This window comes from Schistocerca gregaria, chromosome X, assembly GCF_023897955.1.
Source record: "Schistocerca gregaria isolate iqSchGreg1 chromosome X, iqSchGreg1.2, whole genome shotgun sequence".
Taxonomy (NCBI): domain Eukaryota; kingdom Metazoa; phylum Arthropoda; class Insecta; order Orthoptera; family Acrididae; genus Schistocerca; species Schistocerca gregaria.
The window spans coordinates 82664551-82736639 of record NC_064931.1 but is presented as its reverse complement, the minus strand read 5'-3'; positions in this window follow the sequence as shown (position 1 = coordinate 82736639).

The window sequence follows — 72089 nt, the reverse complement described above, 5'->3', positions numbered from 1 at the left end:
ACAAAAGGGCATTCCATCAGGAAACGTCAAATGATCAATGGTTGAGTGCAATGAGCACAAAGTGGTGGGGGATCAGCATTTAACAAATAGCGGTGGCTAAAAAGACATTGACCATTACGCAATGTAGCTAAAATGATCTCCTCATGGTGAGAGGGCCAAAAGAAGATTGTCCAAGCCACTGGGAGAGGTTTATTTCCTGGAGCTTATTCCCATGAAGGAAGGACAAGTGGTGGTGATAAAGTGACACCATCTGCTGACAGATGGTAACACAGATATCTTCAGAGGGAATGGAGGAAGTAACAGGCCAAGGTATGAGGACTGCAGCCTTGGCAGCAATGTCAGCAGCCTCATTTGCCATCAGACCAATGTGAAAAGGAACTCACAAACTTCACAAAGGTTCAGTCAACAGTGAGCAAATGACAGCTTTCCTGGACCTGTTGCACTAAGGGATGATCGGTGTACAGCACACAAAGGATCTGGAGGGCACAGAGAGTTGGAGCAGATGGCGCAATTGAAAAACCTGCGTCTCTGGATGTACTGTGTGGCCTGCTCAGGCTCTACAGCTCTGATGTATATACTGAGCAGGGTTCTGGAAGCCAATAATGAAAATCGTCAGTGCCAGTGACAAAGACACACCCAACACCAGGTTCAGTTCAAGAGCCAACACTGTACACACAGACACTATCGCAAAGTTCCATGCAAAGGTCATTAAACTTATGGCAATAGAGCGAGGCTGGAGTCATGTCCTTAGTAAGCAAATGAAGGCCGAGGTGAACACGGACCACCACATGAAATCAAGGTGGTGAAGGGTTCACACAATAGGGAAAGTGGCAGCTAGTGTGAAATTAAGCTACCAGAGCAAGAGACGGAAGCGAACTCCAGGAGGTAACAGTGAAGAGGGACACATCCAATACTGGCGATCAAAGGAGTCATTGAAGAAAAACACACAGGATGGGTGGCCAGGCATGGCAGACAAACAGAATGCATATCTGCTGAGGAGGATGTCACGGTGGTATGACAGCAGTTGTTTGGCAGCTTCTGCATACAGAGACTCAATCGGGCTTGTGTAAAAGGTGCCAGTAGCCAAACAGGTGCCATGATGATGGGTAGTATTGAGATGGCATAAGAGAGACGGATGTGCAGATGCATAAACAAAACACCCACAGTCTAATTTCGAACGGGCAAGGGACTGGTACAAATGGACGATTGTGGTCCAATGTGTTCCCCAGGAAGTAGCACTGAGGACATGTAGAATATTGAGAGACTGCATACAGCGAGCTGCCAGGTAAAAGACATGGGAGGACCAAGAAAGTTTCATATCGAGCATGAGCCCCAAGAATTTTGGTAGTTTCAATGAAATAAAGAGCAACAGGCTGAAGTTGTACAGACTGTGGGAAAAATACATTGTACTGCAAGAAATTCATACAAAGGGTTTTGTCAGCAGGAAAGAGAAAGCCACTGATGATGCTCCATGAGTAAAGATGACTAAGACATCACTGAAGATGCTGCTCAATGAGACGAGCCCGTGGAGTACTGCAACAGATTGCAAAATCTGTCAATGAAATGGGAGCTGGAGATGCCCGGCCGGGCGGGCGGGCAGCCAGGGAGCGGTGGGGGGGGGGGGGGGGGGGGGGCATAATGAACATGGGTGCTCCCATGTAAAGGCATATGAGGTTAAGTTGATTGAGGTCAGACAAGAGGGAACCTCTCTGACAGGTTCTGAGAGACTGAGAGAACCCCAAGGGGGATGGTGCGCATTACAGTAACCAAGGAGCAGAGAGAGGTGAGGGAGTTGCTCAGTAAGGCGGAGGAAGTCTGCTCTAGTGAAACCAAATGACAGAAGGATGTAAATGATACAAAGGGAAAAGGTCAAGTAAGGAAGAAAAATGTAGAATGCAACAGCTTTAAGCTGGGTAGTCAGGGAGACTGGTTGATTATGAACATTATCCTGGATGAGCAGCATCACTCCTGATGTGGAATACCAACCTCTGGGGTAGGGAGGGAGGTCAAAGCAGACTGGGAAGAAATGTGTGAGCTCAAAGAAGTCATGAGAAAGCAATTTTGTTTCCTGGAGGCAGAGAACAAGTGGATGCTGAGATTCCAAGAGCAGCCAGAAGTCCTCTTTGTTGAATCGAAGGCTGCGAATGTTCCATTGAAGTCACTGTTACAGGGTACAGAGGCTTGGAGGACCTGCTCCACAAGATCAACAGAGGAGTTGGCATTCTCCTTCTGTCTGTCTACTGAGTCCAGGGCAGAAAAACTGTTGGCGGTGTGCACCAGCTACATAGAGGTCAGCCAGCAGATGGTATCACACCATTGAAGAGGAGCTCAGAGTCAGCGAAGGTGAAGACCGTTTGCCCTTGTTTGATTTCTTGGAGCCTTTCTGTCTGGCAGAGAAAGACTCAGATGTCTGTTGACTGGAGCGACATAGGAAGTCTTTTCAGGAGTATTCCATTCCTTCTATCCTTTCCACCCACGAGGCAAAAGTTTGGTGGTTTGTTGCACAGCTGGAGGAGGAGATATGGATGATACCATGATACTGAGCGATTTTACAACTGCATTGCTGAATCTGAGATTGCATGTCTGCATGGCCATGTCCCTTGTAGAGCAAGATGTAGCAAGAACAGTACTGTAAGTGACGGATGGTAGAATGCAGGGTTTTCGACTGGCTAACGACTTGCGTGCAAACAGCTCAGGCACTTTTTCCTTCACCTGGATCTCCTGGATCACTGCTCACTGAAATACATGGGACAAACTTGGGAGGAGGCGGCATGGTCGCCACTGCAATAGGTACAGTGGGGAGGGGGTGGACAATCACCCTGATGAGCAGCCCTACTCTATGTTACAAATTTGGACAGGTATAAACAGGAAATTCGAGTGTGGTTGTAACATTGACACTGACAGAAGCGTATCAGGTTCAGAATGTACAGTCTGACTGTGATTACTTCTTGGTCTGCTTTGATCTTTGATGGAAGAATCACTCAATCCAAAGGGAGAAAAAGAGTGTGCGTGGGCACTAAGATTGTATCTACATATTTCATCACCCTATGAGCTGCAATGACACCCTGATCAGAGAGATATGTTTGGATTTCTGCCTCAGTCAGACCATCGAGCAGCCTAGTGTAAATAACTTCTGATTCTCAGGTAAAACAACTGATTGAAGGTTCACTCCTCCATGGGTATCGTGTTCATGTCAAGGCCCATCGAATGCTGAATTCTTCATGTGGTGTTGTCTCCAAAAGCAAAGTACCATTGTGTAAATGAGAGCAGGACTTCACAGGGCCATGGTGCAGTGGGGAGGGTCTTTGAATCATTAGCCTCATTCTGTTTATGTTTACTAGATGTTGACTGTGAACATGATTGGCTCATTGCAAGAAAATCCCCCATCATTGCCAGTGTCTCGGATGGCTCGCTCCTTCCAACTGGTGGCCCCTATCGGAGGGAGGTGCACCCATGTTATGTGATAGTTCACATTTCAGGTCACACCTCCCAAACACCTGACAGAGGGACCAATCAGCAATCTGGGAAGGCAGCTCACGGCAATCACCCCTCCCTGGGTCTGGCCCGTACCAAGTGGTACATGAAAACTCTACCAGTCGACTCAGGGCTGGAAATTACACGTTACCCAGTCACTTGTTCATGTGTCAGACGCATGGGCTGGCCTTCAGGAGCGCACAGGGAGGAAGAAGAGAAAGAGGAACCTCAAACACCAAAGTAGAGGAAGAATAGGAGGAGGAGAACAAAGAAAGAAAAAAGGAATGATAAACAGTGGAGAGACTGTTCTGATACTTGTTATTGAAAATGCAGAACTCATTTCCAAGAACATCACAGACACATTCCCAAAGGAGGTAAAAAGAATGGCAAGAGGATAGACATGCAGTGCGGAAGAAATAAGATGCTGCGCAGGCTGGATCCCCGTGGTAGCCAAGCATGAACCCACAAAAGAAAGGCAAGCCCCCCGGGGCATTCCTTGTTTGGTTGGATTTGTTGCTCCACTTCATTGCTTGATCTCCCACGTTTCGGTGCAGTGGTGCCAGTTGGCACATGCATTCAGCAACCTCTGCACAAAATTTGCTTCGCTTTATCTCCTCACGATTCCCTTTATGCTCTGCTACTCTTCTGTACAAAATCCACACCTTTACTATGCCCACGTCTAGGAGATTGTAGACTATTCTAAGATACCATTTCTGAGATATATGAAGTTCATTCAAATGAAACCTGGTCAGTGCATCTACCTTTGCCTTACACGTAAGGTGGCAACACGTAACTGCGGGTATGGTGAGGCCATCTATTGGAAAAGAGACTGATGTGTGCACATCGTTTGATGTTGCATAGTGCTAATGTGGTTTCACACTGAAGAGGAAGTGGTCACACAAGTTATCCTCCACTACTGGACACACAGGTCAGTAAGTAAAAACAACGAGGAATGATTCAATTTTTGGCAGTGGAGGGAGTTGGAGGCTGTGAAACGTATTGATGGATGAAGGCTGTGTACAGTGAGTACAGTTTGAGTCATTCAAGTGTTGTGGAATGGCGCAAACAGTTCCTTGAAGGCATGAGTCACTAGAGGATGATGCTCATCGTGTCACCACACCTGAGCTAATTGCGGAAGGGAATGCTTTAGTCTTGGACAACCGCACAATCACTGTGAACAAGATACAACGGTTACTGGGTATTAACACTGACCACACCATAATCCATTGACACTTGAACTTTCGAAAAATCTGTGCACGGCGGGTTCACCCACCAATTGACTGTTAAACTGCGCAATACTCGAATGGTATTGTCTTTGAGTCACCTGCTACGTTATCACGATGAAGAATATGGCATTCTGTCGTGTACTGTCACAGGTGACGAAACGTGGTGTCACTGTTTTGAATTGAAAAGCAAACATCAGAGCAAGCAGTGGGAACTTGCAACTTTACCACCTTCAAAGAAATCAAAGGCCGTGCACAACAGTTCTGGTAAGGTAATGAAATCCTTGTTTGACCACACAGGCCCACTGCTTGTTGAGTTCCTGGAACTGGGAATCACCATCAATGGCCAGCGTTATCAAGCCACTTTGTAGAACCTTAGACGAGCCATAAAGTCGAAATGTCATGGCATGTTGTCCAATGGCATTACCCACCTGCATGTTAATGCCCGCCCACCCACTGCCAACACCGTGAAGATGACTTTGCAGCAGCTTTGGTGGGAAATGCTGGAACATCCACCATACAGACCTGACCTTTCACCATGTGACTCATGTGCTTGGACCTCTAAAACAAGCTATTCACAGACTGATTCGCAGCGGACTTCAAAGTGTGTGACTGGGCCCAGGCATGGATCTGACTTCAAAGATGGAATCGACCGGCTAGTGTTGCAATGGGATAAATGTGCTAACAGTTTTGGTGACTATTTTTGAGTATGTGTACTGTGTATAGCTACATTTTTGAGTTAATAAAATTGTTACCATTACTTTACACTAGTGACTGGGTTTCATTTAATGCAGCTTATAACTATTTTCTGTCTGGCCTTACACTGACTAATAAAGCTACACCTCTCATATGTTTATTATACAACTTTATCAACTGTGGACTTGACACTGTTACTCCTGTTTTCTTTTCGTGTTACATCTGCTAAACTTTCATACAAGTTGCTTTCCAGAAAGAGTAGAAAGAAGCATAACATTGTACACTTCAACTCCTCCCACTGTTGCCACATATTTAGTACATGTACATTCTTTCCAGTTTCTTCAATTCTTCTCCTTTTGGAAGCTTGAAATCTGTCACTCTGTTTAATATCACATCGGCAACTAAAACTGAAATGGGCATGTGATCATTGGCACTGCACTTTGGCACAGTGGCAGAGCATTGCATGGTCTCATGAATCCCAATACCTTCCTCTTCAAGCCAATGGGAGGCACAAATCCATCGTCTTCCAGGGGACAGCTCCTTGATCCCTGTACTGTAGGACGGAGGCAAGATGTTGGAATCTCTACTATGGTTTGGGAGACATTCACGTGGGCATTCATGGGTCCAGTGGTGCGCTAGCAAGGCACCATGATGGCTAGGGAATATATGGTACATCGGTTGCAGACCACATACACCCCCTTCATGACGATCATGTTGAAAAATGCCCCTACCAACCAAAAACAAGATAATGTGCCCCATCACAAGGGAAGGAGCATGATGGAGCGGTTTGAGCAACACAGTGGGGAGTTCCAATTGATGTGTGGCTGCAGCTGCTGCTTCGTTTTGTTCTAGGGCGCAAAAACAACTAAGGTCACACACACCCATGTCAGAACACTGAGATGAAGAAGGAGTTTAAAGTGACTAAACGTTAAGCACAATTGATGAAAGGGAAGAGAGCTAAGAACAAGGGCTTCCTCTAGGAGAAAGGTCCATCCATATTGCTATGACTGAGCGCTATGTGGCATGGACTGGGTGGTTTTGTACGTTAGACAGTCTTCGGAAAGATCAAAAAGGGCTCCAGTCTCAAAGGGTACAGGGCAAAGAAACAATGAGAATCAACCAAGCAACAGGCGGTATTGTAGTTGTAAATCATCATAGCTGTGTTTTATTGGAAAAGTACCAGAGCTTCAAGCGCTGATAGAAAGCACCAACACTGAAATCGTTATAGGAATAGAAAGCTGGCTATAGCTGGAGATAAATTGTGCTGAAACTTTTATAGAGGCGCAAACCATGTTCAGAAAAGATGAATTAAATAAAGTAGGTGGTAGTGCGTTTGTGTCTGTTGGTAGTAGTTTATCTTGTAGTGAAGTTGAAATAGATAGTTCCTATGAATTACTATTGGTAGAGGTTATACTCAACAGCCATACCAAAATAATAATTGGCTCCTTCTACCGACCAGCCGACATAAGTACCCCACTCACACAGTTATAATTGGTGGACACTTCAATCTACCCTCGATTTGAAACTTCCTGGCATATTAAAACTGTGTGCCCGACCGAGACTCGAACTCGAGACCTTTGCCTTTCGCGGACAAGTGCTCTACCATCTGAGCTACCAAAGCACGACTCACGCCCGGTACTCACAGCTTTACTTCTGCCAGTGTCTCCTCTCCTACCTTCCAAACTTTACAGAAGCTCTCGTGCGAACCTTGCAGAACTAGCACTCCTGAAAGAAAGGATAATACGGAGACATGGCTTAGCCACAGCCTGGGGGACATTTCCAGAATGAGAATTTCCACTCTGCATTGGAGTGTGCACTAATATGAAACTTCCTGGCAGATTAAAACTGTGTGCCCGACCAAGACTCGAACTCAGGACCTTTGCCTTTCGCAGGCAAGTGCTCTACCATCTGAGCTACCGAAGCACGACTCACGCCCGGGTGTCAGTCGTGCTTCGGTAGCTCAGATGGTAGAGCACTTGCCCGCGAAAGGCAAAGGTCCTGAGTTCGAGTCTTGGTCGGGCACACAGTTTTAATCTGCCAGGAAGTTTCATATCAGTGCGCACTCCGCTGCAGAGTGGAAATTCTCATTCTACCCTCGATTTGTTGGCGATAATACATGTTCAAAGCCGATGGTAGACAGAAAACATCTTCCAAAATTGTACTAAATGCTGTCTCTGAGAATTACTTTGAACAATTAGTTCATGAGCCCACATGAATTGTAAATGGTTGCAAAAACACAACTTGACCTCAAGTAATGCTGATCTAATAGAGAGCGTCATGATGGATACAGGGATTAGTGAACACAATGTCTTTGCAGAGAGCCTCAAAACCCTATTAACCAAATCCACTAAAAATAAATGCAAAATATATCTATTTAAAACAGCAAATAAAAGTTCGCTTGATGCCTTCCTAAGAGAGAGTCTCCATTCCTTCCAAGCTAATTATGTAAGTGTAGACCAGATATGGTTCAAATTCAAAGTTACAGTATTGACAGCAATAGATAGATTCATACCGCACAAGTTAATGAGAGACAGGATTGATCCACCATGGTACACAAAACACATCAGAACACTTTTGCAGAAACAACAAACAAAGCATGCTAAATTCAGAAGAACGCAAAACCCCTAGACCGGCTAAGTTTCACAGAAGCTCGAAATTTAGTGCGGCTCTCAATGCGAGATGCTTTTAATAGTTACCACAATGAAATATTATCTCAAAATATGGTACAAAACCCAAAGAGATTCTGGTCATATGTAAAGTGCACCAGTGGCAAAAAACAGTCAATACCGTCACTGCGTGATAGTGATGGAAATATTACCGATGATGGTGCCACTACAGCAGAGTTACTAAATACAGTTTTCCGTAATTCCTTCATGACAGAAGATGAAGTAAATATTCCAGAATTCGAAACCAAAACAGCTGTTAGCATGAGTGACATAAAAGTAAATATCTTAGGTGTTGCGAAACAAATCACTTAAGAAAGGCAAGTCTTTCAGTCCAGAGGGTGTACCAATCAGGTTCCTCTCAGAGTATGCAGACACAATAGCATCTTTCTTAGCAATTATATACAACCACTCACTTGACAAGAGGTCTGTTCCTGAAGACAAGAAAGTAGCACAGGTCACACCAATATTCAAGAAAGGAAATAGGAGTAACCCATTGAATTACAGACCCATATCACTGACCTCAATTTGCAATAGGATTTTGGAGTATATACTATACTCTAACATTATGAATCACCTTGAAGAAAATAACTTATTGATACATAACCAACACGGATTCAGAAAATATCGTTCTTATGCAACACAGCTAGCTCTTTATTCCCATGAAGTAATGAATGCTGTCGACAGGGGATCTCAGATCAATTACATATTCCTAGACTTCCAAAAGGCTTTTGATACCGTTCCTCACAAGTGACTATTAATCAAATTACATGCATATGGAGTATCGTCTCAGTTGTATGACTGGATTCGTGATTTCCTCTCAGAGAGGTCACAGTTCGTAGTGATAGATGGTAAATCATCGAATAGAACAAAAGTGATATCTGGTGTTCTGCAACACAGTGTCATAGGCCCTCTGCTGTTCCTGATTTATACAAATGGTCTACGTGTTTGCAGATGACACTGTAATTTACCATCTAGTAAAATCATCAGATGATGAATTCCAATTACAAAATGATCTAGAGAGAATTTCTGTATGGTGTGAAAAGTGGCAATCAGCACTAAACAAAGAGAAGTGGTAGGTCATCCAGATGGGTACTAAAAGAAATCTAATAAATTTTGGGTATACGATAAATCACACAAATCTAAGGGCTGTCAATTCGACTAAATACCTAGGAATTAAAATTACGAGCAACTTAAATTGGAAAGACCACATAGATAATATTGCGGGGAAGGTGAAACAAAGACTGCGCTTTGTTGGCAGAACACTTAGAAGATGCGACAAACCCATTAAAGAGACAGCCTACATTACACTTGCCCTTCATCTGCTGGAATATTGCTGCACAATATGGGATCCTTGCAGGTGAGATTGACGGAAGACATCGAAAAAGTGCAAAGAAAGGCAGCTCATTTCGTGTTATCTCGCCATCGGGGTGAGAGTGTCACTGATACGATATGCGGCAAGATCTATTTACGAAATTTCAATTACCAACTTTCTCTTCCGAATGTGTAAATATTTTGTTGACACCCACTTACATAGGGAGAAATTATCATCATAATAAAATAAGAGAAATCAGAGCTCAAATGGAAAGATTTAGGTGTTCCTTTTACCCACGCGCCATTCGAGAGTGGAATGGTAGAGAAGTTGTATGAAAATGGTTCAATGAACCCTCTGCCAGGCACTTAAGTGTGAATTACAGAGTACCATGCAGATGTAGATGTAGATCAGGTAAAAACTTACCTATCTATTGTATTGAATGAACCAGCATCTGAATGGGGGCCAAGCTATTTCAGTACAATAGTCCTCTCGAAAGACAAACTGCGATTGTATCCTATTATGAGTGCAGGAAGAAACTTTCTTGGCCTGGCACAGAACTGACAATGAATGATGTAAATGAAAGTGGTTGTGCTACGCAGCACAATAAAGTAAGTTTCAGTAGTTCCATATATCAGGCCTGATCACTTTTTCTAGTCAGCATGCCGTATGTGTTTCATTTGAAACAATAGCCCAGAGTACCTCACCAGAAAAAACGTTTCAAAGAAATGTAATACACACGAAAAATTCGTCCGAAACTAGTACAAGATTATGAGATGTCCACTACCGCATTAATGACAGTTCAGAAATGGTCTACTGAAGGGTATTCTGAAGTTGAAATCACATATAAAAATATTGACAAATTGCAGAGTAATCTACTACACAATTAACAATTAATTTTTTTAAAAAAAATAGAAGATGCCATAGGAATTCCAGAAAAAATACGCTGAACATGAAGAATACATCTTACTCAAGGCGAGTATCATGTTTGCAGAATGTGAATGTGATGTGCAAGAAATTATTCAGTAGTATTTGGACCATATTAAAAAAATTCAGCTGAGTATTATTTTTACAATTTGCTACAATGATGAGGCACATCGCTTCATGTGAGAAAAGAAGTAGAGTGGTAGTGTTTTTATATAATTTGCTACAATGACGAGGCACATCACTTCGTGTAAGAAAAGAAGTAGAATGGTAGTAGGTGGCACCAATGTGCCATGTACCAGAAATTTAAGACTATGTGTTGAAAGCATTGTGCGTACTGTTTTCTAGAACACAAAATTGATGCTTCTTTTTTCAGTATATCTTGAAACGGGAAAAACAATAACTCACTACTATTACACAAATTTCACCCACCAACTAGATGGAGACAGGAACATGCAGAAAGACTGGGTGACAAACAGCTTTGTGTTCAGGTACACTTTACTTATAAAAGGATTTCTTTCTGTTTCAGCAATTGGAGATTAGAGATTTGGCACATACTGACTACCACCTTTTACAATATCTAAGGAACCCAGTAATAATCAGACAAGCACAAAACAACTGAATCCCCTGGTTGTAGTCTTCTAGACCAACAACGTGGTTATTCCTGCCAAGGACATATCTTCCAGTCACACTTTGGTAACGGAATTTCTGCACTGCAAAAATGCTGTACAAAACGTGCAGACCTACAAGGGGTGGCAACACAAAATTTGTGCATTTTTATCAAAAATACAACTTGTTATTGTCAGGGCAAGAAACTTTCTCCTTACTGGCAGATAGAGTGAGGGGAAAACGAGTGAATTTGCCTGCATATAAACTCTAATTTCTTGTATCTTAACTACATGGTCCTTATGCTAAATGTATGCTGGCAGGAGTAGATTAGTTCTGCAATCAACGTCAAATTATTCATCTCTAAAAGTGTTCCTTGAAAAGAACGTCACCATCCCTCCAGTGATTTAGTGCTCCCGAAGCATATCTAAAGCCCCTATTATACGATGCACCTACACTGTACATCTACGCACCAGCGCCCCAAGCATACCTATCTGTAAGTACAGGCTGGTCCACATAGACCTATTACACCACCACGCAGGATATACCTGGCGTGCATGCACAATAGACTGTAATAATGTGCGAAATGCAAACAGAACTGTCTTCTCTCTTGTAAAGTCGTTCATTCTACTGCGCACAACAAGGGTGACCATGTGACATACTGGAACGTCATTTGTTCAAATTATTTATGTGATCTCAAGGTTCCTATTTAATTAGAAATTGTTTTTTATGATTATTTATTATGTAATTGTTATTCTGTTATGTAGGTTAGCACAGTCCTGAATTACAGACTCAACAGTTTTATATTACTACACCTGGTTGCACAGGTACATGTATATCTAAATTTACATTTTGCGCATGGTGGACCCACTGTTTTGGGAGCTGGCAGTGGCAGTAAATCTTCGGATTAGGGCAGAACGACGACAAAAACAGATGTTGAGTTCGATCCAGGCTGAAAGAAAGGAACAAAGGCAGAGGATTACATTGCTTATGAAAGAACTGAGGCCCGAAGATCCACAAGAATTTCGGAACTTAGTGAGGACGGACAAGGCCTGTATCAAGCAGCTGCTGTCTGTGGTGGAAGATGGAATTAGCAAGTGTGACACAGTAAGAATTAATTCATATGTTTACATGTATTGTGATCATACCAGTCTAGATCATTGATAAAATACCAGTACACGCCCTGTCATGTTGCAAGCTGGTTGTAACATCTTGTTTCCTGGCAAATGGGGAATCTTAAGTGTGTCTTTTAGCCACAGAATAGCACAGTCCACCATTTCAGAAGTAGTTGTGGGTGTATACACTGCAATCTGCAACACTTTAAAGGACCAATACTTAAAGGTGCACTTGTATTATTTTTCCAAGTTTGGAAAATGGAATGCAATGTGCTACTCAGAGTTTTGCAGTCCTCGTCTGTTGCACTGGGACAAACTGCATGGATTTTCTTGTCATCACTGCCAGTTTTTCTTTTCTGGCATGCTGAAGTAAAGCAAGATATACAATCAAATCGAACATGAACTTTTGTAAGCCAAGGCATTACGATACAACTCGAAATTCACCGTGTAACGTTCAATGCTTATTACTCAGAATGAAACAATTGCCAATGTACCATATTATGATACAGAGGATCATACATGCACCTTTCCTTGCTGTATGCCTGAATTAAGATGCTTAATGCCTGTGTTCCATTTCATTTCTATAATACGAAGAAATTAAAAGAAAGAATGTTTTCACAATCAGCTAGGATAAAAGAAAGTCTACTGGCAAAAAATGTTTTTTCTGCATTTATGAAAACCTATTTACTGAAAAGAATGCAGAAAATCCCCAACACAAAAATATGAAATTAGCTACTAGCCACTGAAAGATATGTAAATAACAAGCAGAAAGCACTGTGGAACCCCCTTCTGTGCATATGCGAATTACTGCTACCAAGTGTGCATGCACGGATTGATGGTAGTTTAGAACTGCTGTTTATTCTGGCGTGCAGAGAATGTGTCAGCTAATTTTCGTAGTTTCACCCGTTCTACTGCTAGATGGCTGTCACAGTAGACCAGTATCGTTCACGGCGGATTGTCATGTAATACCCGCTTAATACTCATGTGTTGTTCAAATCCACAGGTATTAAACTGGTAACCCACCTCTGAACTGCTTCGATGTCTTCTTTTAATTTGACCTGGTGCAGGTCACAAACACTAACAGCATTCAAGAACAGGTCGCATCACTGCCCTATATGCGGTCTCCTATACAGATCAACCACATTTTTCAAAAATTTTCCCACTAAATTGAAGCCTACCATTCACGTTCCTTTTCACAATCCTCCCATGCTCAATCATTTCATGTCTCTTGCAACGTTATGCCCACATATTTAACACCTTTGAGACCAAGCCAGAACATAGCTCGAGCTGCAACTATATTACAAAATTACGTCAGTGGCTCACACATTCACATTCACATATACTCGGGCATGGTCTTTCTGTGTGCGTTCGTTAGATTTTGGTTTGCTGTAATTATGATACAAATGTATCACTTTTGTTGAGTAAGTCATTTTGGAAGCTCAAGAGGAAAAAATGTGCTAAGTAACTAACCACACAATTTTTTTCTTGAGAGGCTAATTACACATTCTGTCATTATTTTAAAATTTGGGATCTGTCAAAGAACTGTACGTAAATATGAAAAATAAACCTTCAAGATTAGCCATTTCAGTACGTATTACTCATGAAGATACATCAAAAATGTTCAAATGTGTGTGAAATCTTCTGGGACTTCACTGCTAAGGTCATCAGTCCCTAAGCTTACACACTACTTAACCTAAATTAACCTAAGGACAAACACACACACCCATGCCCGAGGGAGGACTCTGACCTCTGCCGGGACGAAGATACATCAGTTACATATAATGATCAGCCAGAACACTATGACTGCCTACCTAATAGCTGGTATGTGCACCTTTGTCATGGGTACCAGTGGTGACGCATCACAGCATGAAAGTAGTAAGGCCTCAGTAGGTCATGGAGGGAGTTGGTACCACACCTGCACACACACACACACACACACACACACACACACACACACACACACACACACACCCGACAAGTTGGGACACCAGCACATCAATTGCAACTCGCCACTGTGTCCCTTGAACCACTCCATCACACACTTGGCCTTCTGACATGGCGCATTATCTTGTTGAAAAATGCCACTGCTGTTGGGAAACATGATCGACATGAAGGAGTGTAAGTTTACGATACTCCTTGGCCTCGTGGTGCCTTGCACATGCTCTACTGAACCCATGGATGCCCACAAGACTTACCCAAGGGCATAATAGAACTGCTGCCATGCTACGCTCTGCCACTGCGTCAATGTACAATGCCTACAGTCATATGCAGCCTACAAGGTCTGACATCTGTAATGAGGAATGTGCATCCCACGCTACAACAGCTGGACACGGTTTCTCCTTCATTTCACCATGTGTTGAAGACACTCATCACAGCATTCTTCGAACACCCGACAAGTCGTGCACTTTCCGAAATGCTCATGCCAAGGCTCCAGGCCATCACAATCTGCCCTCTGTCAAACTGAAATAGATCGCCTGCCTTCCACATTCTACACAAAGGACAGCGCGCTCACTGATACTAAATGTATGTCTCACTAGCAGTCATGAACCAGTCCAGGCAATAGCAGCGTCACCTGGCAAAGAACATCTGTAGTAGGTTGGTGGTCTCAGTGTTCTGGTTCATCAGTGTATGAGCTAGTAACATTTTAAATAATGGCATACATGGCCAGTTTCATAGGCCTATGTGCCCAGCCTCCAAAGTATTAAATGACATGATCCTGTGAAGCAGGACACTACTAATGCTGTACCTGAATATTGCAGGTTTGTTCTTCCTGCTCATCCACATTAACTTACATTTTTGTTCATTTCGAAGCTGCTACCATTCATTGCATCAACCAGAAAATTTGTCTGTCATCTTGCATCATCCTACAGCCACTCATCTTTGACACCTTCCAATACTCCACAGCACCATCAGCAATAACAGCAGACTGTTGTGCCCCCTCGACCACCAGATCATTGATGTATACAGAGAACAAATCGGTCTTGTCATACCTTTTCTGAGGCACACCTGGGAATACCCTTGCCTCCGACATACATTTGCCGTCATTCTTATGAAAAAATTACAAACTGGTTCTCCCTTTAGGATGACATTTCTCATAGGCAACTGATGAAAAATTGAAGTATTTCGCTTGAGGAGTGTGCAGAATGTGTCTGTTTAGACTGACTCTCAAAGTATCCCCAGCAAAAATCTATTGACTGTCAGGGACATCAAACAAGCAACTGTCAGTGGTAAGCGTACTTAGGGGTTCTCAACGGAGATGTTACACATATTAGAAGAAACGAATATTAATAAAATGTCAAATTTGTGTCACACAGTGAGGAGGAAACCTATAAAATGACACTCATTCGCTCACCCCCACCTCACTCACGTTGAGACACACAGTCACTCTATGTCACAGGGCTAAATGCACCGAAGAGGGTGAAATGTGCTGTACCTGAGATTCAAACAGAAGTGAAACCACAGAAGAGCTAAAAGAAAGGCCCAAGGAAATGTGACTGGCTAACCACCTACAGGAAACGTGAGATAAATGAATCATCACCCAGTTAACACATTAAAAACATCTCTCTAAGATTTTTGGAAACACAAGACGAACCACAGAACCTTAAAACTCACCACATTCATTTGAATGTTACTTAAAATAGAGGACAGATCTGTTGGCACATCCGCCACTGCCCTCTGTACACCACATTTTATTAGACTCAGTTTTATTTTCAGAGCAGTGATCTGTATGCCACAAGCACCACACACTGGAGCGTCCTCTTGTGGGAGCAAGGAGCTTTGTGTCATCGGACTCTGGCATATGTGAAGACAAGTACAGAGAACCTCGTCTGGTCTGCATAGTTAGAAGGAGGTACATTACAGCCACATTGTGGGCTTCACTAGAAGGAGATTGTTGGCTGCCACTTCCTGTCACTTATCATCCCATCGATGCATTGCTCTGCGCCTAAACAGTGAGATGATAGCATGCAGTGAGATGGCACACAAAACTGAGAAACGAGACACCACCTCCTTGGCTGCTACATCCGCTCTTTCGTTCACCACAATATACATGTGCTGTAACACCCAGCAAAATAACACTTCCTTTCACAGCCTTTGTAGCCAGATGTGGACATCCTAGCAACCCTGGATTACTTTATCAACTGGATACATGCATTGCAGAGACTGGAGGGCACTCAGGGAGTTGCAACAGATGAGGAATTTAGTAGGCATGGCACATTTGATCTGCTCCAGCACCCTCAGGATCACTGATATTTTGACATTGAATACAGTGAACCCTGGAAGGAACAGAATTTTGAGGACACGGTTCAGGACAGCAACAGAGAAAGCAATGGAGTTCCCCTGTTTAGACCCATCAGTGATTACAGCTACATAATGGGAACATTTCACATGGATCCCAAATGTCCTCACTGCCCACAAACAATTGGTAATAAGGTTTTCCATAGCTAGATTAGCAATGGTATAATATGCTGGGGAAGTAGGAGTAATGAGGAACTCTCATGCCTATTGTTCCACGAGAAGCTGCCACCGGATGGTAAGTGGCAGTTCCCCAACTTCAGCACAGACTGGGTATGGCACTGGTCCTGTAAGAAACTGGTAGCCAAGCACTAGTCACCAGCCTGATTCCCTAATGGTGGACAATGTCAATGTGGTGGACATCATCAATGATGTTCAGGTAGAAATGCCTCATTGACCCATACACTCGACTAATCCCGACTGGACTATTGGTGCACAAAACCCTGTAAAACTGGAGCGCGCCCACACACACACACACACACACACAATCACACACACACACACACACACACACACACACACACCTTGTCTGCTGCCCAAGGCGTGTGGATAAGACACTTTACAATGTTTGTCTTATGGCACCATGCCTTCAAGTCTTTCAGGTGTGGTAACCATGACAGTTTGGGATCAGAAATGAGATCCAGCAACTACACCATCTTTAAAAGCAGTTCATGTAAATCAAAAATACAACTAGAAAGATGCGAACACACATACACTTCTCTAAAGAAAATGTGAAACCAGTCTTTGCAGCCCACTCCTCCAGCCTTTATCAATATGCAACTGATGTCTTTAGCAGGGTCAGATTGTCAACAGTGGATAGAAACCTCCTGAATCCACACAGAGAGTGAGTTTAGCATATGCCTGGTCTCTAACATCCATAACAGACAACGGTTAACAGTGTTACGCCAACACTCCAGTAACCACTGAGATATATTTGATTCTTTATTGGTTTGGAAAGAGGTACAAAAATTGACTCCTTCCACCTGTTGGGAAAGTCGCCTGTCTACCACACTGAATTAAAACATTGTAAGAGGACCTCCTTTGACACTGGTTGCAAATTGCAGCACACTGTATCAGATTTGGTCACAACTGGGCACAGTACAACGAGCTGCACATGGAGAATGGGCAATTGTATGACTCCAATTTTTTACACTATGTTCAATTCACCCTTCCCATGGTGGCATGGGAGCAACGGAACACTGTATCCAGACTGGCGGTGGCAGTAGTCAGTGAAAATTGCTCTGCCATTATCTGTGATATGTCTCCAGATGTTTGGAGACACCCCTCATTCTACAATGCTGCTATAGATAACCAACTGTCTTTACTGGAAATCCTCCTGATTCTTGCTATACTGCATCAGAACAAGTGGAACAGTTGATAGTCCCAGAACACTTGCCCTAAGTTTTTCTTGTTCTCCTAGATGATGCATCGAGCCTTTGCCCTTGCTTGAACAGCATCCAGTTGCTATGCTGATCATCCATCCTGACTGTGTCCTTCCAGGGAGAAATCCATCCAGTACATGAATGCGGTGGGAAGTGGTGACTGGAATGAAGGTTGACAATCACTTACCACTGAACAGAATCCGAAAGGTCTAGAGAGCAGAAAGAGGTCAACAGCTGAAATGACTCAGTACTACCACATATATGAGTGGGAGTGCCTGTGCTAAGAATACACACCACCTCAGTCAAACCCTTCAATATATGATGGGCACTGAAGTCTCCCAGTAGGATAAATGGTAATGGTATTTACTCCATAAGGTCTGTGAGAGCCCCAGAGTCAACCGCATCATGCAGAAGTAAATATAGTGAGCAAATAGAAATCCTCTGACACATGAACTTCAACTGCAACCACTTGCAGGACAGTAACTATGGGGAGAGCAGAAGAGTGGTGTGCATATCCAACAAACAAGGCAAACTGTCCTTTGGCCCTTTCCCTAGTCAGATCAACCTTGAAAGAGTGTATGGCCCCATAGTACAGGGACATCGCACACTTTAAAATGAGTGTACTGCATACACCATGCTAGTCGTTTCTGTTCCTTTACATGCGTCCTGAGCCCATTAATTTTCTACTGCAATAAGGAAGCCATCTATCATAGTGGTTGAACTATCTATCTGTCTTCCCACTGTGGAGAGGAGCCCGTAGTGGGTGGAGGCTCAGTGTTGGGGATGCGATGTCTCAACATTGTCTAGCTGCTTGCTTCTCATCTACACTGACAGTTGATCCTTTGACCTAGACTTTGATTTTTATTTTGTCTGGGGAGGTTCTAGAGCCACAACAATGGAGGTGCTAATGGCAGTGCTGGATGATGGACCAATCTGAACCCTTCAAGGAGCAGGGAGCTCCGCAACATTGACAACCATTGCCCTGTCTGATATTCTGGGAGGTGGTAGGGGCTACAAAGTAAGTGCAGCAGCTCAAGTGAATTGATAAATGCAGGTACTAGTGTTAACACTAGCAACCTGGGTAGCAGCATCAATTTTCTGTACTGGCTGTTTTAAAACTGAAGCAAAGGAGGCAGCAAATGTAGGTGGCTGCCTAGCCTTACAGATATCTTTGGTTTCACCATATGGAATGCACTTTGTTGTTTTTATCTCCTGTATCATTCTTTCTTAAAGGGAGACACTGCAGTCCCTACTCCGGACAGATGATCACCAGAGTGAATTACACACTTTGGCAGACATAAGCAACTGACTTGTTCATGGGTAGCCTTACCGCATTTGCTGCAAGTGGCTTCTCCCTTTCAATTGACAGTAGTGTGCCCAAAGTGTTGCCATTTAAAGCTACACATTGGGTTGGGGAAATAAGGCCACACACCTAGACTAAGGAATCCTTCCTTGACGTGTTCTGGAAGTTTTGTGCTGTTGAAAGTCAGTAAAAACGAATCTAATTTCACTAGAGCACCACTACCCTTGGCTGGTCATCCTCAACATTACATAATGTTATTGTCTCAGGTGGATAGCAATACACTCTCAGGCTTCCAAGCCCAAATGCTATGCAGTAACAAGTCAGCTATGATGCAGACCTGTGACATGCTGCCCATCATTCATCAGACAACTTCTACCTTCAAGATTGATGACTATCTGGCCTACAAAAACCCAGTCATTTTGAGCCGCCAACAACTTATCAACTGATGTGCACACTTAGGGACTTCTACCTCCAGCTTCCAGACACAGAACTGATAGTTTTTGGTGCAAAGGCAACATTCTGGCATATCCAGGAGGAACGCTAAGGTTGCTGCCTCTGATTTGCACCTCTGAGCACGCGCCAGCATCAGTGGCCTACCTCTATTGGAGATGCCATGCTGTAGCTCTGCACTACCATCTGCACCCTGTGCAGGCCTGCTTGAATTCGCTCGGGCACACCCCTTCGATATCCAACACCCCTTCGATGTCCACAAGAGTTCCCTAGTAAAAATCAGTTGGCAATCTTGTGGTCAACACCACTTTATGAGCTACACCTTCCACCCATATCCCTGCCCAGTGCCATGGTGTAATGTAAACAGCTCCAACGGAGACAATGGCCTCGAGCATCTGCTGATGGGGACTAGTTAGTGCATTCTTGGGCTCATGCTGCACCTGGTGCCCTCACCACTGCTGCAGGTGAGATGATTCAATTGTAATTTTAAAATAGCATAGATCTGTCTCTTGATAATGCTATCTGATTAGTACACAGATGGCCAACTAGTCCTGACCACTGTACTCCATATTTTGCACTCTCCTAGCCACAAGCGTCTCAGCCCAGGCCCTTATAATATTGTGTTAGCACACACTACATACTTTTATGTGAACTGTTAATTTGCTAGCAAGCCCTATGTGCCCTGAATGTAACAATTAACTGGAATTTCTGGATTTCACAGTTTTTCATAATGAAACATTAATTTGAATTGTGTTCAGTATCACTTTACATATGTGGGGAAACTGTATTCAGTACCCAACAAATGTTGTAACGTACAGTGGGATGTAATGATAGTTAGCTGCCAACAGCTGAAGTGGAAAAGCTTTCCTTGAACGATTAAATATATGGAAAAGTGGCAGCGAGAATAACTATTTTGTGGTACATAACACACCAGTAGAACTATCTACACAGAACTATTACAGCAGTGACCCATGTTAAACTGAGCAAATTCAGTCTTGCTACTGTGTAAATGTTTGTTTATAACAAAGTCATTATAATATTAAGACAGTGAAGTCAGATTCAAAATTAAATGGACAGAGTAACTTCTTTTACAATATTATTATGTGAAGACTTCAAAGAAAGGAACTTAATGATAAGTGGTATCGGATTGCATAAAAAGGAGTTTGAAAGACAGGGTTTGTCAGTATGAAACTATAGCCTACATATTTTTCATGTCTTACATTCACAGACTTAAGAACAGAGTATTTACTAAATAAGCTGAAGCTATGCGATAAAAATCAATAAGAAAAAGAAAAGGAAATTCTGATGTTTTGTCTACGAACAGTATTGGATAACACTTACGTGCAAAGTCAGGGAAACTGGTATTGGTTCAGTACTGTTGAAGCAATATTAACAACTAACTGAAGTCCATTGAAGGGGATACTTAGCATGGGTGTCTATGCATTGTTAAGAACTGTACTCAACAGACTAGATTGTCTAGACTGGCTCAGTGCCTACTGAGCCAGTGCAGAATTATAATTACCCATGTAGTACAGAATGTACTATATTTATGCAGCACATAGGTTTTCTGCCTCCTTACATATTCTTTAACTGTTAGTTAGTTTATATAATGGAGTTAACATACTGTCAGTCTCTTACGTAACCTGGAATATGCATGTGCACACACCCGGATGCATGCGCACCTGTGCGTGGGCACCCCCGCACGTGGGCACATGCACACAATAAACAGATCAAAACTAGTCTATCATACAGATTCACTGAATTTCTCAATTTTAAAGAAGAAATATCTGAAATTATTTGGTCAAAGAATAGCCAAAAGTAGACATCAAGGGTGTGTGAAGGGTAGACCAAGAACTTTGGTTGATTGATTGATTTGGTTGGTTGGGGTGGGGGGACACCAAACAGAGAGGTCCTTGGTCCCATGCGCTAAGGTTCAGAAAGCATGGGAGGAACAACACAAACAGCACTGCCCCGTTGAGCCAACTAAGAGGTAAAAGGAATGACAGGGCAGCACTGAAAGGGAAGAACACAAGGTGGTGGTGTGTGGGGGGAAGGGGGGGGGGGGGGACTGGTTGGTTGGTTGGTTTGTGGGATTGAAGGGACCAGACTACTGGGGCCATCAGTCCCCTTTTCCATGTACTTTTAATACCCACAAAGAATAAGAACAAACAATGGAGATGACACAGGACAGGAAAGATACAGACAGAGACCAGAAAAAAGGAATTAATATCACACTGAGTGTGACAGTGGTTGGCCAACCATAGAAACAAAAAAGGAAAGCCAACCACCAAGAAATGCACTGAAAACCCCAGTCTAAAATCATACACCAAAGGCCAAACTCAACACAAAAAAAGGCAAACACTTAGATCAAGCAATAAAACCCCCTTGCAATGAATAAAACTCAAAACTAAATCTGCCATCACAACGTCATCTGATAAAATTGCAGGAAGCGTATCAAGCAGTGAAAACGTCTACCTGAGCGGAGTTAAAAGCGGGCAGTCCAACAAGATGTGGACCACCGTCAAAGCTGACCCACAGCAACAAAGGTGGGTCCTTGCAGTGCAATAAATAGCTGTGTGTTATCCAGGTGTGGCCAATGTGCAGCCGGCAAAGGACAACAGAGTCCTTGCGAGAGACTCTCAAGGAGGTGCGCCACGCACCGGTATCCTCCTTGATGGCCTGAAGTTTGTTGGGTGAAGGAAGGGTGTGCCATTCTTCACTCCAGGTGCGAAGTACCTTCTGCTGCAAAACTGACCTGAGGTCACTCTCCGAAAGGCCAATCTCCAAGGCTGGTGCACCAGCAGCTTGTTTGGCCAGCATGTCAACATGTTCATTTCCTAGGATGCCGACATGACGTGGGGTCCACACAAAGACCACAGAGCAGCCGCAATGGACAAGAGTATGGAGGGACTCCTGGATAGTCATCACCAGAAGAGAGTGAGGGAAACACTGATCGATAGCTCGTAAACCAGTCAGAGAGTCACTACAGATAACAAAGGACTCACCTGAGCAGGAACGGATATACTCTAGGGCACGAGAGATGGCGACCAATTCGGCAGCGAAAACACTGCAGCCAGCCAACAATGAGTGTTGTTCATAATGATCCCCTAGAGTAAGACCATAACTGACACAACCAGCAACCATCGAGATGTCAGTATAGACAACGTCAGAGCCTTGAAATGTGGCCAGGATTGAAAGAAAGTGGTGGCAGAGGGCCTCAGGAGGGACTGAATCCTTCGCGCCCTGTGCCAAATCAAGCCGAAGGCATGGGCGAGGCACACACCACGGGGGTATACGCAGAGGGGCCCGTAAAGGAGGTGGAAGAACTCTGATGCAAACTGCGATCATACACCATGACCGGGGCCGGTGGAGATCTAGGTCCTCAGCAGACGCCAGAATCTCCACTGCATCCTTAGATGCAGAGTTTGTAGGTAGTGGTGGAGTGGGTGTAACCACAATTTCCTTGGTCTTAGGGGTCTTCGATTTTGATTTCTCACACTGTTCCTTTGGTGGCTCTTGCTGGGAGGGCTTCTTTGTTTCAGGCTCTGAGACTGAAGAGGACCGCAAAGCCCTACGACCAGCAACCTGGGGCTTCTTCAGCCTCTGGCGGGTGTCTGGTTTGCCACTGGTTGAAACCTTGGAAGGGAGTGACCCAAGGGATCCCTTCCTAGCAAGAGAAGCCAAAGAAGACTTACACTTCTCCGGCTTATAAGTGGGGACTGGTGACCCCGATGGTTTGAGAGGGGGAGAGGGATGATGCTGCTGAGGTAGGTGGTGCGGGAGTAACAGGGGGGGAAGTGCCCCCCCCTCCCCCCACCACCATCAATGTGGTATGTGTGGTCCTTCGGTTCTGAGAGCTGACTGTATGTCGTGCAACGGATGGAGCTGTAACAGGAGTGACAGTGGCGGCATAAGGTGATCTCATGCACACGGAATGAAGCCATTCAAATTTCCGTTTAGCCTCAGTGTAGGTCAGTTGGTCCAGGGTCTTGTATTCTTGTGTTCCTTCTGTAGAATCTTACAATCAGGGGAGGAACAGGGATGGTGCTCTCCACAGTTGACACAGATGGGAGGCAGGGAACAGGGAGTATCGGGATGGGATGGATAACCACAATCACAACATATGAGGCTGGAAGCACAGGAGGAAGACATATGGCCGAACTTAGAACACTTGAAGCACCGGATCAGGGGAGGGATATATGGCTTGACATCACAGCGTTAGACCATCACCTTCACCTTCTGGGGTAATGTGTCACCCTCGAAGACCAAGATGAAGGCACAGGTGGCAACCTGATTATCCCTTGGACCCCAGTGGACGTGCCGGACATAATGGATACCTTGTCACTCTAAGTTGGCGCACAGCACTAGCCTCCCAAGAGTTGGCCCACAACTGGGCAAAAAGATATCTGATGTGAAGCCACAAATCAGCCCCTAGGGATATCGTGGTGAATGGGGAGGACATTTAATTTAGAAGAACAGCCAACCTTCAGTTGACAGTTATAGGGCAATCAACTAAGCTTGTCAAAAAGAAGACTCAAGGAGCAGAACTAAGGAACTACAATCAGGGTTGGGTGCTGATGTAGAGCACCAGATCAAGATGGACAGTAGCACAGCAACAGAAATGCACCACCCTCAACTCCCTATGTGAATTGAAAACCATGCTAGAGCATCCACATGCAAGTGCGCCAGATGACACCCTGGAGGTGTTGTTACACAGAGGCAACGAAGTTGGAGGTAGCCCAAATGCAGAAAGCATCCACATACAGAGTGGAAGTGACCAACAGTATGGCAGAGGACACAAGTCTGTTAATAGCAAAGGGAAAAATCAGGACACTTAACAAGGAGCCCTTTGGACACACTTTTCTCCCAGGTCTGAGGAGAGCTGAGAACAGTGCCAATCTAAACTCTGAATGACTGCTGGGAAAGGAACTGGAGAATAGAAATTAGGAGGGCCGCCAAAAACCATAGTCATGGAGTACAAGAAGGATGAGATGGCACCAAGCTGTGTCGTAGGCCTTACGAAGATCGAAGAAAACTTCAAGAAGATGGCAGTGCTGAAAAAATTCCTGCCAAACTGTGGTTCCCAATTGAAGCAGACAATTGATCAGAGACCATACCTTCTGAAAGCTGCACTGGTAAGGAGAGAAAGGGTCCCAAGTTTCGAGGACTGAACGGAGCCTATGAGCCACCATCTATTCAAGTAATTTGCTAGGGACATTAGTCGGGCTGATTGGCTAGTAAGTATCATGGAACGAGAGCTTGTTGCTGGGCTTAAGGACAGAAACCACAATACTGTCTCTCCATTAAAAGGGGAAAGTCACTCTTAGCCAAATATGGATAAACACTTGGGAAAGTGTCATAGAGGATTGAGGTGTTGAAGCAACTGGTTATGGATGGAGTAAGGGCCAGAGGCTGAATCGCAAGAAGAAGCGAGGACCAGAAGAAGTCCCCATTCATTAAAAAAATTCGTTGGAGGATTCCACTGGACAAGGGGGTAAAACAATGTGGGAAGCTTCAGTACATTGTTTCCACAGATGGAAGGCAGTGGATACGAGGCTGACACTGATGCCATCACAAAATGAGTCATGTGACGTTTTGTGAGACCTGATGAATCTGTACAAAGGGCACCAGCTGTAAGAGCAAGGCCTGGAATGGAGGATGCTTTGACAACCTCGGAGAGTTTGGTGTGTAACCCACACCTGTGACAAAGGGACAGAAGAACCAAAGGAGCAGAGAAAGCATTCCCAAACACCCAATTGCTGTGTCTGATTAAGTAACAGGCTTTGGCACAAAGGTGTTTAAAGGTAGTGGCACTTAATATGTTGCAAGGCCTAACATCAATCATGCAAGGCAAGGCTGGGCTCCACCATGGAACTGGGCCCATCGAACAGCGAGTGGCAATGCTGGCAGTGCGAATTATCTTATTGAACAGATCACATACGACTTCATCAATAAAATATGACAAAGAAGGTGTAAACATGACCTGGGAGATATATTGAGGCCAATCAGCACACAAAAAGCCCAGTGAGGTAATCTGGCCATCAGGAGGTGGGAAGGGAATAAGAAAATCAACAGGAGGTTGTCACTATCACAGAATCCATCGTGTGGCAACCAGTGCAAGGAAGAAAGTAGGGGAAAGAAAGTGAGTGAAACATCAACAGCAGAGGAAGAGCCATATGCAGCACTAAAATGAGTAGGGGAACCATCATTAAGACAACACAGGTTGTGGTCCACAAGAAATTGGTCACTGAGGTGCCCCAACTAGCCGAGAAAGCACTACCCCCACAAAGGGCTATGGGCCTTCAAAATTCCAAGGAGGAAGGAAAGATGGAGCTGCTGAATGAGGGTGTTATGTCAGGAGGGAGATAGAGATTGCAAGTCATGATCGCAGAGTCCAAGTGGACATGGATGGCAACTGCTTACAATGTGGTCTAAAGAGGGATCCATGTACTAACAGCATCCATACAGATCAACATGTAAATGACACCAGAAACCCTCAAAGGACTGACCCAGTTCCAACAAAGCACAGAACCCACAAAGGGTCGGTGAGCGAGCATCATTGAAATGATATTCTTGGAGAATGACACATCAAGTAAAAGGCAAAAAGTGATTGCAACTTTGGGAGGTTTCGTTGGTATCCATTACAGTTCCACTGAATAAACATGGAGCTGGTATCCAAATGGGAGGCACACAGGCTGAAGCCAATCACACTGCTGGGTCACCATCAGTCACCAATTAGGAAAGGGTGACATCCACAAATATTAGGTCAGACTCTGGTTGCGAGGGGGAAGGTGGCACCTCTGGGAACAGCTGAGGGGGGGGGGGGGGTCTCATCCTGGCACTGGCACTCCTCCTCCTCCTCATAACTCGAGAGTGGGTGACCTTGGAGCACACAGACTGTGCATCCCATGGATGAGTTGTGATAGCAGTCTAGTGGTCTGGGAGACGCTGGTGGGAGGAGCCTCAGGAGGGAGCCCCATCACTGGTGGGCACTGAGTAAGAGGGACAGTTCTCTGGTCTGGTAGGGGGAGCAGTATGTGGAGGGGGGCATGTAAACTACAGAGGAAGGGGAGTGGAGAAATGGATGGGGACTAGGGTAACAAAGAGGGAGGAGGGGAAAAAGATGTGTAAAAAATTGTAGTAAGGTCTTATGGGACCAAACTTCTTAGGTCATCAGTTCCTATGCTTACACACTACTTAATCTTACTTGAACTAACTTACACTATAGACAGCACAGACACTCATGCCAGAGGGAGGAGTCGTTCCTCCGATGGGGTAAAAGACGTAGCAAAGGCAAAGATAGGTGTCATCAACACAGGGTGAAGCCTGTCAATTTCTGACAATCCTCAGTTTAAGATATCAAGGAACTTATATTCTTGTATCTTCTTTTACTTTTTATAAACCACCCAATCTGGTGAACATGGAGAGCCCAGATTTCCTCGTCAGTTTGAAGGATGATGTTCCTATGAAAAATCTCTCCCTGAACCCTGTTCAAAGACTGGTGAGGAGTAGTAGACAGGATGGTCACAAGCATAAAGGCCTTCAGATTGGGCAGCAGAAGTAGATTTGATAAACAGTGAAGCCAACTGCAGCTTTCTGAGAGACTTCACTTAGACTAACTTGTCTTCGAAATTTTCCACAAAAAATAACAGCTTGGTGATGGTGAATGTGTACCCATCCATCCTTGTGCAGACCAGGTAGCAGGGAAACTGTTTCATCCCAAACCAGGGAGCCTGACCATCCCCCCAGAGTGTAGCCACAGAAGGGAAGGCTGCAGGATCATAAGCAGCAGCATGAAATGACCCATTACTAACTGAAGAGATGGTCGTGAAAGAACGGCCTATTTTTTCGAGCTTGATATGTTTCATATGCAAAGCATCTGCCCTGATGCCACCCACGCTGATCAGAGGTTCACCCCCATGGGTGCCACCCAGCCACCGCAGGGTTTGTCTGGCACACCGGCTGTTGTCGGGAGTTCTGATTCTCCAGAATGACAAGCAGCCACTCCTAGGCATACATGAGGAGGCAACGGCACAGGTATCAGATGTGATCTGTGTTGTCGGGGGCTCAGGCAGATGGGTGCATAACAGCCCCACCACACAGACTGGCTACATGTGCATGGTGACCTAGTGGGTTGAGGGGGGGGGGGGGCTACTGCAGGAAAGGGAGAGGGACACAGAAGGGGGCAGAGGTATCAATGCTGTAGATGATTGGGAGGGAGTTCTTTCCCAAAGGTCCACCTCACACTATAGAGAAAATTTATAAGTAGGGGTCAAACCCCAAAGGAAGACAAAAAATGCCAAAAAGGAAGGATAAAAGAGAAAAGTCAAGGAGAATAAAAATGGAAGGAATGTAGGAAACCAGATCAATAGCCAAGTCAACGTAAGTATGAAGGAGAGGGGAGGAAGAGGGCAGAGGGGAAGGAGGGAGTGAGTGAGTGAGGTGCATGGGTAAGGAAGTGCAGACCAGGAAGGAAGAAAGGGCTGCAATAACTCGGGGCCCCAAATGTGCCACACACGAACTCATGATAGAACTCTCAGCCTCCTGGGGGTGACCAAGAAAGTGAAACAGTTTTCATAAATGGGAACTAAATACACAGACAATGAGATAAAATGTTTGCAACTTTAAAGTATTTTAAGTATGTTTGGTGTTATAAGTAATGACTATATGTTGTAGATAATAGACCATACACACGAGAAACTGAAAATACCTTGGACATCTGTGTGTCCTAGCAATATTTGTTCATTGCTCAGCAATGAAGGTGAAGTGACAAAATATGTGAGAACTTACACTTTTGAGCAATATGCTACGATTTTTTGACAATTATGAAGAAAATGCACAGGTACATTTTCCAACAAATTAAAGATGTATAAAAAGCATACTTACTGAAAACTTACATACAAACTAATGATGTTCCGCAAGTGCAAGAGAAGATGTCATGCACTATTTTGAAGATTGTGATGTAAGGCTTTGTTTTCTAATGTCCTTAGAAATTCTTCACACTGAGGTAAATTTAACTAATTTTCTATGAGAAATTACATTTTCAAATCGTTTTACTGTGCACAACATCAACACTGCATATTAAAGTTTTTAATAGGTCTACGTTTCTCCAGTAGGTACTGACTAAATATTTCTTAAAAATACTTACATCATATGATGATGATGATGATGATGATGATGCGAGAAAATAAAGTGCCAGTCCTTCTTTTCCCTTTCTTTCCATTTCAAGGGACGGAACTGTAACAAGCATAAACTGTATAATGTAATAATGAAATTTACTACTACTGTCAGAAATATAATTAACCATAAAGCTAAGGGAATATCCCTGGTACTAATGGGAGGTAGGATTTCATTACAAAAATCATTGAAATTTTTTCATACTGAAGCAAATGTAACAAATTCTAATGAAAATCCAAATTTTCAAATAGTTTTATTTTTAGTACCAGTAATTTCTGATTATATCACTATACAGTATATGAAGGCGGAAAAAAAATTGTGGAAACGACATAGTGTCCTTATGATATAAAAAATGGTCTCTGATCTAAGTCTCTTTCTTTGCAGGATTCCACAGGTAAGGTGTCCTCATACAAAGTCAATAAACTGATGATGTTGTGTACAGATAGTTGATAAATAGTCCAGTATCCACCATATGAACTAAACCCCAACTGACTAGTCCTCAAAATGTTAATATGCATTTCATTTCAGTACACGTCTCAATACCAGAGGAAAATTCATTAAAAAAAAGTGATAATCTCAGGGGCAAAATTAGGTGGAACATCTGTTACAATTAATGAACTAATTTCACTGTGATCATTCAACTTTACACCTTATGGTTGTCCATATTCACAACTGCAAATACATTTCACGTAAGAACTTGTTTGGCGAGACTTGAGCCACTTGAAACTTTACATACAGTGACCAGCTTGGCTAACTTCAATTCTGAATAACTCAGAAACTACACAATGTATTGAATTTTTAACAATTACTTCACCACCCATCGTGCTACTATTCCACACACTCATGCACTATATGCAATTAAATTAAAGAGTCACACAATCACTCCAATGAATATTGTGAGTACAGTAGCGTGCTGATGCCATCCATGCAGATAAACTGTATGTTTAATGGTGACAGCCCTCCTTTCAAATGCAGTGCAGTACGCATCTCACCATCTCTTGGTAGACTACCTGACACACCATATGTGGAGCTGTGCCAACACCACCGAGCAGGCACCTCTTGAATTCTCTATTGATCCCACATTTGAGGCCACACTATGCACACATCCTTAGCACGCCATTGGGTAGCACCTGCATCTACACAGTACTCATACACCTGCTCTGAGCACCAATAAAGTCCACATTCTGTGAACCATTTGCTGCTTCTATCGTTAGGCCAATAAGCTTCTTGTTTTCTGGTATTATTCCCAAAGGATTATCAGCTGCATATCCAGACATGATAAATTATTCATGATTATATCTAATTATTTCACATGGATTTTCATCTAGTAGATTAAACTGACTGTACCCATATAAAGTAACTTGGAATCAGTGAAGTTTGGCTTTGCAGGCTCATACTGAAAACAGGGCTTGTGGAGTTTGGAGAGGTCCAACACACATACCAATCTAGACAGGCTTTGTAAACTGCACTGAAACCTGGGACATCCACAGCAACTTGCCTTTTATTGAAGATTGTGGCCCATGGCAATGCTGCTCGAAGAATTTTTGCAGGTAATACTTGAATTTTCTGTAACACAAACTTGGTATGAAACTTGTTTGTAATGTCTCATAATATAATGCTGTTTGTCCACAGCACTGTCTGGAGGTCCTCATCCCACAAAATGGAACCATCCTAAAGCTGTTGACATAGTGACATGTCACTGTCACACAAATGGGTGGGTTGCGTCAGTTCTAAGGCCAGGATGTATCCTTCACCAGCTTCATGAATCTTTTCCTTCAGTCTGATTTTTCTCCTTTGGACATCAATCAGAACCTTGGAAATGATATGCTTTTGTTGCACGGTGTACCTATAGATGTGGTTTAAATCAAGGTTAATGATTTTAAGTTAAATTGTCAGATGGTCTGTACTACTCTTCACAAATTCACAGGTTATTAATCTCATCATCCCTGTCACTCACTGGGAAAGTCCCCCGTGAATTCTGCATTCAAAGAAGAGCAGCATCCCAACATCAGTCAACAGTTCAATGCTGACACATGTTGTTCTGGACATTGAGTCCCACAAAAGCCCTGACATTGGAATAGTATGCAGGATCCAGAGACTATGTTCTCTGGCACAACTTCTCTAGCATGTATACCAGAAAGTGTACATCGGTGTTCATGTATGGTCTAGCACATTGTCCTACATCACAGGAGCCAAACTTTCACACCTTGCTGATACTCAGTTTTGATTATGGCAGTGACTGTTGGTTTACTGGAGAATGGGGTTATATCATGCAGTATGGTTTTGTGGAGTGTCTCCAAAAAAACCATTAATTCATATAGAGATACCTCATTCTTTGCCACAAGCTGAAACTTTGCATCATTGGGATATGTGGTTCTGGTGATATGTGTATCTTCGTGAGGCATCATGTCAGAAATTTTCTGAAGAGATAAGTTCATGAAGCAAAGTGAATCCAGGAATCAGAGCAATCTACTTGGAAGATGAAATGTTGCTTTCAACAGTACCAGGAATGACACTAACATCACACTTCAACTCAGAATCACCCATGTTTTGAACAAGAAAGAGGGCATCATACCTGCTCAAAAGATATGCGAATGCTAGTTGTTTCTTCAAGTTACATTCATTGCTAGATGCACCAAAGAACCTCCCTGTTTGACGACCATGCTCTCTGTCTCCACATTGATTTTCTGCTTCTCTACCAATGGGAGCCCACCAATACAATAATCACCTGTTTACTCAAACAAGACATTCTTCTAAAAGTTGGTCATGGGAATGTTGTTGCAATAAATCCCATAAACTTCCCTAGCAAGTTTCTCGAGTTAAGTGAACGACCATCTAGTAGGATTATTCCTGATGGGTGATTCAAGTTAGTTGCATAGAAGTAGATACACCGCCACAGTGGGCAATTCCACAAATATTGGTTTCTGGCTTGGGCAGACGATGAGGTGTCCTCTTAGATACTCTCTCTTGGTGAAAGATTTGAGACATCTACAGCATAAATATCATGTACCACAATGTTTTGATAAAGTAGGCAGAACACACTTTTGACGCATGTGTAGTTTTGCTCCTCACCTTTTGAGAATTGCAAGAAATCTGTACTTAAAATGCATCTAATGTCCGCAGGAATTATAATTTCTATGCAATTTCATACACTGTAGAATTCAATAGACATTACAAAATTCGAGAGGGAGACCATGATATTCGATTCACGTGTACACCCTGGGAGTTGATAGGAAGCCAGAGAATGACCATGAACTCACTGTGTTAGAAGCTGCCTTCACTGCAATCAGTTTTGATTCCGGAGAAGTAGGAACATGCAAGGCAATACCGATCCTATAACTCAACTTACAAACTGCGTTAAGTAAAGGCAAACTTACGTTTATGGCATTTGTAGACTTACAAAATGCTTTCGACAAGAATACACTCTTCGAGATTCTGGAGATAGAAGTGGTAAAACATGGGAAGCGAAAAGTTATTTACAACATTTACAGAAACCAGACAGGAGTTTGGGAATAGGCGAGAAACCTGGCTCACACCATTCTCAAATACAGCTTCCCTTTCATGCCCCTCGACTCTTCAATGTTATTCGACCAGTACACTGACCAAGTAGTAAAGGAAACCGAAGAAAATTTTTTGGAAAAGGATTAAACATTCAGGGAGAAGAAATGACGTTTTTTATGTCTGCCATTGACACTGTAATTCTGTCGGAGACAGCAAAGGACTTAAAGAACAGTTGAACGGAATGGATAGTGTTTTGACAGGGGGATGTATAACGAACATCTACAAAAGCAAAACAAGGGTAATGGAATACAACAGAGTTAAATCAGGCATTGCTGAGGGACTTAATTAGTAAATGAGACGCTTGAAGTAGTACACAAGTTTTGTTATTTTGGCAGCAAAATAACTGATGAGGGCCAAAATAGAGAGGGTGCAAAATATAGACTGGCAATGGCAAGAAATGCGTTTCTGAAGAAGAGAAATTTCTTGACATTGAATGTAGATTTAAGTGTTAAGAAGTCTTTTGTTAATATATTTGCGTGGAGTGTAGCCATGTATGGAAGTTAAACATGGACAATAAACAGTTTAGACAAAATGAGAATAGATTTTTTTTGAAAAGTGATACTACAGAAGAATGCTGAGGATTAGTTGGGTGGAACACATAACTAATGAGAAGATATGGAACAGAATTGGCGATAAAAGGAATTTTTGGCACAATATTAGTAGAAGAAGGTATCGGTTGATTATGAAACATCAAGGGATGGGAGTATTGGACAGAAGTGTGGAGGTAAAAATCGTTGAGGAACACCACAGGACGAATACAGAAATCAGATCCAGAAAGATATAGGGTACAGTAGTTATTCTGTGATGGAGAGGCTAACACAGAACAGAGTGACATCAAACCAGTCATCAGACTGAAGACCACAACAACAACAACAACAACAACACGTGAACACTTGCACGACCCCAGGGGTCTAACAGGGGGCGCAGTTGGAATCAACCTTACCGTCCCCTACAAATAATAAGCAATGGCTAAGAGAGTACATGTACCTTTGTAGAACTACTAGTAGATCTTCTAACAAAGAGTGGAGCGAATAAAAACAGGCGATTGCACTGACCCAATAAACATTCGGAAGTTACTTGCGGATGATGATGATGATGATGATGATGATGATGATGATAACGACGACGGTTTGGTTTGTGGGGCGCTAAACTGCGAGGTCATCGCCGCCCGTACCAAGTCCCACCTTTAACACAGTTCAGTTTTTTTTTTTTACCCAGTCCAATCTAGCCACAGTCACGAATGATGATGATGAAACGATGAGGACAACACAAACACCCAGTCCCTACGCACAGAAAATCCCCAACCCGGCCGCGAATCGAACCCGGGACCCCGTGATCCAGAGGCAACAACGCTATCCACTGCTTGAGGAAGAGAAAATCCTATAACTGTAATTATTTTCAGCTGTTCCAGTATAAAAACACAATGGACGGGCGCGGCTCGTAATTAAAGGCCGTCAGGAGGAGCTATCCCCAAAATATATGTTAAAATAGATTTCTGAACAACGCGTTACAGATTTACATCACCAGGACGGATTTTGCATACTTACATGGATTTAAATAATGCTGGTCAACGTTTTTGGAACCGTTGATAGGTATACTACGCGACGTTTTTCGAACAGGTGGTAGCTTCCCTTGAGACTCCGCCTTCACATGCCTCTAAGCTCTATGGAACTGAGGTCTGGGGAGTATAGCTCTTACGTCTGAGGCTCGAAGCGTGTCCTACCAACCTCCACACAGTTTTCACGATCCGCTGGTTATACCAAAAGTCAATGAACTGAAACTTCGCTATTGGTTTCCCGTCTCTGTATGTCTCTGTTATGCTTTGAAGCGTCTTTAATCGACGTTTACTGTTATTGATGTGTGAGTCACGGGGATCTCCGTCGTATATAGGGAGAAAAAAAACCTTTCCTGCAGACAAAGGGGAGAGGGCTATACGATCTGAGCCGAATAAACCCGAACGGTGAATGCCAATTGCTGTTTGTGTGGTTGATTGGGTGTGCGTATGATCAGCGTTGTTATAATTATTAGCGAAATCAAAGGATTCAGACTACCAAGAGTGGAATAATTATAACGACTAACCGGTGAATAAACTCTGGATAACTGAACCAGTGATTCTGGCAGGGTTAGTGAGGTTAACTGGAGAATAAGTTTTGACAATGGCAGGAATATGAAAACATGGTCTCTTAGTACGAGGAAGGAGACGAAACGAGGATTATCACACAAATTTTATGGAACAATGTGACGTTTCCAAAGTTACATAAAAATTTCGTACTACTACTTCTCGATCTCATGCTTTAGAAACTGGAGTGTATGAATGAAATGTGGAACTATTTCGCAACATGAACATTGGTGTAATAGGCATTTCATATTGGTACTTTGTGAATTATATTCTGTCCTGTTATTTATGTAAATGAGGTACATAACAATGACCATTTGTGCCAAAACAGTCTTGCTCATCCGGTGTGTTTTACAAATGCTGCAATATTAAAAAGACTTATTTCATTTTATCTGGTAGTCGGTCACAAAATAGACGTAATCAAATCGAGAAACCACACCAGTCTTGGTTAGTATTCGTATAAACACCTTTTTCAGTATCAGACAACGACATTCAGATTGTTCATGTAGCAGATCGTTCGACGAACTTTGATGAGGTAATGGATTCCTTCGCAGAAAGGAAAGCATATCGTGTAAACCTGTGGCAAGATAGACAGAGATTAAAAAATCATGCAAGGACCTACGTAATGAATAAATGTGTACTGTCTTGCTTGTATCTTGTCTTTACTGGTTTTATGTTTCCTGTATTTAATTTTGATGTCACAAAACGAGGAAGTTATTAGCTAACAGATAATAAAGCCTGTGATCAAAAATGGTTCAAATGGCTCTGAGAACTATGGGACTTCTGAGGTCATCAGTCCCCTAGTACTTAGAACTACTTGGACCTACGTAACCTAGGGACATCACACACATCCATGCCCGAGGCAGGATTCGAACCTGCGACCGCAGCGGTCGCGCGGTTCCCGACTGTAGCGCCTAGAACCCCTCGGCCACTCCGGCCGGCAACTGTGATCAGGAGAATAATAATTCTTTAGAAATTTGCAAATAATCCCACCCATTAATAAATGTGAGTTTTTTTGTCATAACGGCTGACTCAGAGCAGGAAACCATCACAGGACGTTTTGATCTCCACTGTCCCGGATATAGGTTTGATGGCTTCCACTACAAAATATACACGTTTGAATTCCGCGGAGCGAAATACAGTGACGTGCGACAGAAGAATACTGTGTGAAGGGGAGTGGCACTGCACTGTGGCACACCTAACACCAAATAAGGTGTCTTACATTTCCTCGTACATATAGTGTTTCGTTTATCAAACTCTTCAGAGAAAGACGTGCGCTACAAAATTATATTTTTGAAAAACCTATTTTTTAAAATGTTGACGTCCTATTTCAAATGCTCGTGGGGGGTGGGGGGAGGCACCATCCAGTTTTCGCCCCCGTTCGGAAATACAGTAGACTCAGGACGTGCGTTACTTTTTGTGATTGTGTTTCTTTTTGTGAGAGTATTGTGGCTGAGTGAAATGAGCTATACTACCTTCCGAATAACTGCAGAATATCATGAATTCAACGCCAGCTCAGTATGAATTCAGTGTGCAATTTAGCAGCTAAGAATATGGAACATGCCGATAGGATAAAAGTGAAGGATCTTGGGACGGTCAGTTCCGACCAGAAAATCAATCAAGAACAAAAACAGTATAAATTTGGGCAAGGGTATACAAGAAATTTTAATAGAAATTTGTGGTAAGGTCTTATGGGACCAAACTGATGAGGTCATCGGTCCCTAAACTAACACACTACTTAATCTAACTGAAACTAGCTTACTCCAAGGACGACACAAACACACACACACACACACACACACACACACACACACACACACACACACACACGCCCGAGGGAGGATTCGAACCTCCGACGGGGAAAGCCGTGCGGACCGTGACAAGACGCCTCAGATCGCTCGGCTACCCCTCGCGGCAAATTTTAACAGAACAAGGTGCAACACAGCTGAGTGCTTGTGTGGTCGTTGAGTGTAAAACGCGTTTTTCTGTTTCACCTATCTTGTGGCAAACAGTAATTATAGTGCTTAGACTAGTTTGAAGTGGGACACACTTGCAGATAGACGACGCGCTAAACGGAAGAAGCTGCTCACTAAATTCCAAAATCCGATCTTCGCCGAGGATGTAGAGCATATATTATTACCAGCAACTCTGATATCGCGGAATGATCACCATTCAAATATAAGGGAAATTAGAGCTCCTACTGAGGTGTTCAGACAGTCGTCTTTCTCTCGCGCGATCCGTGAGTGGAACGGGGGGGGTGGGGGGGGGGGGGGGGAACATGACTTCGGCGCGAATAGTGCCCTCAGCCACACACCGCTTGGTGGCTAGTATAGTATATATGTAGATGTAGGATGATATCACAGACTTAAATTTCACGCAAAGGTAAAAAAAGACTATTTCAGTGAAAATGATTGAAATAGTTTTAATGCATTTGCAATGCTAGGGAAAGTCGACATTATGTTACTGTGGTCAGCACTGTCTAGTTGACACAAAGACATGCCACGAAAATGCCTAAAAAAAAGTATATCTTGAGTAACCACATACACTGCATTAAATTTTGTGGCAAATTCGAACTGGCCTTAAGGGGCCATGACGAAACATAAAATTATAAGAACCCAGGATTTTTTCGAGGAGTAGTTTATCTGATGACAGAACTTTATGCCTTGAAGCACCACATCGAAAAATCAGAAAAACGGGTTTTCTTAGGCCTTTGCAAAACAATTCAAAATGGGCTGTTGGAATGAATTTGCGAGGTATGCCTAAATCTGATCAGGAATGAACTGTTGTAGATAAATTTCCTTGCTATCGATCCTTTGTACGACCGAAAAGTCACACTGTACAAGATGCAACTATAGCTGTCCTCAGCGAGCTAGAGAAAATTACTAAAATGAAACATCTGAGAAACTAATTGCTCAGTGTTACAACGGTGTTCGTGTTATGAATGGCCACAAAAGTGGAGTTCAGATGAGACCTAAAGAGGTGTATAAAAATGCTCACTTCATTCACTGTTATGCACATCATTTAAATTTAATTGTCAAAAGCTGTGTGGCAGGCAGTAAGCAAGTGCGAATCTTCTTCACCAACTTGGAAGGAATTTGTACCTTTTTTCCCAATTAACTAAACGCACAGCCATTCTTGACGACATAGTAAAGAAACGTGGTCCTACTTCTCCTCAGGTCGCCAGATGGAATTTCAAATCACGGAGCTTCATTGTGACGTTCTGTTCAACCAGATCCAGCTAAGGAATATTGATGCAGTGAAAACTGTTTGCTATGTACTTCAGTTTGCAGCTTCAGTCCAGCAAGTTTGGGCCTCGCTAGACACTGACGAATGACGATCACTGCGAACAGGAAGAGTCAACTGCAAATTGTGGACGTTTCATTCACTGAATCAAGAATGGTGTGTGTACGTGACGTTTGTGAGCGCATGGCAACTCAAATCCGTTATCTATTCAATTTTAATGATCACTTGTCAGTTGCACAGTTCTTTGAACCGCCACTGTTTCCAAACATAAAATTGTTTTCCCAGAAGAACTGAATGTAGCTATAAATTTGTTGAAACTAGTGTTAAGACCTACATCATGAACTAAATGTGCATAACCGACATATATCGCATTAAAGATCTCTCCACAGGGTGTCTTAATATAATTTGTTGTGGCAAACTGTCGGGAAATACGGCGTCAAATGATAAATAAGCTAGCGATTTATTTTGTCATAGAGCTTTTAATGTTAGTCGGCCGTGCTGAATGTCCTACACAACCGCAATGATTTTATGAAAGTTTCAGGTACTCTGTTGAACTTACTTTATGAAAACAACTTGGCAAAAACTGTGAAAACTTCTGCAGATAGTAGTAACCTTTGCTGCTGCTTATCTGTATTGAAGCTAGTGGTAACATTTACGCGTAGTACCATGAATGAGGAAAGACTGTACACTTATGACGTGTTCTCTCGAAAAAGAACTCCGATTCAGCCAAATTTCAATGAAATGGTCACAGACCATTTTACGGCGCGGAAGGGGGACGAGTTGATTTCATCTACAAACAAATGATTTAAGGTAAGCGAAAGTGCATTAACAGATACTAAGAAACTATTCCTTCGTTGTGCCAATCAGTTTAGCTTACGAAATTAAGTGCATAACAGGGGTAACGACACGTTTAGCCACTGACATTACATTTTCCAAAACGCATCCTCATTCATAGCATTGCCTGTTATGCTACATGTCAAATTTGCTGACACTTTAGCACAATAAACTGTAACAAAAACTACACGTTGGGGAGAGAGCTTCAATGCGCTAAATCACTTAAAATGCACTAAATTCGTAAAAGTACGACAAGTACGGTATGTAAATTAGCATGGTGGTTGCTCATGTCACAGCACAAGAGCCGTGACGTCACGGAAACATCACTGCTTCCTCACGTGAGCTCAAACGCCGCCGTCTGTGCACACAAACATTAACGCGGTATATGTTAGCTTCGCTGCACCCTTAATGTTTTTGGTGCTTTCATCTGAAAACTTCGTACGTTTACAGATGTCTCCAAAACGTGTCTTAATACGATTTGTTGTGCTAAATTGTCGGGAAATACGGCGTCAAGAGATAAATAAACTACCGAAATTTTATCATGGAGCTAGCTTTTGATGTTATTTAGTATTTGATTACGAAACGGAAAGAAGACACAGTATGTAAACGTTTGGCTAGAGTGTGATATTGTCCCCCCGTCTCTGAAGTTTTGATTGGGGTATGCAGATCTCTAGCGTTGCGCCACGACTAGGTTGGTTATGATCGATTAATGTCGAAAGCCTCCTCAGTATGGAAACCATTAGCCGCGCCTGACAGTGGATATATGGCAGTGGAATGCTATACTACGTGATCAAAAGTATCCGGATATTCCCAAAACAAACGTTTCTCATATTAGGTGCATTGTGCTGCCAGGTACTTCATATCAGCGACCTCAGTAGTCATTAGACACCGTTAGAGAGTAGAATGGCGCTCCGCGGAACTCACGGACTTCCAACGTGGTCACGTGATTGGGTGTCACTTGTGTCACACGTCTGTACGTGAGATTTCCTCACTCCTAAAAATCCCTAGGTCCACTGTTTCCGATGTGATAGTGAAATGGAAACGTGAAGGGACACGTACAGCACAAAAGCATACAGGCCGACCTCGTCTGTTGACTGACAGAGACCGCCGACAGTTGAATGTAATGTGCAATGTGCAATAGGCAGACATCTATCCAGACCATCACACAGGAATTCCAAACTGCATCAGGATCCACTACAAGTACTATGACAGTTACGCGGGAGGTGAGAAAACTTGGATTTCGTGGTCGAGCGGCTGCTCATAAGCCGGACATCACTCCGGTAAATACCAAACGACGCCTCGCCTGATGTGAGGAGCGTAAACGTTGGACGATTGAACAGTGAAAAAACGTTGTGTGGAGTGACGAATCATGGTGCACAATGTTGCGATCGGATTGAATGGTGTGAGTATGGCGAAAGCCCGGTGAACGTTATCTGCCAGCATGTGTAGTGCCAACAATAAAATTCGAAGGCGGTGGTGTTATGGTGTGGTCGTGTTTTTCATGGAGGGGGGCTTGCACTCCTTGTTGTTTTGCGTGGCACTATCACAGCACAGGCCTACACTGATGTTTTAAGCACCTTCTTGCTTCCCACTGTTGAAGAGCAATTCGAGGATGGCGACTGCATCTTTCAACACGATCGAGCAGCTGTTCATAATGCACGGCCTGTGGCGGAGAGGTTACACGACAATAACATCCCTGATATGGACTGGCCTGCACAGAGCCCTTACCTGGATCTTATACCACACCTTTGGAATGTTTTGGAACGCCGACTTCGTGCTAGGCCTCGCAGACCGACATCGATACCTCTCTGCAGTGCAGCACTCCGTGAAGAATGGGCTGCCACTGCCCAAGAAACCTTCCAGCACTTGATTGAACGTACGCCTGCGAGAGCGGAAGCTGTCAACACTACATTGAATTCCAGCATTACCGATGGAGGGCGCCACGAACTTTTAAGTCATTTTCAGGCAGGTGTACGGATGCTTTTGATCACATAGTGTATGTCAATAAGAAGCAATGAAACGATTCTGCTAAACCTGGCGCAAAGTAATCACATTAAATTTTGTACTAGTAGTGAAACATGGCTAGCCCCAAATGAAAATTTCACCGTAACATGCTTTCAAGTTGTATGAGCCGATAGACATGACGATTACGGTGGCACAGCTATCTTGATCCGTGGTGATGTAAATTACAAACGGGTCGTAATCAACAATAGAATCAGAGGAATATAAGCATGTGCTATTGAAGCAAACATTGCGAATAACACTACGTCAGTTCGCTCGGTACACAGGGCTCCCAATGTATGGGTAAGGAGATGACACTCAGCATATTACAGCAAATGAACGGACCTACGATAATCGTTCATACCTTGTTTAATATACTGTAACAGTTACAGTAAGACATGTTCGAATGGCTATGAAAATTGGTGCTGGTCTGCGCTAAGCCAAGGAACTGTTAGCCCTCAAATAGGAACTATTTTTTCATCCACATTTGTTACAGCGCTTCCGAGCTGTAACGATATCGTGCGCATAAATGAATTGCATTTACGCACGACACACTCATCCTGAGAGATTGCTATGTTATATGTTAATAACAGCGAATATTGTAGAATGTGGTTGTATTAGGTTTATAAGAACGTCCCAGAACGTGTCAAAAACTCTGAAATATGTATTAGCTCATGGTAGTCTCCTTCTACTCTCCGACTTACGTATTATACCAGTACGCTATAGTGAAGGCATGATACATGTCACTTTCATATGGTCCTCCTATTTGTATGTGTGTGTAAGGCTTTTATCGCCGATGCTAAACTGAGTGATGGTCGTACCAATGGTGACGTGTTTGTGACAAATATTCAGTGCACCACTCCCTTGAAGCGGCATACTGTAAGTTATAACAACAGCGAAACGTGACGAAACCAATCTGGTGTCTGTGCTTAAAAGGCCAGTGGATATCGCAATAATATTTGTTTAGTATTACCGGTTGCGGCTAATGCTAAAGCCATCCTCAGATTTTTTAAGTGTACGATCGTGGTATCACGCGAAAAACCGAGGAAAAGCCAGCACCAGCCATAGGGGGTCCAAAACACCTGAGGACCACTTTAACATAAGCCAACGCCGGTAAAAAAAAAAAAAAAACACACACACATTGCGATCTCGACTGTTGTTTTAATCAAAGTGAAGCATCAGATCGCTGCGCTCCACGGACAATACTGTCAAAATTTATGAATTGGTGTCTGTTGTATCACGTGACAAGTGACTTCCTACAGCGGCTCGCAGCAGGGAAAAGTGGGGGTACTTGGGTAGGGAGCCGCGCAGGCGTCAACGCCGTCACAGTAAAAATTAATGATAGTGCAGCAGTAAAATGCACACGTAATTTCATGTGTGGTGCAAAAAAGTGTATTCTTACACTGTACACAAAATCGGTACGGTACTTTCAATCTGTTTAATCATGCGCGTGGGGCTGGACAAATTAGTATAATTACTTTTTAAATACTAAGGGGGACGTAAATAAGATCCTGAAGTCTCGCCGAATTTAAGGACAACTGCGACAGTAAAAAGATGAATTATGTCAGCAAAGACTTTTCACCTTAGGAAGCTGCGTGTGAAAATGGTTTTTTTTTTGAGGGCGCAGTTCCTCACTGATATGTGGGCCAAGTACGGTCACAGGTGTTGCTATCCAGTCCAAGCATTTCGAGAAATTTCAAGGAAACCACCGACCTCCTCAAGCTGTTTCTGAACACGCGAGGAATGTTTTCAGATGAAGGAGAGGCACTAATAGTCAATCTATGGCGAGTTTTGTATCGTAAAGTAAACTACTAGGGAGTGACTGCACATTATAACAACGGTGAAGAAGAACATTGGGATCGAGTGTTCTGCATCGTAGATTTGGAGACAGATTGTAAAGAACTAGAGAAAATATTAAACGTAAGTTGCTAAAGACATTAAGGAGTATCTATTCAAGCACTGTGAAAATCGTGCTTGTTGCTGGCAGAGATCCGACTACAAATAGCACTTCTCGTGCAAGGCGCACTTCGTCAAAACCGTGCCGGAGCACACGACTCGCGGAGATATTAATGATAAGAAGAATAATGTACAACGATTAATAAACTTTTGTCGAGCTGCCACGAAGATGTGGTCTGCAGGACTGCCTGTACAAAACGATGAATGGAAATGTGGGCACAAGATGGGACAGCAAACGAGACATGTTTGGGCCAATTAACTGCCAGTGGTTCGAAGTTCTAGCTAGCTATTTCGTTCGATATTAATCGAGACAATTTAATTGACTGTTAAAAAAAAAGTTGTAAGAAAATCTTTCTGACACCATTTAAAACTTCAAGATTTTTTAGTATTTTCCTGTTCCCAACAAGAACATTTAAATGACTTCAAAGTCAGATTTGTGAAATACTATGAAACTAAATGCTGAAGATCTTAAGTGCCTACGTTTTAACACACAGTAATATAAAGCACGCGATTCCAGCTCATGGAGCACTGTCGCTTGCTGTGAACAATGAAATGGGGCGGTAGAGTGGAGCCTTTTGAAACGTCGGGCGCGCCTTAAAGGCCGGTTCCCACTAAAGCTAGGCGTGCGGCAACGACAGCGGCAAAGCGTTTTCCGCTTCGACGCGGCGGTTCGCGGAATTGGCGTTCCCTATCTGTAAGCGGCAGACGCTTGCGGTAGCCAATGACGGGCAGCCACTGAGGTACGGAGCGGCGGGACCCAATGAAACGACCGAAATGGCTCTGAGCACTATGGGACTTAACATCTATGGTCATGTACCCTAGGACTTACAACTACTTAAACCTTACTAACCTAAGGACATCAAACAACACCCAGTTACCACGAGGCAGAGAAAATCCCTGACCCCGCCGGGAAGCTAACCCGGGAACCACTGAAACGACCAGGGCGTTTGATTAACTACAGGGTGTTACAAAAAGGTACGGCCAAACTTTCAGGAAACATTCCTCACACACAAATAAAGAAAAGATGTTATGTGGAGATGTGTCCGGAAACGCTTAATTTCCATGTTATAGCTCATTTTAGTTTCTTCCACCTACGCTCAATGGAGCACGTTATCATGATTTCATACGGGATACTCTACCTGTGCTGCTAGAACATGGGCCTTTACAAGTACGACACAACATGTGGTTCGTGCTCGATGGAGCTCCTGCACATTTCAAAGTGTTCGTACGCTTCTCAACAACAGATTCGGTGACCGATGGATTGGTAGAGGCGGACCAATTCCATGGCCTCCACGCTCTCCTGACTTCAACCCTCTTGACTTTCATTTATGGGGGCATTTGAAAGCTCTTGTCTACGCAACCCCAGTACCAAATGTAGACTCTTCGTGCTCGCATTGTGGACGGCTGTGATACAATACGCCATTCTCCAGGGCTGCATCAGCGCATCGGGGACTCCATGCGACGGAGGGTGGGTGCATGTATCCTCGTTAACGGAGGACATTTTGAACATTTCCTGTAACAAAGTGTTTGAAGTCACGCTGGTACGTTCTGTATCTGGGTGTTTCCATTCCATGATTAATGTGATTTGAAGAGAATTAATAAAATGAGCTCTAACATGGAAAGTAAGCGTTTCTGGACAGATGTCCACATGACATATTTTCTTTCTTTGTGTGTGAGGAATGTTTCCTGAAAGTTTGGCCGTACCTTTTTGTAACACCCTGTATATCTTGCACCTACATGAAGGAAAGACGAAGTTGAGTGAAGACATACCAATTTTTCATTTTCTGTACAACGTACTCTTTCAGATATTTCATTATCCGTGTTTTCTCATTTCACCATAAACAGTTTTCATGACTACCGTTCATGATTGTTCACTATCTCCTAACACACTGAAAAAATGTACGATAAAAGAGATAATTCATATAGTTAAGCGAGACAAAAATTTAAAATACGATACGGTAGCAGGTACAGGAAAAAAAAATAACACAAATGCTTGAGAAGGAGGCGGGGGGAAGGGATGAAAATGGAAGCCACCTGATACAATTTCGTACAGAGCACCATGTAATCATCTCCAAAACCTTGCTTAAGAATCATGAAAGAGTAATACATATTTGGAACAGAATTTTCGAAAGCAGTTTTTAAGTTGCAAGACATTTCCCGGTGCAGACGCAAACCGACAATAATTTATTGGTTACGAGCTGCAGTTTACAACTGAAGAGACAGTAGACGGTAGCAAATTAAAGAGATGGAACTTGAATAAGACAAGACCCACAGTTTTTCGATAATCTTAAAGTTACCGTAATGCAACGACTGCCTGAAACAGAGGAAGGAATCCACTACAATACGAATGGATATCTTTGAGAGAAAAAGTAGTGAATGCAATAGAGTATGTGAACGTGAAAAAGGTAAAGAAGAAATCGTGGGGTAAAACGTTGAATAAAACGTGATATATCGAATTTAATTGACAAGAGGAAAAAATATAAAAATACAGCAAATAAAGTAGGCCATGGGAAACAAATGTCTAAACATGACGGTGACAGAGTGTCCAAAATCGCAACGCAATTTTACACTTGGAAAACATAGGAGAATGAAAATGAGAAAGAAGAAAGAAAAGTTTGCTCGAAGGAGAAGCAACTGTCACGATCTCATTTGGTAAGCCAGAACTAAGCAAATACGAGAAGGCTAGAAAATGGAAGGAATATGTAGAAAGGAGAGAGGAAGGGGTTATGCAAACTAACATAAGCACAATGTTAGATTCCAATGAAATGTCTGAACACGCAAGGAAAGTGATCCTACCACTTAGCTGAGTAGGCAGACTGAAGAACTGCAAAACTGTGTTTATAGCATTTGCATGTTTAGAGAAAGATTTTGACAATCTTAATTGAAAAACATTCTTTGAAGCTCTGGAGATGTCATGGATAAAACACAGGGACACAACATTATCTACAACTTGTACAGAAACCAAACTGCATTTTTAAGACTTCAATCACTTGAAAGGCAAGCAGCAATTGAGAAGGCAGAAGTAGAGACAATATAAAATGAAGACTATCAATAGCATAATAAGCGTTCTGAAAAAGAAATTTTTCACATCGAATATAAATTTTAATGGTTGGGTACTATTTACAAAGGTCTTTGTGTGGAGTGTAGCCTTGCATGTAAGTGAAACGTAGACTATGAACAGTTCTGTCAAGAAGACAGTGGACGCTTTCAAAACGTGGTGATAAGTAAGAATGCTGAAGATTGGATACGAGAATCGCGTAACTAAAGAAGAGGCACTGAATTAAATAGAGGAGGAAGAGGAAATTATGGCATAACTTGACTACAAGAGGAGTTAGTGGACAGGACATATGAGGCACCAAAGAATCGTCAGTTTGGTAAGGGAGGCTAAATGGTAGAGTGAGATCAAGGCTAAAAAACGATAAGCAGATTAGAATGGATGTAGTATGCAGTAGTTATGTAGAGATGAAGAAGCCACCAAGGACAGACTACTGTTGAACACTGTATCAACACACAGACAAATTTTATTTCTTGTTAATGCAGCCTAACAGCAAATAACATAACTTTTCATTAGGTAGGTCAGTTGCGTATTTATTGTCAGAATATTTGTTTAATGTAGCCTCTAGCACATATGTTTCTGATGTACTTGTGTATACATCTCTATTAGTCTCTGCAAACAGCCTTATGTTAGGGAAAAGCTACAACTTGAATGCAGTTTTTCTTATGGCGACTGTCAGCAAATGATGAAGTTTAATTACTGTTATGACCACTCATGAAACAACAACCAATGACTGGTTACGTATTATCCATGGCTTTCGAATGCACTGATAGTTCTCAAACTGGGTAAAGTCATCAGTGGCAAATGTATCGTATTGCACTTTTACATATGCTTCCATACGTTTCTTGTGTAGTGGAAGCTGTTCCGCTGACTTCACATTTAATGTGACTATTCTCAGGCATGTTAAAGGATGCACAAACGTCGTATTTCTAATTAACTTTTGTGTCGGGGAAAGCAGGTTAATCAAAAAATTAATAAGGTATTTTGGCGACCGAATATGGAATCGGCAATTGGATTATAACGCCTAAAGTGGTAACTCTGAAAGCAATTATTATGGCTGGTCCATCATAACTACTTGCAAGACTGATCAGTGAGACTTTATGGATACTGAAAACGAATAACATAATATTATATTTGGTGCTTTATGCTAATGTGTTTGAGACAAAGATTCTATCAGGGATGTAAAATCTTTCGGTAAAAGAAATCGACTTATCAAAGACTATACATCTGACTGCCAATTACTCTTTCCAGCGTTTCTAAAACAGTCTTTATAACCAGGTGTTTTTTACATGAAATTATAAGAATTCTAAACGTTGGAAATAAAATATCTTAAGACAAAACGAAATAATAAATAAGAAATTAGTTTACGTGGCCATCACCTGCAGCAAGTACAGAAATATTCGTTTCGTGAATAACAAACGGCATTTTCTTCCTGTGACATTTTATTTGTTCTATACGCCTTTCACCTTTTACTTTAAGACACTTCCAGTGGAACTTTTGTGTTGTTTGTAGATTATGAAACAGTTCAGGTCTTATTTTTTTACGTGAATAAGTGATTACTGACAGTTAATCGAATTTCTGGCTGGCGTCTGCGTTTTCTCTTATTTGTTCGCAGGCCGTAGGATTGCACTATAAAATCACTTACGAGACGTAAGCACATTAATTTCACGTTACAAACTTTTTTCCTTCATAATTTTGATGTTCTTTGCGCTAATTGATGTGGAGCACAATTATTCTTCTGTCACTAGCTCCGAATATTTTACCAAAAACTGATTTAGAGTCGAAACTACTGGGTGTTCAATTTATGTCTCTTCTTATTTGGTTTGTTTATGTACACGTTGCCAACCTAACGAAGCATACGCTGAAAAATAAAGTCTGTTCATTCTGTTTTCTTTATATCTGTTAGTGTGTGCGTGTAGTCAGTCAGACTGAGCTGAAGAAATTGCATGCGAATGTAATATATGCCAGAGCGTAGTTGAAAGTTTTCGTGTTCAGCTGATTCGAGCTGTCTGACAACTACACCCACTTTCAACTTTCTATAACTATCACTGGCTAGCCACACACGCATACAGATGTAAGGAGAACAGAAATAAACAAACGTTAGTTTTCAGCATATAATTCTTTAGGTTGGCAACCTGTACATAAACCAAATAGGAAGGGACATGAGGTGAATACCCTGTAGTTACGACTTTAAATCAGAGCTTTTTGTAAAATGTTTACAGCTAGTGACAGAAGAAAAAAAGAGCGAACATGAAAATGTGCTTATCTTCTAAAAGCTAAGTTTTAGTTCAACCTCCAGCATTTGACCATGTGAGGGGAGACGCAGATGCCCGCCAAAACTAGATTAACTGTAAGTAATCAGTTATGCATGTAAGAAAAATATGTGAACTGTTTTACAGTCTTAAAGTATCACGAATCAATACAAAGCAATCATTCTAGATTCCACCGAAGATGCCTTAAAGTAAAAGGCGAAACGCGTCTTGAACAAATAAAGTACACTGGAGCATGAGAAAGAAACGTTTGTGACTTATCAAAGGAAATAAGCAAGATACTTAGCAAATTACCAGAAAATTAGTTTCAATTTAACTTCTGTACGTCTATATAGAATATTGCAAATATTAACGTGTTCCATGTCACTTTAATTCTCATTCCAAATGCTATTAAATGTCGTTAAAAAAATTCATCGATCCATTCTGAAAAACTATAGTTACTTTCATATCTCGGTAGATAAATCGATTTTAGATATTTATCATGCGACGAAATACATGACTTTTTCGCGTTATCATCTGAAAAAAAAGTTTCGATTTCTTTAACCGTTTACGAAATTTGCGGTTGATACAACCACACGATTTACGACGAGCGGTCGAAGGATCTGTTGCATCGTGAGCTACCCGCTCGCGGCCCATCCGCTGACATACCATTCAATATCTCGAGAACGGTGATAGCTATCGTTCTGCTCTCAACTTTAAAAACAATTTCGATATGTTGATTAAATTTCATACACAATAATGTATTACCTAAAATGAAATACACGCAAAGTCCACGCAATGCGTTTTTACCTCTGCACACTCAAAATTTCGGGTAGTGGTTTACATAAAAGCGATACAGCAAGTAATCACGACGAATAACGAAAAGAAATTCAGTCCTTTATTGAGCGAAGGTATCAGTCTGTAAGACACAGAACAATGAATTTTTTTCACCAAATAGTTTCCTTGGAATCGGATGATAAGTATTTTATAGCTGCCGCCGCGTCCGCACCAGCGCTTCGGCGAAAGTTCGCGTAGCCTGGTTTCTGTGTCTGACGTCACGCTCAGCGCGTTCTGTGATTGGCGGCGCGTACCTGGAGCGCGACACGCGGCAGCGGTTCGACATGAGCAAACCGTGACACAGAGGCCACTATGCCGCGCTACTGACGGCGGCGTTTCTATGGCAACCACGCCTCGGTTTTGACGCGCGGCAGCCCTAGTGGGAACTGGCCTTTTCGGGGTCCAGCGGAGCCAAAGCGTTCGCCCCACGCACTCCATCGTCGCTGCAGCCTAGGGCAACAAGTTGAAACCTGTCGATCGCGGCCAACACGGCTTCCAACTGATTCCGGACAGTGGCCAATTCTCCCTGCATCCGTTTACGCTATCACAACATTTGCACAAGGAGGTGTAATTTTATTTTGAATTATTTAGCAGTTCGTATTGAAGGAAGGAAGGTTGGGTTTAACGTCCTGTCGACATCGAGATCATTAGAGAAGGCGCACAAGCTCGTATTGTGTCAAGGATGGGGGGAAGGGAATCTGTAGTGCTCTTTCATAGGAACCATCCCGGCATTTTCCTGGAGCGATTTAGGGAAATCACGGAGAACCTAAATCCGGATGGCCGGACGCGGGTTTGAACGGTCGTTCTCCCGAATGAGTGCCCGATGTGCTAACCACTGCGGCACCTCGATCGGTAGTGTTTACGAAATATGTACAGTTAAAAGACTGCTTAGTATGGATTATGCACTACTCTCGCTGTTGCACTTCTCAGCAGCTGGTTTTCCCTATTTCCACAACACCTGCCCACTGGCACGTTACAAAACTGTAATAATTACCATTAAGAGTAAATTAGTATTGGGCACAGTTTGCTGTTAGCATGCGTTAAAGAAGTGGCTTGAAAAGGCTTTTTGTAACTTGAGTCGCTCCACATCATGGAATGCTTACCATATTGGTAATTATGGACCATGTGTCAAAGTCAGTTACACAGAGAGAATGTGGAAGTTGACTGCGACTGGGCGCTGAATCCTATGTTACGTTTCATATTTTCCTCTAGAGCGACAACATCTATGCGATTTGTTAACTTGTGACAATTCCCTCCACCTTTCTGCTTTCCCATCTTGGCTTAGAACTGGATTTCCATCTGAGCTCTTTATATTCATACAAGTGGTTCTCTTTTCTCCAAACGTCCCTTTAATTTTACTGTAGGCAGTATTTATCTTACCCCTAGTGAGAAAAGCCTCTGCATTCCTACATTTGTCCTCTAACCATCCATGCTTAGCCATTTTGCACTTCTTGTCGATCTCATTTTTGAGACGTTTGTATTCCTTTTTGGTTGCTTCACTTGCTGCATTTTTATATTTTCTCCTTTCATCAATTAAATTCAATATTTCTTCTGTTACCCAAGGATTTCTACTAGCCCTTGTCTTTTTAGCTTTTGATCCTCTGCTGACTTCACTATTTCATTCCTCAATGCTATCCATACTTCTTCTACTGTATTTCTTTCCCCCATTCCTGTCAATTGTTCCCTCATGCTCTCCCTGAAACTATGTACAACCTCTGGTTTAGTCAGTTTATCCAGGTCCCATCTCCTTAAATTCCCACCTTTTTGCAGTTTCTTCAGTTTTAATTTACAGTTCATAACCAATAGATTGTGGTCAGAGTCCACATCTGCCCCTAGAAATGTCTTACAATTTCAAACCTGGTTCCTAAATCCCTGTCTTCCCATTATATAATCTGAAACCTATCAGTATCTCCAGGCTTCTTCCATGTATACAATCTTCTTTCATGATTCTTGAACCAAGTATTAGCTATGATTAAGTTATGCTCTGTGCAAAATTCTACCAGGCGGCTTCCTCTTTCATTTCTTAACACAAATTCATATTCACCAACTATGTTTCCTTCTCTTCCTTTTCCTACTACCGAATTCCAGTCATCCATGACTTTAATTTTCGTCTCCCTTCACTATCTAAATAATTTCTTTTATCTCATCATACATTATATCAATTTCTTTACCATCTGCACATCTAGTTAGCATATGAAGTTGTACTACTGTAGTAGGGGTGGGCTTCGTGTCTATCTTGGCCACAGTAATGCGTTCACTATGCTGTTTGTAGTAGCCTACCCGCACTCCTATTTTTTAAATTCATTATTAAACCTACTTCTGCATTACCCCTATTTGATTTTGTATTTATAATCCTGTATTCACCTGACCAAAAGTCTTGTTCCTCCTGCCACCGAACTTCACTAATTCCCACTATACCTAACTTTAACCTATCCATTTTCCTTTTTAAATTTTCTAACCTACCTGCCCGATTAAGGGAACTGACATTCCATGCCCCGATCCGTAGAACGCCAGTTTTCTTTCTTCCGATAACAACGTCCTCTTGAGTAGTCCCCGCCCGGAGATCCGAATGGGGGACTATTTTGCCTCCGGAATATTTTACCCAAGAGGACGCCATCATTAAACCATACAGTAAAGCTTCTGTCCGGTCGCAGAAATTCGATTACGTGTTGGCAGCAAATAGTTGCTCCGCTTCTGTACTGCTGTCATGCGTCAGTGTGCTATGAAAGTGAAAGACAGTGGATGGCGACAGCTGGATCAGGAAAACAATGTATTAATCACTTGAATGTAATTTCCTCTTCGCAACTTGCTTTTTCCCCACTTAAAATAATAAAAACGAGACAACTCGGGGTTTAAGGTTACGGGGTTAGTCGATAAATTTGACAGAAACAAACATCTGCGTACATTCGGGCAACTTAAGAAGGAACCTTCGAAAAAATAAAACCCTGCTTACATACGTTTCAGCGCTGATGGTTAAATACAGGGTGTCCAGAAAAGGGCTCCCTGATTTCAAAATTAAATATCTCGAAAACAAAGTACGATAGAGGAATGCAGTAAATGGTGTGTTTATTGTGAAAGCTGTAAGAAGTTCATACAGCAGTTTGAAATAATAGTTACAAAAGCTGCTAACAGATGGCGCTGTACTCTGTACAGCTCATATCAGCATACATAAGTGAAATAATCGTATGAAAACAATCTTTTCAAACAATCACATCACAATGTTTTCAAAATGGTCACCATTGGCACTACAGAGGTGGCGCAAACGAAGAATGAAATTCGCCACCACATTTCGTACTGTCTCAACCGAAATGAATTCACATGCCACATAGATCGCCGATTCGAGCTCGTCTAGCGTGGTGGGATGCTTCGGGTAGACCATGTCTTTCACTGTGCCCCACAAAAAAAAGTAACAGGGAGTCAAATCCGGCGAATATGAAGGCCAATCCATGCCTGCACCAGTAAATTTAGGATATTTCAAAGCAATGACTCGATTCCCGAAGTATTCCTCAAGAAAGCGAAACACTTGTTCGGTCCAATGTGGTCGGGCGTCATCTTGCATAAACCATTCAGTGCCTGGTCGATACTCTAACGCTTGCTGTGTGGCGACAAATTGTTCCAAAATTGCAACGTACCGTGCACCAGTGACCGTTTCTCGAATGAAAAAAGGGCCAGTAATGCCTCTGCTGCATACTGCAGCCCACACAGTAACTTTAGGAGAATACAGGGGTTTCGCTTCACACCAACATGGCTTTTAGGAACCCCAAAATCGCCAGTTCTGCTTATTCACGTATCCATTCAGGTGGAAGGGTGCTTCATCTGTAAAAAAGATTCAACCCAAATCAAATCCTTCACTATCAATCATTGTGAGCATCTGATTAGCAAAGGCAACCCTTTGTTGCACAGCTCGTACGGGTATGGCCTGGTGCGTTTGAATTTTGAATGGAAACATGTGTAGGCTCTTTCTCAGTATTTCCTGCCCGCTGGAACGCTTCAAACCAGTCTCAGATGCAATTCTACGGACGGATGACATTGGATGTCGCTGAATAATTCCAGAAACTGTGGCGATATTGTCAGGCGTAACTGCGGTTTGCTTGCGGCCAATATGCCCCACTAGATCATCAGTTATGCTGCCTGTTCGTTGAAATTTTGCGAAGAGCGTACGAATGATTTTCGCATCTGGTCCTTTTGAACATTAAATCGTGCTTGAAAACTTCGTCTTGTTGCAGTAGGACTCTCTTCTAACCTGTGATACTCTAGCACCAGAAAAACGCGTTGTTCAATGGAGTAGATGGTTTTAATATCTTCCCTCGGTACGTTAACCTCCTTTCACATTTCAATAGTGGAACTGATCGCTCTGGGCTTCGGATCACTATTTATAATAGGCATTACATATGGCGATTACAGCGCCATCTGTTAGCAGCTTTTGTAACTATTATTTCAAACTGTACCACAGTAATTAGAGGATGATTGACAAGATGTTTTTATGTATTGTACAGATTGATACAGAAAAAGAAACCAGATATCTTTCATTCAAACAAAAATATTCAAGTTAAATTGCACACGGAACGTAGTTTTGTATATCTAATTGTAACCGTGTGCTCCACAACAGCATCATTGTAAATATGTTTTGGACAACTTCCAGCATCGGTCATAAATATTGAAATTGTTTGTTTTACAGATCGATTTCGGTCACTCTGTGACGATCTTCACTGCTAAAAATACATAAAAACCAACAGACATGAGGACTCAACACAAATGTGGCCCTATTTATAATCACCATAAAAAAGATTCTCGTACATACCAAATTATCCTAAGCTTGTAGGCCCATGTCTTAATAGCTCATCACTTTCTATGAGGCGTAACATGTACTATGATGATTACTTCCAACAGATATCTTCACTTTTACTGCATACAATAATTATTAAATTCACAAAAGAGCCTATCTTATAACCTAAGCAGTTGCCGATTAAACATACAGTCAGCTTATAGCTTCCACAGTCAACTAGCTAAGCTCAGCATTGCAAAAACAATCATTATAGTGCCCTCCATATTCCAAAGTGTACAACATGCACTAACAAATACCATAAAAACCAAACCTTACATAAAATTAACCTTTAAAATCACAAGATGATTTTTTACCATCAAAAGTCATAGCAAAAGTTAAAAAATGCAGTCCAGGGATAATAAAAGAGACAAAGTTCTGCCCTCTGGTATAAAATACAAGATAGAATTTTATAGGAATATACCTAACGTAGAAGCAGATAGCAATTTCTTAAAAACCAAATACAGAAAAGTTATCAGAACAGCCTTTATACATTTCGGAAAACATCGCTTAAGTGTAAAAACATTAACCCTTTACAATGGAATATTATGCCCTCTCTTATCATACTCTTAAGACTTGACCAACCTAATGATTGACATTATCAGGATAACACTTAACTGGCATTTACAAAAAGCAATAAAAATGCAATAACAAAAATATGATGTACCACACCTGTAATAATGACTTTTTTCATGTGAGCAACTGACGTTAAATTTCGATGAAACACAATCAAATTAAAATAAAAAAAACTGAGGAAAGTAAGACATGTGACGAACCGGGACCACGTATGCAAGGTAGCGTTACCTTCGAAACTGATGTGCCCCAGCCGGCCGTAGTGGCCGTGCGGTTCTAGGCGCTACAGTCTGGAGCCGAGCGACCGCTACGGTCGCAGGTTCGAATCCTGCCTCGGGCATGGATGTGTGTGATGTCCTTAGGTTAGTTAGGTTTAATTAGTTCTAAGTTCTGGGCGACTGATGACCTCAGAAGTTAAGTCGCATAGTGCTCCGAGCCATTTGAACCATTTTGATGTGTGCCAGTCGACTACGCCAATCGAAAATACAGCAGACAAACCGCTCTGGTAAGTGAAAACGGGCAGTCAAAAACCCCGTGGCGTCTGAAGTTAAAGATAATACCCCTGAACAGCCTGTTACAAAATTATGTCAGATTAAAGATGTCACCCACGAATACCCTGATGCACAATCATGTCAAATTCAACCATGCAAACGAAAGAACCAAAACCCACCCCAGGCAACAGGGAAAACGAAATCTGAAGGCCGGTATGCTAACAAGGAAACCTCCCCATCGCACCCCCCTCAGATTTAGTTATAAGTTGGCACAGTGAATAGGCCTTGAAAACTGAACACAGATCAATCGAGAAAACAGGAAGAAGTTGTGTGGAACTATGAAAAAAAACAAGCAAAATATACAAACTGAGTAGTCCCGTGGTTAGCGTGAGCAGCTGCGGAACGAGAGGTCCTTGGTTCAAGTCTACCCTCGAGTGAAAAGTTTACTTTTTTTTATTTTCAGACAATTGTTATCTGTCCGTCAGTCCGATGCGAGGTAACTGCGCCGTTGTATTGGGACGCTACACCTAAACAAACATCGAAACAAAAGATATGTTTTGACAGAGCACAGGGAAAACTGTGCGACTGTGAAACTGTTGCATACATTTGCTGCAGTTTATGTGACAAACTCTTATGTTTCCATCACTTTTTTGGGAGTGATCATCACATCCACAAGAAAACCTAAATCGGGCAAGGTAGAAGAATCTTTTTACCCATTCGCCAAGTGTACAAGTTAGGTGGGTCGACAACATATTCCTGTCATGTGACGCACATGCTGTCACCAGTGTCGTATAGAATATATCAGACGTGTTTTCTGTGGAGGAATCGCTTGACCTATGACCTTGCGATCAAATGTTTTCGGTTCCCATTGGAGAGGCACGTCCTTTCGTCTACTAATGGCACGGTTTTGCTGTGCGGCAGCAAAACACAGACACTAAACTTATTACAGTGAACAGAGACGTCAATGAACAAACGGACAAATCATAACTTTGCGAAAATAAATAAAGCAAAGTTTTCACTAGAGGGAAGGCATGAACCATGGACCTCTCGATCCGCAGCTGCTCACGCTAACCACAGGACCACAGCGCTCCTGAGCACATACTATCCTTTATGTTGCCTGTCTTGTGCATGGACTACTCAGTTTGTATATTTTGCTTATTTTTTTCATAGTTTCACACAACTTATTCCTGTTTTCTAGACTGATTTGTGTTCAGTTTTTCAAGGCCAACTTATAACTAAATCTCAGGGGGGGGGGGGGGGGGGGGCGATGGGGGAGGTTCCCTTGTAAGAAATCTGTGCAAGCATCTGATTTCGAAATTACTCATACCGTTCAAGTGGTGAAGGAAGTGTAAAACCAATGGAATGGGCAGACGTCATACTCTCTGGAATGTTCTCTATCTTAAAACACAAATAAGATATCAAATGTTACTAAGATAGTTGCTCTTAACAACTTCTTAAAGGAGATTAAATTTCATATAGCTTTAGTACAAGAAGTCACAAGCGAAGCAGCTAAACAAGTTGATGGCTTCACAATAATTTCTAACATCGACCCAGAGGCTAGAAATGGTATCACCACTACATTTCAATGTCACGATGTATTAAAGAATGTAGAATTTTTACTGAGTGGACGTGGAATCGCTTGTGCCATTCACGATGAAACTCTTGCGAACGTTTGTGCTCCATCTGGTAGTGAAAACAAAGCCATTAGAAGCCGTTTCTTTGGTCAAGAACTTTGCCAGTGACTTCATAGAAATTACAAAAACAATGCCACCGATGGAGATTTTAACTGTTTAATTAGTGTTGATAATCAGAAACCTGTTCCAAACGAGTGTAACGAACCCAAAGCACTTGTTGACAGTTACCATCTTAAAGACACTTAGCCAATTTTTAACCCCAACAAAAGCGAGTACACTTTTTTTTTATACTAGTGAACATGGCATGTTTGACAGGATGTAAGTGTTACCTTCAGTTCAAGCTCAAATAGTTAAAACTGAAATAAAACCGTAGATATTCTCGGATCATATACATCTGCTACATTGAGTTCTCGAAAACACATTTTCGTCAAAATAAAGGCATTCGGAAGCTTAACATTAGCAATTTGTAGGACAAAATGTTGACAAGCCTTATTCGTCACATTGAAAGAAGTACTCAAAAAGCGGTGCCACGCTAAAAGCACTTTGGAATGGTGGCTCACGCAAGCTAAGCCTGATATTCCAAGTTTCTCCGCACTATAGGTGACAACGCCCGATGTTAGTGTTGTGACTAATAGAGGGATTAGTGACCACAAGGCAGTTCCTGCTAGGCTGAATATCGTAACACCTACAATCAGCAAAAAGAAACGCAAATTATATCTATTTAAAAAAAGCCGATAAAAATGCTCTTAACGCCTTTCTAAGAGACAGTCTTTACTCCTTCCAATCTGATCATGTAAGTGTAGAAAAGTCGTGGAATGTTTTCAAAGAGATAGTATCAACAGCAATTGAGAGATATTCACCACATAAATTAATAAGTGATGGTACTGATCCCCCATGGTACACAAAACGGGTCAGATCGTTGTTTCAGAAGCAACGAAAAAAGCATGCCAACTTTAAAAGAACGCAAAATCCACAAGAATGGCAAAGTTTTACCGAAGTTCGAAATATGGCACGTACTTCAGTGCGAGATGCTTTTAATAATTTCCACAACGAAATTCTGTCTCGAAATCTGGCCGAAAACCCTAAAAGATTCTGGTCATACATAAAGCACACCAGTGGCACGACAATACCTTCACTACGCGATAACAACGGTTAAGTCATTGATGACAGTGCCACTACAGCAGAGTTATTAAACACAGTTTTCCGAAACTGTCTTCACCAAAGAAGACGAAGTAAATATTCCTGAATTCCAACCAAGAACAACTGCCAAGATGAGAAACATGGAAGTAGATATCCTTGGTGTAACAAAGCAGCTTAAATCACTTAATAAAGGCAAGGCCTCCGGTCCAGATTGCATACCAGTCAGGTTCCTCTCAGAGTATGCTGATAAAATAGCTCCATATTTAGCAATTATATACAACCACTCGCTCACAGAATGATACGTACCTAAAGACTGGAAAATTGCTCAAGTCACACCAATACCCAAAAAGGGAAGTAGGAGTAATCCGCTGAATTATAGGCCTGTATCACTAACGTCGATTTGCAGTTGGGTTTTAGAACATATACTGTATTCGAACATTATGAAGAACCTCGAAGGAAACGATTTATTGACATATAGCCAGCCACGAATTCAGAAAATATCGTTCTTGTGAAACACAACTAGCTCTTTATACTCATGAAGTAATAAGTGCTATCGACAGGGGATGTCAAAGTGATTCCATATTTTTAGATTTCCAGAAGGCTTTCAACACCGTTCCTCACAAGCGCCTTCTAATCAAACTGCGTGCCTACGGAGTATCGCCTCATTTGTGCGACTGGATTCGTGATTTCCTGTCAGAGAGGTCACAGTTCGTAGTAACAGACGGAAAGTCATCGAGTAAAACAGAAGTAATATCTGGCGTTCCCCAAGGAAGTGTTACAGGCCCTCTATTGTTCCTGATCTATATTAACGACGTAGGAGACAATCTGAGTAGCCGTCTTAGATTGTTTGCAGAGGATGCTGTCATTTATCGTCTTGTAAAGTTATCAGATGATCAAAACGACTTGCAAAATGATTTAGATAAGATATCTGTATGGTGCGAAAAGTGGCAATTGACCCTGAATAAAAAAAAAAGTGCGAAGCTATTAACATGAGTACCAAAAGAAATCAGCTAAATTTTGATTACGCGATAAGTTACACATATCTGAAGGCTGTAAATTCAACTAAATACTTAGGGATTACAATTACAAATAACCTAAATTGGAACGATCACATATATAATATTGTGGGTAGAGCAAGACTGCCATTCATTGGCAGAACACTTACAAGGTGCAGCAGGTCTACTAAAGAGGTTGCTTACACCACGCTTGTCCGCCCTATTCTAGAGTATTGCTGCGCGGTGTGGGATACGCATCAGGTGGGACTGACGGATGACATCGAAAAAGTACACAGAAGGGCAGCACGTTTTGTATTACCTCGAAATAGGGGAGATAGTGTCACAGACATGATACGTGAATTGAAGTGGCTATCACTAAAACAATGGCGTTTCTCGTTGCGACGGGATCTTCTCGTGAAATTTCAATCAACAGTTTTCTCCTCCGACTGCGAAAAAAATCTGTTGCCACCCACCTACATAGGGAGAAATGATCATCACGATAAAATAAGAGAAATCAGGGTTCGCACAGAAAAATTTAAGTCCTCATTTTTCCCGCGTGCTGTTCGAGAGTGGAACGGTAGAGAGACAGCTTGAAGGTGGTTCTTTGAGTCCTCTACCAGGCACTTTATTGTGAATAGCAGAGTAATCGCGTAGATGTAGATAGATGGACTTTTAACACTTTTTGAGATAGGTGGTACTGTGTCTCCAACCAATCTTCTGGTCAATAACTGGCAGAAGTTTTTCGCACAGTGGGCAAGACTTTCACACAGTGTAAAACTCTATTGTTTTCCTGATGAGACGTTTTTTGGTGTTATCAACAACTGCTTCAATTTCCCCGATTTTTTTCCTACGTCGAAGAGAGTAAAAGGCTTTTTTAAGAACTGAAAATGCATTCGGATATTTTCAGAAATGGCTTCTGTATTTCTACTGGCTCTATCAGTAAAATTAAAGTAATTACAACCGAATGTGGAGCTATTTAGAAGTATTCTCTTAGGATTATAACTAAAACAAGCCTCTTTTTGCCAGGAGTTACTGGGGATAAGTCTGGGTGGTTTCTGGCAAATTTTCTAACTTTCGCAATACTACGCAAACACTTCCCAGTGTACGTTGGAGCTGTGAGGAAAGAGTGCTAAATCGGGTGTAACAGTGATTTTTTTTTCATCATCGCAGCAGTTCACTACATTCATCACCATTTTACAGACAAGCTCTCCTTATAACCGGATTCTTTTTCAGAACTGTAGTCGACGGTAACTCCCGCGATGGGCTAGTAACCGTATCATCACTCATTTTCGAAACAGTGAAAACACTTACTACACACTGACAGCAACAGCAAGGCTAAGCGACCGACATAACAGGCAACAAAGCAGACGACAAATATAGTCTACGCCGCGCAGTTGGCAACATGTACAAACCGCCACGCCACGAAATCTCCCGACTGCTGCCGATAGTTTCCGATCTGGAACAAGGGAGCCCGCATGCCAAGTTACAGTTGGTGTGTTCTTTCGACATAACCTTGCTTCGAAAGGGGTGAGGGAGTAAGCATGCGGAACAGTGCACACTATTAATCGTGTGCTGGTTTGATATGCTGCAGCTGACTTTAAATCCACAGTCACAGCTACAGATATCAATCTCGACATCGAGAAACCCCAAGGCACCCTTTCAGCAAGCCAGAATAGACGACGACATACTATAAAATAAAATGAAATTGTTCTTAGCTCTACATTCTAGTTTCTCTGTTTTTGAACTCGGGATGCCACAAGTTAAAGAAGTTTTTTTTTAACTTTTTTGTGTAATATAAGGCTGGGGAAGATGCGACACATCTACCATTTTGGCGACTGACAGTGCTATTTTGACCTTTCATCGTAGTTGGCGTAGTTGCGGAAACTGATGCCACAGTGACAAACTGTAATAAACCTTTTTTTTCACCAACATATGCTGCTCGAAACACTGACGTACACAACGTCCGTCATATTGTCAAGCCGGCCGCGATGGTCTAGCGGTTCTAGGCGCTCAGTCCGGAACCGCGCGACTGCTACGGACGCAGGTTCGAATCCTGCCTCGGGCATGGATATGTGTGATGTCCTTAGGTTAGTTAGGTTTAAGTAGTTCTAAGTTCTAGGGGACTGATGACCACAGCAGTTGAGTCCCATAGTGCTCAGAGCCATATTGTCAAAGTTCCGTCAATCAAAATTCCTCGTAAACACGAGCTATGCCTGACAAACCAGTCAAACAGCACCGTTCACCGTCAAATAACTGGTAAACACAGTTTGACAAATTGTTTGATCGTGTACGGCAGCCTTTAGATTTTGCAGTGAGTAGCGTTTTCGGGCTTGTGCTGTAGAGGTTACATTAAAAGGCATAATATACTGAGCTCCAGTCGGCGATTTTGAGTTACTTATAAAACAACAGAGGCACATTACTAAAAATTTTAACTTCCAAACTGAATGAGGTATTAAATGGGCATTTTAATGTAAATGTTTAGTGCGTAGTTATTCTAGAGACATTATTACGTAATTTCATGATATTCAATTCTCTCACACAATTTACAACAAGAGTTATGGAAACCAGCAACGCTGCTGCTGAAGAAAATTCCGTAGACATCAGTGTTTTGAAGTCATTAAGTAATAATCGAAAAAGGCATTGATGACTATCAGATTATTTTGCAAATACGACACTGGAAAGATACACACAACGCAGCTGGCGTTAATGAAAAATGCAGTGTATTCTGTGACGTACCCAAATAAAGCTTTACGAAATAGGTTCAATAAATTTCAATACTTTCCCTCCCCCCACCACATATGGTGACCAACTGTGGCATATATTAATAATCCTCAAGGTACGAAGAGTATACAATACTTCAGTAGAAGGAAGGAAAGGTATTAAGGGAGATTTGAAAATGGAATAATATTTTGACTTTTATTTCATTTTTGTTAACTAACATGCACCATTGTTTATGCTACCAATTCCTGCTTCCAGTACGCCTAGAAATAGTATGAAACATGGCATCAAATGCACAGCGACCTGTGATTCCACTCCCACCCAAGTTTCCTGCGTCGAATTTGACATAGCTTCGAAGACGCCGTACTTTTTTTTATGCCGAATCATGCGTGATCCCGACCTAATCAGCAAGAGATTGCCTATTTCTTTTATTTTTTTTCAGATTTGGATCTTTGTATACATTTGTTTCGACGTTCCATGGCGCATGAATAGCATTTATAAACGACAGAAAAACAACAAAATCACGACAAATTGGAATCAGACATTTCCCTTGAGCACAGTTGACGATACCAAAACACCAATACCTACATACAAAATTACGAAAATCGTCGGTCATTTCCCTTGACCTATACAGGTCAACCGTAACTATTGATACGAAAAAACCAACACCTACAACTACGAAAAACAGAACCAAAACCACAACACCTCAAAAAGTCAGAAATCCCTACGTAATCGTTTGAGCAATTGCCAGCGGGCTCGTGCGCAAGCGCAGTGCTGAATTCGCGTTTGAGTAGTGCCTTCCTCCCGCTTCTGGTTACTTGAAGCGTGGCTGTTTGCCTATGAGCAGTAGCAGCACGTAGCCAGATGCTACCCGGAAAAATTTTTCCGTCGCGCCCAAGCTGCCAGATTCGCGCATGCGCAGAGCAAGCTTGAGTTATAGTGGGTGGAGGCCTTCATCGCTTGACCCGTGTATATGTTTCGTGATTAGAGATGGGTCGAACTCGTTCATTCCCGTGAACTACTTCATTCATTTCACTCTTTGCAGTGAAGCGTTCAAATGAAGTAGTTCATTCACGAAGTACGGAAGCCTGGCGAAGTTGCCCAATTCGCCGCTCAGTCGCGCCTACGCTCGCTTCTCGCTCGTACAATAACGCTTCGTAATACTTCATAATTTTACCAACAGATGGCCGAACTATGCAGTAACGTGCATGCAACGTTTTACGCTCTTACAGAGTCTGAGTTAAATAGAGCATGGTCGAAGGGGACAAAGGGAAGATAAACAGAGAAGCCTGTCACATATAAAGAAGGTATTACATTTAATCTTGCTCGACATTTTCTCATGAAGCGCCTAAAAAAGTCTATCTGCCAAATGAAACATTATTTGTTGTATTCATAAACTGAAAACTAGGGCTACCAACGAAATGCAGTCCAATTTCATGTTCCTTTTAAAATTTAATCCAAAATAGAATGAGTATATTTACCACTGTCACAAATTCTATATACCTACGTTAAGGAAATATTCAGAAGTTTTCCTGTAGATTTTATTTTTGTTGAGAATAATAACCCTCCAGATTCAAAACGTAAACTGTCACCTGTAGTCATTGGTACGACTTCAGGTAAAATCCCTCTTTCAGTGTTATTAACAAACCTTTTATTTTTATGTTGGCTGTGCGTGCTCACACAGCCAGCCTCTTCGTTTGTATCTTTAACATTCATTTGTCTGCAAGCGCTGCCAACGGTAGGCTACCCGTAGACGCGAAGTTTAACTGCACAAATAGTCACGGGTAATGATGTCAGCACTGCAGAAAGCAACTGACGCTGCTTTCCCCTCGCCCCTCACCTTCCCAACCCAACCCATCGTAAACCTATCGTTCCCCACAAACAACGCGCGATTCGTGGACAGGCAGTAGAGGGAGGACTGAAGTGAGGGGAGGATGAGTGACGTAGCGCCGATGTAGTGGGGGAGGGAGAGGGGAAGAGAGTGAGCGAACTAGAAAAAAAGGGTGGAGTGTGCTATCTGTGAAGAGTCTGATGTACCAGTTCATTGAAATTGAGTGGTTAGTTCACACTTCACTTGAGTGAAGCGTTCATTTGAACGACTCATTCACGAGCTCCACATCACTATTCGTGATATTGTTAGTCTCTTCGTTTACGGCTCCCACGTCAAATGAAAACGAAACAGAGTTCTGTGGCCGGGAGCCATCAAGTGAATCCATGCACATTATCATCATTAAAGACCAAAATAAGTTAGTAGTTCCAATTTTCCGGTTTTACATTATTTTCACGTTATTAGCAATCAACTATTAATGTCTTAATGAAGCTATTTCTGTCTGTTTTGTAGAGAAATTTGCTTCTATTAATTTTTTTCCGCTGAGGCACTTAATTTATTTGAAACGAAGTGTTTCGATCCGCACTATTGGCTACTTTTAACTTCGTTCAATTTCAAGTGCAAATTTTCATTTTCTGGGACGAATGACATTATACCACAATAAAGAACTAAATATGAGAATACACTACTGGACCTCCAAGAAAACTGGTATCACGAAATCCGCATAGAAAAGCTGAATATCAAATACTTCAGAGTGCATCTGGACGTAGATATGTGCAATTAGAGCGGAATGAAGCATTTTAGTATGGTCTATGAAATTCTAATGCTGCTGGAGTAGTCTCTGATGTCCTGTTCCTTTTATGACACTGCAAGATCTCTTAATGTTACATATGTATGAACATATGTAAACACTGACTTTAAGCTAAGTAGGCAAATTTGGTCAGAAGTTTTGAACTAAATGTTTGTTTCAAATATGTTGACAGCTGTTACAGAATTTTACAAATCTGCCTTCTGTGAAACAGTGTTTTTCGATCACAAGGCACTTGTCTAGTACTTCCACTAGTAACGAAGTTATTTCTTAATTTGTGTTTACATCTTAAATTTATAGAATGCCATTCTATGCTAAATTGTAGGCTGGCAGCATACCGTGTTTTATCATTTTAACTCCCCACATGGCTTTATTCCTAGAGTAGAACATAAACTGTCAGTTGCACAGTTTCTTTGCCTCACAGACAATCTTGTTAATTTTTTACACATTTTGAAATAGTGATGAAATTTATTGTCCTTCATTCTGGTGTAAGCTACACAAGAAAATGTTTATTTTTCAAGAAATTTGTGTTCCATCCTACTAGCTTTTTCCAGTACTGTGTAGATGTAAATATGATTGGAAATGCTACATAACAATATCGCAGAGTACAAATTAAAAAAAAAACCAACTTAATTGTCAAAGTCACCCCATAGCAAAATGTTATGATACTTTGAGTTGTGGAGACTAATTTTGAAATGATATTATACCAAGAACTGCTGCCTTATTTGCATCCTTTATCTGGGTGGGAGATGATAAAACAATTCCTCTAAGTACAACTCTGTATGTTCTCTCAACAACATGACGCAGGGCTGCACATGGTCACACGATGCTACACCACCCGCCTAATTCCGCGACGAATTGCGTATGAGCACAGCAAGCACCAATCATGGGCTGTGTACGTCATCGTAGCTGCATGTGCGCAGTACAGCCTGTTGTCTGGTGCTGTCTGGTAACTGCTCAAACGAACCTACAAACAACACACAAACTCCGCGCTGTAATGACGTCACACACCACAACACCCTTACGTCATGGGTCAAAGCAGACGGGTGGAATCAGACGCTTCCATTGACCAGATATTTCTATCACAGCTCAAACGAACCTACAAACAACACACAAACTCCGCGCTGTAATGACGTCACACACCACAACACCCTTACGTCATGGGTCAAAGCAGACGAGTGGAATCAGACGCTTCCATTGACCAGATATTTCTATCACAGCTCAAACGAACCTACAAACAACACACAAACTCCACGCTATAATGATGTCACGCACCACAACACCCTTGCATCACGGGTCAAAGCAGACGGTCGGAATCGGACGCTTCCGTTGACCCGAGATTTCTATCACAGCTATGAACCGTCATTCCTCACTAACAAGCACCACACCACACCTCTTCTTCGTTACATACATGAAGGAGAACACTAAGTATTTAGTTTCGCAATTTACTCGAACTGACAAGATCACGATAATATTCATGGTTATTCCTAAGAAATGTTTAGCCGCAGAATTCATAGCAATACAGTGACATCTTCATAGTTAGACCACTATCGTGTAATGCAATGCTAATTGGATGTTGCCTAACTTACGGCTTCAAATGGAAACGTAAATTTGATCTTCAGTACTGAGCAATATCTGGCGTACTTATGGGCAAAATTTAATCTGCTCGTTAAGAGGTATGCTCTTATGTTATAAGTTCAAGGCGGTAGAGACAAATATTGCTGATAGAAACTGTTTAGGATCTGCAGCTCTTGTCCTTTCTTTCTGCATTTGCAGTTAAATTATAGGATATGGGTTCCGCCTTTTTGCAAATACAATGTTTCTTACTTTTTTTTTGCCCAAAGATGTTTCGGCACCTCTGTGCCATCATCGGTGGGTTTTTGTTTATTGAAAACTGTAAAAAGTGAACATGTAGCAAAGATGCTCACCACCTAATAGCCCATTACCACCACCCAACTAAAATAGCAACAGATTCAAAAATACTGAAATCCAACCACATCCTATACCACAAACTTATAACAGAAGAGAACGTCTAATAGCAGAATGCAAACAAGTTTTAAATGAAAACACTCGACTTAAAGGAACTTCACAGAAAAGGCTACAAAAATAGCTAAGGAACACACACACACACACACACACACACACACACACACACACACACACACAGAGAGAGAGAGAGAGAGAGAGAGAGAGAGAGAGAGAGACAGAGAGAGAATGAACGCCAAATTGGTTATGAAACAACAACAACATAGTAATCGAGCTATTTATGCATGACACCATACAGTTGGTCCTGAAAATCCATATAATGTAAAATCACGGTAAGAAGCACAACGAACAAAGAAACTTTCTTTACGCCTCATTTTATTAAATCAGTTATAACATTTCCACTTTTCACAGTTTTCAATAAACAAAAACCCACTGATGATAGCACAGATGTTCTGAAACATCTTTGGGTAAAAAGTGAGATAAATGCGTTTTTTTAAAAAGGCGGAACCCACATCCTAGAAGAAACTGCGCGGCCCGTAAAAGAATGTCTTGAGCCATCTTATTCGACGAAGACAGATCACCCAGATTTTACTCATTTAGTATTTGGAGAACGAGTGCACTTTGCGACTTCCATCAAACGTTACACATAATTTCAACCCTTTCTCAAAATTTTTCTCGCTAGCATCCTCCAAAAGTAATGAACAGAAAAAAGTTTATCGCTTAAATTTTCGCTGCGGATTCTGTAAAACTTCAGCATGAGGCATACGTTTTAGTTTATTACTCACTACAATCAACTTTATTCGCAGTACACTTTGCAGACAGTACCTACATACAGCACTGAACGCACCCGCAAAATTGTGTCATTCTACGCCATCATAAACTATGAGACGCGTGAAAAGCTAGGGTTTCTTCAAACAGAACTCAAGATTGTATCACCGCTGTCTAAAAAATATAACATCGCGTGTACGAATTTAAGCACGAGAAGGAATTCTTACCTTTACAAATCGGGCAAAAATCACTGCGGCAAGTTCCCCGCCTCGCACAACGAGTCGCGCAAGAAAGATACACAGAACCAACGAAAACGCTAGCTTCTGACACAATGAGCCGTGCGGACTGGTAGTCCTTTTGCCGCTGCAAGCGTCAGTGCTACCAACAGCGTTGCGATTGTTGTACCAACTGTACTCTGTCGCGTTTTTGGGGTGTGCATTAGCTAAAATGAATACGCCACAACTGCCGTCCTGTCGATTACTCGATTTAACTTAATCTATAACAGTGTTCACCAAACTTTTTTGCATATAAGCCAATATTAACATTTTAGGGCTAGACCTCGGGCCGCGCAGGAAAAGGGAGGCGGTGTATGTAAAGTGGTACCTCAGAAATTCAAACTTCACCAAACCCTTGTAATTGATAGAAGCTTACCACTTACACATTTTGAGTCTACGTATTATTAGGTATCACTACAAATATTATTGAACTGAAAAGAATATACTGGAACTACATGCCCTTTTCTGAAGGCTTACGTAATTTTCCGCACCTTAGTGGGTACTGTGGCCAGTGCCATCGCAGCAGGATCCCATGTTTGTTTTACTGATTTCTGGATAAATTTTTAAGGCGTCTTCACGTCTTAGTATCTGAAACAATACCAAGCGGCTGCAGCAGCCCGTTTTCAGTCGGTCTTTTGGGTTCGGCCAAATAGAACAGAGACGGTTTTAAATAGTATAAGTAATTCAAAATTTTCACAAAGGGATAGAAAGGCGGATGACAGCTTTGTATATAAAAGGGTTTAAAAGTCAGTTTTATCTGTAGTTTTCTGCGTGTTTTTTTGGAAGTAACTATTACTGGGGTGAACACTTCGGCCACTTTTACAACCGAACGCCGTGATCACAGAAGAAACTGTCGAAATAAATTAAATAACAAGGAACTACAAAAAAATGGTTCAAATGGCTCTGAGCGCTATGTGACTTAACTTCTGAGGTTATCAGTCGCCTAGAACTTAGAACTAATTAAACCTAACTAACCTAAGGACATCACACACATCCATGCCCGAGGCAGGATTCGAACCTGCAACCGTAACGGTCGCGCGGTTCCAGACTGAAGCGCCTAGAACCGCACGGCCACTCCGGCCGGCAAGGAACTAACAGAACGAGACCCAAAGCGTATGGCTATGGCAAAACAATAATTTAAATTCATGTTAGACAATGGCATCATTACACCATCTAAATCTGCATGGGCAAGTCCTCTCCATATTGTACCTAAGAAGGATGGCTCAATACGTCCGTGTGGAGATATTATAGACGGTTAAATGAAAGAACAATTCCAGACCGTTATCCTGTACCTAGAATAGAAGATTTCCATTGAATTCTTCAAGGCAAAAACATATTTTCTAAAATCGATCTCTTTAAGGCCTATTGTCAAATACCTATTGCTGAAGAAGATAAGCACAAAACAGCTGTAATCACACCATTTGGACTGTATGAATTTAATGTCATGAGCTTTGGCCTGCGGAATGCTCCTTCAGCATTCCAGCGATTCATTAATGAAGTTACGTTTCGACAAGATTTTGTGTTTCCTTAACTCGATGACATTTTAATCACCTCATCCAGTATTGAAGAACACACCTGAAACTAGTCCTGGAGCGATTGTCTAATTATGGACTTCGAATCAACATATCAAAATCAACATTTGGAGTAAATGAAATTGAATTCCTGGGGTACTGGATAACATCAGAGGGATCCCGTCCACTACCTGAGAAAGTGAAAGCAATTTTAGAGTATAAGTTACCTGACAAACTGCATGAGCTCCGCAAATTTCTTGACATTGTCAACTACTACCGTCGCTACCTTAAAGATGTGGCAAAGACTCAAGCTGTTTTGAATGACTATCTTAAGGGAGCAAAAAAGAAGGATAATAGACAAATTCATTGGACTGAAGAAGGAAAGAAAATGTTTGAGAAATCTAAACCAGATATAGTAAATGCTGCATTATTGGCTTTTCCTAACTCGGAGTTACCCCTAGCATTATGTACAGACGCATCAGATATTGCTGTTGGTTCTGTGCTCCAGCAACTGGAAAATGGAAATTGGAGACCTGTTGCATTCTTTTCACAAAAACTGAGTAAATCGCAGAAGGGTTACAGTACCTATGACCGAGAATTATTGGGAATTTACCTTTCTGTAAAAAAAGTTTAAGCATTTACTGGAAGGAAGAGACTTCATAATCTTCACTGATCATAAGCCACTCACATTTGCTTTCAAGCAAAACAATGATAAGGCATTTCCTCGACAGATGAGACATTTGCAGTACATTTCACAATTTTCAACCGATAGTCGTCATGTCAGTGGCCATGACAGTATCGTTGCAGATGCCCTATCCAGAGTTGATGATGTAGTAATACTGGACTATGATGAAATTGCCAAAAAACAACAACAAGATCAAGAACTACAGCAGCTCCGAACAGGGAACAACTCCTTAAACTTGAAGTCATATCAACTTCCACCAGGGAAAACATTGTGGTGTGACACATCCATTGCAAATGTCAGACCTTGTATTCCTCAACCTTTTCGTTATCAAATATTTCTTCATTTTCATGGTTTAGCTCATCCTGGCATAAAGACAACAGTGAAACTGTTGAGTAGCAGAGCCATTTGGTCAAACATCAAAAGTGATGTGCGACAGTGGACTAAATCCTGTGTCAGTTGTCAGGAAACCAAGGTCACTCGCCACACAAAATCACCGCTAGAGAAGTTTGAAGAACCTGATGAACGCTTCAGTGTTGGCCTCATCGGACCTTTTCCTCCTCCTAATGGCATGACTTATTCTTTAACTTGTATTAACCGTTTCACATCTTGGATGTGAAGTCATACCACTTGAAGATATTTCAACTGAAAAAGTGGCAACAGCCTTTTATCAGCACTGGATTGCAAGATGTGGTGTACCATCACAAGTAATCACTGACAAAGGAACTCAGTTTAGATCGCAGTTGTTTAATGATTTGGGCATAGTGCGTGGAATGAAAATTCAGCACACAACGCCATATCATCCTCAATGCAATGGTAAAATTGAGCGACTACATAGAACTATGAAATCTGCAATCAAGGACCATAACAGCTGTAATTGGACAGAAATTCTGCCTACTGTTCTACGGGGGTTGCGCACTGCAGTGTGAGAAACATCGAACCATTCAATTGCACAGATGGTATATGGAAAAAACTATAAGACTTCCTTGTGAATTTTTTGAAGAGCCCACTGCAAAGATTGACCTTGATTCATTTGCATCAAATTTGCAAAAGCAAGTGCTATATCAGAAACCTAATTGGCCTACACAAAGCAAATCGAGATCAGTATTTGTTCCAAAAGATCTGCAAACCGGTTCCCATGTCTTCCTGAGATGTGACAGGGTTAGAAAACCATTAGAACCTACACATGATCGTTCCTTTCCTGTCATTTCAAGACATGAAAAATATTTAACTACAAAAAAGAAGTGCAAACACATGAATGTGTCAGTGGACAGACTTCAACCAGCTTATCTCCTGCAAGAAAAATGGGAATCAGAGAAGGAACTTACAAACTTTTCCAAGGACACTGAACCACAACATCCCACAGAGAAACCATCTCCAAATATCAGAGTATCGAAGTCAGGACGGATTATAAGGTTCCCATCCTGATTCTTAGAGCAGTTGTCTCTGTGGAGAGTTAATCAAATGTCATACCAGACACTGTAAAAAGCTTTTGTAATTTTTTTATCATATATTTTGTCGTTTCAATATGTTTTCTTATTGTTTTATGTTAATGTTGTGCTGATTATTTTTAAGAAAATATCTTAATCACCATGTATTAGTTCGTAACCATGTTACTGGTGGGGGAGTAGTGTAAAGGCAACAGTGATGAAATCTAAATGGAATTTTTATATTTTATGAAGTTGCCAGGACCGTTAATAGTTACAGTTCATTACTGATAACAAGATGTAATACCTTTAAATTTTATTTATTTTTTGTTTGTTCTTTGGTAGCAAAGATGTGATGATTCTGGGATAGCTGCTAAGAAAAGCCAATAAAGAAATCTTAAGGAGGCCAAGTGGGGTGTGTTCTTGGCGATTTAAAATTAGACTAAATATCGTCAAGCAACATCTTTTGGGAACTGCCGCAAATGTTACGTTACAGCAGTTATATACACAAAAAGTTGATCTTTTTCTGTTATTGTCACTGTCTAAGAGCAAGTATTAGGTTTAAGAAGTCAAACCATTGTTTTTAAAGTGTCAGGCTTTCAAGAATCATTTGATAATTGATAAAATAAAACTAATTCATGTTACTGTGTATTGAGCTAAAAAATCAAGTCGCTACGGACACACTAATATTTCTGGTGTAAAACTAATAGGAGTGAAGAGAAATGATGTCAATTACTGTATTCCATAACGTCTTTTATAAGTTTAATAATAAATAGTGCTCTGTTACTCAACTACAGTTTAATGTCGACTAACTGTAGACCTGAGTCTATATTTCTACATTAACCAGGCCAGTTTACAGGAAAAGCCCATCATTGCTCTTTAAACAACATTAATTTTTGTGCATATGTCGCATCTGTTTTCGTCTGTCCTCCACTGCTTTAGTTTTGCACAAATTATGCAGCATACAAGTGAAGTAATGTTTTAACAGTAGCTTTGTCAAAATGATGTAATCACATTCGTCTTCAAATTCTGTTTACTATTTTATCAGCAGTTTTATCAGAATGCACTAGCATTTTTCTCCAAATTAAGAAGAAACTATTAGGTGATCATACCCAGTAAATGAACTCAGTCTGTCCCGCAATAATCTGAATATATCGAGATATAAATTTATGAGAAAATTTTTCTCCTCCACTTTTAGCATATGGTACACTGGGCACGATTAATGGCACAGAAAATAGTTTAACGTCGAATTTCGACTGTAAATCAAAGCTTCTGTTGCATCAAAGATGTATATGATGTTTATGTAAGTCTGTGTTGCGTCCACCTAACTAAAATGCCGAGTGCGTTGGCGTTATAAAATATGGTGGTTAGTGGTGTTTGTTGCTGCCAGCCATGCACACATAGCCTTTTTATGTTGATTATTTACCCATTGGTTCTGAAGGTCAAAACTGGCTCTCTGTCCATACTCAGTTGCGCGTTACTTTGTGTCCGAAACAAATATAAGGTTCGGTCGAATAAATATGTCACAACCGAACGAATCCGTTTTCAGTGACAACCTCGCCATTCTCCTGGAGTCCACAACGACGCAGTGTCTTAATGCTGTCAGCCGCTCCACCGTGGGGAAACCCAGGCCACTTCCGCTCGCTGGCGGGCTACGTATCCACCCACACCCCTGTGACGCCTTAGCCGCTGCCCCGGCGACTGCACGCCGGCCCTTACTCACTGGTCCGTAGACGGCCATAGTGCTCCAATTTGCCAGCCGCATATCGGTCAGTTAAACCTTCCGTACCATGACCGACATAGGGGGATGACGGAAAAAAAGTAAATGTATCACAGCTGCGGGATCTACGATGTGTCTTTTCTTTTGAAAGAACAGACACCATATAATTGATAAGCCTGTTGAGCAATGGATTTACTTTCTTCAGTGCGAATGCACGAAAGGCGTCCGACTTCCTGTGGGA